At 36.7% G+C, this 72,089-nt stretch overlaps 2 protein-coding genes and 3 long non-coding RNA genes across 7 annotated transcripts in view; 1 reads left to right on the top strand and 4 right to left on the bottom strand.

The window, feature by feature from the left end:
* LOC143304939 (uncharacterized) overlaps positions 1-2,728 on the top strand; it is a 3,133-nt gene extending 405 nt beyond the window's left edge. The window contains exons 1-7 of one of the 2 annotated variants that reach the window (XR_013061611.1): positions 130-269; positions 482-577; positions 654-932; positions 1,008-1,456; positions 1,619-1,723; positions 2,156-2,227; positions 2,372-2,728. This is a non-coding gene — a long non-coding RNA (uncharacterized LOC143304939). Of the gene's footprint in view, positions 270-481; positions 578-653; positions 1,457-1,618; positions 1,724-2,155; positions 2,228-2,371 lie in introns of both variants that reach the window. The other variant, XR_013061610.1, reaches the window with a different exon arrangement.
* A 33,170-nt stretch (positions 2,729-35,898) lies between these two features.
* Positions 35,899-36,805, bottom strand: LOC143304941 (uncharacterized). The gene is made up of 2 exons (XR_013061612.1): positions 36,131-36,805; positions 35,899-36,047 (listed from the first exon to the last, which is right to left on the bottom strand). It is a non-coding gene; the product is annotated as an uncharacterized LOC143304941 (long non-coding RNA).
* Positions 36,806-36,812: 7 nt separating this feature from the next.
* LOC117165656 (uncharacterized) lies at positions 36,813-38,512 on the bottom strand. Of its 2 annotated transcripts, none has more exons than XM_033348974.2 (2): positions 38,007-38,512; positions 36,813-37,799 (listed from the first exon to the last, which is right to left on the bottom strand). In XM_033348974.2, the coding sequence occupies exons 1-2, from the start codon at positions 38,457-38,459 to the stop codon at positions 37,185-37,187; spliced, it is 1,068 nt and encodes a 355-aa protein (XP_033204865.2). In that variant the 5' UTR covers positions 38,460-38,512; the 3' UTR covers positions 36,813-37,184. The 2 variants fall into 2 exon arrangements, with proteins under 2 accessions (XP_033204865.2, XP_076483606.1); XM_076627491.1 differs by having other exon boundaries at positions 38,013-38,512.
* Positions 38,513-42,273: 3,761 nt separating this feature from the next.
* LOC143304947 (uncharacterized) lies at positions 42,274-54,387 on the bottom strand. Its single transcript, XM_076627497.1, has 2 exons — positions 52,955-54,387; positions 42,274-42,948 (listed from the first exon to the last, which is right to left on the bottom strand). The coding sequence occupies exons 1-2, from the start codon at positions 53,313-53,315 to the stop codon at positions 42,929-42,931; spliced, it is 381 nt and encodes a 126-aa protein (XP_076483612.1). The 5' UTR covers positions 53,316-54,387; the 3' UTR covers positions 42,274-42,928.
* A 14,684-nt stretch (positions 54,388-69,071) lies between these two features.
* Positions 69,072-71,815, bottom strand: LOC143304948 (uncharacterized). Its single transcript, XR_013061614.1, has 4 exons — positions 71,545-71,815; positions 70,682-70,764; positions 70,358-70,447; positions 69,072-70,257 (listed from the first exon to the last, which is right to left on the bottom strand). It is a non-coding gene; the product is annotated as an uncharacterized LOC143304948 (long non-coding RNA).
* Positions 71,816-72,089: the final 274 nt, after the last annotated feature.

Here is a 72,089-nt window from a genome sequence, read left to right as displayed (position 1 = left end):
TCAGCCACGGCTCTGCTTATGCAATAGTGCACGACAGATTTGGGTTTTAAAAAGTTTGTGCGAGATGGATGCCAAAAAAGCTGATGAAAAGGTGAAGACGACGATGCATTCGTGGTTCGCAGCTCAGCCCAAAACATTTTTTAATGAGAAAATACGAAGGTCCTTCAGCAAATGGACAAAGTGTATACAGAAATTGAGTGATTATGTCAAAAAATGATGTATGTCTTTTTTGACAATTGCTTAAAATAAATTCTACACCGACAGAGCGGGTAACTTTTTACTCACCCTCGTAAGACACTTAAATTTCCAATCTATTATGATGAATAAAAGAGCTTATACTATTAAATCTAATTGTATTTTGTTGCATGAGAGTACACGTGTATGTGATGTACATTACCTTTATATCCCCTTGAACGCTTCAATATTGCGCATATATACTATATTTTGTGCAGCTTCTATAAAATTTTGTATGTTTGTTTAGGCTGTTAATCTAGAGGCTGGAGTACAAAGAAGTGGCACAATGATGTGGGCTGATGACATTTATAATTATCAAGGAATCACCCCTACATTCGCTCAGGTATATATCGTTGACTATAATGTATTTAACATATATGATTGTTAGAATATTAATAATTAATTTTTAATTCTATCAGAATTTTAATGAAACTGTCCCTTGGGAAGGAAGAACTGATACCTTGATATCACGGTTTGTACATCCTATATATATGACAAATTTTAGAACATTATATAACGAAGAACCAGATCGCCGTGGCCATGTGATGTGAATAAAAGGACTTGAATTTGATGATATTTTTGTAATGTTAGATAACATAGCTAAGTATCTTCACAGTAAGATAGGATGACATGGTTTATATGATCTTAATGTTGTTCACTTGAGTGATGATATTATAAGGAAAAGTGTAATATCACAGGTAGGATGATTCATAATTTAGAACTACTAACTCGTGTATGTATTAAAAATTAAAGAAATATATTAAATTTTATAGGATATTTATGTTTAGTAACCAGTAATTCAGAGATTGGTATTCATGGTTACTATAACGAGGCTGTAGAAACGCACCCTTTCTTCTTTGCAAATGGTCCTGTATTTATGTCTAAGCCGAAACTGGAACCTCTGAATAATTTAGATTTATTCTTGTCATTTTCTAAAATACTTATCTACAGTATACCATAAGGAATGATACCGTATCACACCTAATCAAGTGCCTTAAGAAACATCAACAGGATATCACAGTAATCCCTTATCGACTGATATGTAAGTAAAAGTTATGTGTCATTGTTATACACAGTTATGTGTTAGTGTTATACACAGTTATTTATCATTTTCTATTAATTCAGTTGTAGCCACTACAATATCTATGACACCGGTAGTAATTATAAGATCAATAATGATGTTCTATAAGAGGAAATGATGATTAGGAACAAAAACTTACAGGTAAGTCAAAGTATATGTTATTTGCCATTTGAAAAGAAAGTTACTAACTTAGAATTTTTTGATAAATAATAATTGTGCAAAATATATTGGATTTCAAATTTGTCAAAAATTGAAATTTAAGAAGCATTGTAATAATATAACATTAATATTTTGATTTTTCAGGAGATATCATGCGGTGGATGGATAATATGTAAAAAATATTAAGCAGTATATGAATTTTCATATTGCGTAGAGATAACAAAATGAATTTTAAAAAATGTCGACATGGTAATAAGAAATAGCATCATGACAAAGAACATATAACCACAGTTTCATTTTTTATAAATAAAAATTTGTTGTTCCAGATTTTGAAATATAGTGAAACGTTTAATTAATATCTTAATATCTTTAAATAATTATTATTTTAGAATCAATTGTAATTGTATCATACGTACTTTTGAATTCGTGCAAGAACATATGTAATTTTGAAGTAGTTATTATTAGGAAATTGTTAGACGCGAACAGTATGCGAAAAGTTAGTATGCAGTGTAATAATTATCAATCAAAACACAAGAATTAAATTCTTGAGGAAAAAATTTCCGGAATTTCTTATTTACATGATTATAAAGAAATCCATAATAAAAAAGAGCTGCTTTCTAATACTTCTCTTCCTTGTAATGCCTACGTCAATAATAACGAGGTTCGACTTTTTGTTTTTAGAGGGATACTGGAAAATTTGAAAGTACAGTACCATTGGGAAGAAAATCACGATATTGAAAACGATATTTGCAAGTAAATTTCCAAAAAATCTGTTTTCAAATTTTCGCTTTCTATTTCACATTAAAAGAAAGGGCTGCCTTCTTTCTCTGCAAGACAAAACAAACATTCTGAATCTCGTATCAATGAATGATGTCAATAAGTTATTTTTCTTTTCAGATTGAACAATATTCCAGATTTATTCATAATTTCATACTACGCGAAGAATAGACTTTCATAGGTATATAAAGGAAATATTAAGTATAGGAAAACTCTTTTTCGTTGTAGGTGACATATGCTTCACGATTGAACACGTGTATTTTTGAACACATATAAATGAAAAAGTACTCTTATGGAGAAAAAGAATTGATACCTTCGATTGACATTAGATAATGTATATAAACTTATGAACAATCACTATCAGTTTGTATTTTAGGTGCACACGCAGATTTGTTGGAGTTCTTATAAAATGTACATCCTGTACGAACGTTTTATTCTTCCAAATTTTACGATACTATGTCTCATATAATAACTATATGGATTTGAGGCTGATGGAAGGAGAGTGAGAGAGTGCGTTTCGTCCCGGGACTACCGGTGGACTCGTCAGTAAGGCTATGCCCGGTAGTCCCTGCCTTAGACGTAGAGGAGTCTCGCTAGGTGCGGTATTTCTATCAATCGCTCGTATATTCAACCCGCTAGCGAGTTAGACAGACAGACTCGTTGTCGTCGTAGCCCTCTAGTGTTGGCGGTTGGTACCCGCGGATCGCCCGGGAGGTGTTGCGCCGCGTTGATGCCTCGACCTGTCGGCGTCCTGTTGATACCGATCCGCCACAGATTAAACGTAATATAAATGATCCGAAAATAGACTCGAACGACATTAATTGTCTTTCTATTTATACCAATATCGAAAATACAAGTAAAGCTGGAGCAATAGTATGCAAGAATGGACTATTTATTATTTTAAACCAAATCATAGCATATTCATAATGCACAGTATTATCATGAAATGTAAATGAATCAGTTGTAAACGAACGATTTTACTGTAAAATCATTGCCTCCTTTTTTTCATCTGAAATATAGCAGCAATGAGTACATTCTTTTAATATATAATAAAACGAGATATCTTTATAAAGTTACATATGTCATCACTGGTAACTGTTATCTCGTATGACACCAAATATACCGTTAGTATGGAATGATATTTTTATGAAGATATACTTTAATGATAGATTTTATGAATGAAACGTTGTATAAGAAAAATTATCTCTTGTTATTCTATGAAGTGTAGTAGCTAATGAAGATTAATTTTACGAAGTATTAGAGCAAAAGAGAATTAAAAAATTAAAAAGATCTAAATAAGATTGTTCGTGTGGCTTAATTATCTCAATTCTGGTACACCACTTGTTACATTCTAACTAATTAGCGCTAAACAATAACTTGCAAATATTAAAGATATTGTGGCGGATCGGTATCAACAGGACGCCGACAGGTCGAGGCATCAACGCGGCGCAACACCTCCCGGGCGATCCGCGGGTACCAACCGCCAACACTAGAGGGCTACGACGACAACGAGTCTGTCTGTCTAACTCGCTAGCGGGTTGAATATACGAGCGATTGATAGAAATACCGCACCTAGCGAGACTCCCTCTACGTCTAAGGCAGGGACTACCGGGCATAGCCTTACTGACGAGTCCACCGGTAGTCCCGAAACGCAAACGCACCCTCGCTCTCTTTTCATCCGCCTCATTGGTGACCACCGACAACGAACACGCACCTTCGGTGAAGGAGTCAGGAAAGGAGCCAACCACCGACGACGACCAAGCCAGGAAGTGAATGGTAGCCATTGCAATAGTTCATGGGCATCACCTCCAGCAGCACGTCAGAGGCGACAACCACCTCGTCCCCACGACGATCAGCCTTCCATCATCGACGACGAGCCATTCCCTCTAACTTGTATCGCGCTATATAGCTTTGGGGTCACGCTATAGCGCTAGGGGGAGGCTGTGTGGCGGATCGGTATCAACAGGACGCCGACAGGTCGAGGCATCAACGCGGCGCAACACCTCCCGGGCGATCCGCGGGTACCAACCGCCAACACTAGAGGGCTACGACGACAACGAGTCTGTCTGTCTAACTCGCTAGCGGGTTGAATATACGAGCGATTGATAGAAATACCGCACCTAGCGAGACTCCCTCTACGTCTAAGGCAGGGACTACCGGGCATAGCCTTACTGACGAGTCCACCGGTAGTCCCGGGACGAAACGCACTCTCTCACTCTCCTTCCATCAGCCTCAATATTAACACCTAAAGGTTTTCAGGAAATTTTATAATATTTGATTATTGTATATCTAGTCATTGATTGATAAAATTTCTTGTATAAGCATAGATCGAGGTTGACGTCATACGCAGATTGCATTACAGGTATCGTTTTAATTTATTTTATGGCTAGAATCATTTGAATATTATACGAATAATTATTTCCATTCGAACGATTAATAAATCACGTACCTATAAAAGATATATTATGAAAAAGACGTGACGAAACAAAATAATATTGGAAATTCCGTTGTCATTAGATCAATTATTTTTGCAATGATTTTTATTTCCATGTAATTACATATGAAATGGGTAATTCATTAACATCTCCTCGAATCGAATATAATTCGTTACACTTCACAACGATTCAAATAATGGACGGGAAATATATAATAACTTTCCTGTCCTTGCGTTAAAATAGTACTGTACAAATCAGATGATACAGGAAATACCCAAAAAACCCAATTACATCCACATTGCATGACAGCACACTTGCAATGGATTTTTGTGATTTCAATGTCACAGACAATGACACAACTAATCAGAACACGTTCGAGGCTATAGACATTGAAATTACCGCGTGTTTAATACGTTTAAAGCATAAATCTAAATTTCACGCGATTATTTCTTTGTACATTGTGAAACTCTTAAATTATCTTAATCGAATAAATAATCCTAATGTAATAAAACATCTTGAAATAGACCTAGATATCTGAAACAGAAACTCGAAGGATAAGAAATCCTAAAAGGTACTAATCCTAAAATAACAAACTCCTAAATAATAAACAAGTGATAAAACCTGTTATAAATAATAAAGCTTACCTGGAATAATCAAATCCTAACTAATCGAAAATAAAATAAGGCAAGCAATTCTTAATCTTTCAAGTAATTTTTCCGAAAACACAGAAAGATAGAGAAATTAAAAAGACGCAGCACAAATTGCAGCACAATGAAAGTTTCAGAGCGATGAATACGATCGTATTAAACTAAATAATTTTCAAAAGTGAAATTACACTGAAACGTATATCGATGATATTTGTCATTTCTACGATCTGTTTCGCTTGATCGTGCTTCTTTTCTGATGTAAATTCAATTTATAATACGAACTAAGTTTCCTTTATTATTATTAGTCCTGCGTCTTTTTAATTCGTCACTTCTTTTATTTCAGAACAATGACGGGCTCCAAGATGCTGTTCGGATGTTTGGCGTTAATTGCTTTTCTGCATCCATTAGTTCACGTTTGTACTTCGAGTAGTACAGCTCAAGGTTTGTACTTCGAGTTGTCTTTTTCCATGCACTTCAAATTCCAATACGATCTGGTCACGTGGCCTTCGTACAATTTCGAAATTTTACCTGTTTGGTAATCGTCAATGAAAAAAGAAGTTATGCGTGACCTCAACACATTGAAACAATTTTTATGATTTTTTATTTGCCGGTTGGTCAGCAAGTTAATGGAAAAATTTCACTTAACTATTCGCGTTAATTTCTTCGGTTTAACTTTTGGGAAATGCTTCGTTAGCTTCGGGAATATTCCAACGATTCGTTTTACGTACAAAATATGCATGATAAATATTACTTCACGGTAATGAAAACTATTGGCGTAATACCTAAGATAAAGATGCAGAGACATTCTTAGAATTTCTAATGACACCTTTATAGATTTCTCGTTTAATATCGCTACTACATTTGAGTCACTTTTACCTAACGGTGTCACATAGTCTCGTTGGAAATTTGTCAAATTCCTTAAAATGATCACTGAAAATTTTCCTAAATTTCCAAGAATTTATTTATCACGAGGTAAAGAAAATGTGTATTAGAAAGATGAGATCGAAGGTTTACCATTTTTTCAATTATGGCGAACGCAATATGTAATCAATGAAAATTTTATATTTTCACGTTGAAAGTTTCTTCAGATAATTATTATCCAGATGATGACTAACTCTTACGAATTAATGCGTTTCTGTAGGATAATCCGGTAGACTTGATCCGCTTTTTATATCGAAAGTTGAGCAATCGGTGACGCGTTCTTATACACCGAACCGCGAAAAGCAAAATTTCATATGATCTCACCAATTTCGGATGTCAGTCAAATCAGTCAAATAATAAGTTCGCGTTAATATACACGTTCGATTTTTGAAAAGCTTGTTCAATTTAATAAGAGTTTTGGTAACAGGCTTATGTTTTTAGGCTAATTGGTTGTTTTCATTTACAAGTACCTCGTGTTAAAGTACTCATAAAATGACATTAAAATCAGAAAACTAATAACTGAAAGATTATCATTTTTCCTCTGTGGTAGTTTACATATAACATAATGCAACTAACATGTCACGATTAATGCAAAATAAATAAATTACTAATATAGACATTTTTTTAGTAATTTGTATAATCGTGAAACGAATTGGACTTTCTAAAGGCAAATATTAAAGGAAACATGGAATTGATGCCAAATCTATCACAAATATTATTTATACTACTTATTTGCGCAGTTTGAAGCGAATCAAATTGATGAAGGTTTCTTTGTTACATGTTAATTTACATTTTAAAAGACATAACAGGCACGCTAATTAGTTTGCTTAAGATACTTTCGAGATACCAAGTTAGACGCGTTTCCATGAAATCATATCAATTTTACGATGATATTTTTCTATCAAGCATGCAATTATAACCGTATCGTTGATTAGTGCATACAATTATCCATGTACATTCGTCTTTCCGAGTACCGCGCTTCAATATTGCTAATTTCAAATTAGTACATTAATGTTCGTAAATGCTTGAAAATGCTATATAACTGTATCAGCTTCTGTTAAAAACATTTTATAGTAAAATCTCTGTAAATTTGTAATATTTTTTAGACAATTTGAATTCATTATATTATACATCATACATTCTAGTCATTTCTAATTAAGTTACTTTTGCGATGTTTAATTACATTTTATGTATATTCTTATAACTCTCTCTGTTACGGCGCGTACGATGGTCCGTGCGCTGTCTGAAACTTTATACTATATACTGATCTACTACATACTATATCCTATAAACTGAATCCTTTGACGTAATCTTAATAGCTTGAAGGAATCTCTAACCCTGTAAGTGTTTTCGGTTTATGGATGGTCCTTAGAACAATGCTTAGGTTTATTGCGCACTCTTACAAATAACGGAGAAAGCGGGTAGTTATTTTTCCAATAAACAATGTCACCCACGAGCCACGTTGGTAGGAGGCTTCCTCCTCCTATTTTCATTCATTAACGTTGGCTATAATCAATGGGCGCCCTCACTTTCCTAACGAAAAGTGTGAACAACGAATCCGCGTTCTTCGTTCAGAAAGCACACCCACACTGAGATTTCCTCTCGTGGCGGCACACGAGAACGTAAATCTCACCACTCGAAACCAACTAGTGTCGGACGACGGCAGCGCAGTGGTTAGCGCCATAGAGTACAAACGTTCGGATCCCGGGTTCAAATCCCGGCGCCTTCGTACTTTTCCAAAGTCCGATTTTTCTTCCACGACATCTAAATAAGAAGGAAATACAGCAGTACTACACCCCGGCAAGCGACATCTACAGCCAGCAGGCTACAATTATCACGGATATATGAAGGAAGACGGAGAAAAAGAAGAAAAAAAGTGTGTTTCGTCCAGAGCCTGCTAGTGGACTTATCAGTAAGGCTTACCTAGCAGGCTCATGCCTTAGACACAATGGAAGGAGGGGGAAACAAAGCTATGTACATGGCAGAGACATTGAAGACGGATTCCTCCCTCCCACGGCCGGACACTGTATCCAAGGCCGGTCGGATCTCCTACCCTCTCTTGCGACGTATCCCAGTGGAGCGGCCCCACTCTTAATCTAGTTTGGTGGGAAAGGTTCGCGTACACACCGTGTGTAAGAACTATTAAAAACCACACAGTGTATCGCGACTACCTTTCTACTACTTAACCCAAGTCCTATATTATCAGTCTTAGGTCCGAGGCGGCTCCTGTCACGTAAAGTTGGTACTTGGGTGGTAGTAAGAAGGCTGAGTCGTAACCCAACTACTTATTTTCCTTTATAAAACTTTATTATAAACACTTACAAAATAACACCGAACCGGAGAATAGGGGTTGTATGAGTACAGCAACTAGAAGAGGAACAATAACTGCCCGAGCTGGGTGAAGTCTCGGTTTATATACGTTTTGGTTTTAGGATGTTGAGGGGCTAGGTGTAGGTTATGATGTAGAAAAGTGTCCGAAGGTCGGGGGTCCATATCCTATCTCTGATGTGGACGGAGGTGCGCCACAGCCTTGGTGTATGCTATGATGATAAGGTGGTGATGTGTCCAAAAGTGTTCGAAAGTCGACCGTCGATCACTGATGTAGGTTGAGATGTGATTGATGTCACATACCCCCCTCTTTAGATTGATTTTGGTCCTCCAAAATCTTAGTGTTTCCTCAGTATGGAGCGATGGAATTGGACTCTGACTGGCTCGACTTGTACTTGTTCTTCTTCGTCGTGGTATATGCTTTTGCTATTTCAACCTGTGAAGGTTGTTGGCTGGTTAAATTTCGACTACGATTAATAGGGATAATTTGCTAAGTTTGACGAAATGCCGCAGTATCACGTGTTGAATCTTTTGTAGACTTTCTAACAGCCTGTGATATAGAATGAGTTAGTGGTCTTTGAGTAATGGTTTTATACTATCTTGTTGTTTCTTTATAGTTTGATTGTTATCCAGTTGTTCCTTTGATACTTGCATTTCTTTGTTTTGTTTAGCAACTTCTAAAGCCTTTTCAGCATCTACAACTGGTTCTTTTTCCATGCATGTAATTTCTTCTTCAACCAGTACAACTGTGCTTTCCTCTATAGTTCGTGTTTTTGTGTCATTTAGTAAACTTTTCAATTCAATTTCCACAGTATCTGGAACTTTGGATAGCGACTGACTGTCATCTTCTGCATTTTCAATGCCCCAATCATCAAAGATATCCTGAATGACACTTCTTTTGTTAGTTATGCGCACTTTATCTGCTTCACTTATAGATTTATTCCTTCCTTCTGTATTAGCAACATGTATAAGTACGACAATTTTATTATGAATAATTTTCTTTTCTACATTAATTTTATGTGAACTATCAAAAGATCAATCTTGCCATTTCCATTTGTTGTTTCTTGTTATTCTTTTCTTTAATATCAATGTCATCTGCAGTTTCTAGATCACTAATTACTCCTGAGGTAATAGGAGTTATAGAATCGTTTCTTGTCTTTGTATGATTTAATATGTCATAATTGTATTTCTGGCTACAATTTTCAGAAACTTCTTGGGCCACAATTTCTGTTGAAATTACTTCTATAATTGTTCCATCACTTTCTCGTGCTTAACCTATCGAATTAAATTCTTCATTTACAATTTCAGCGTTCTTCATTCCTTTTTGTTCTGCAGAAACATTTTTTTTCTTCATTGGAATTTACAACAGCATCCTTTTCATGTACAGTTAAAACAATATTTTCTTCTGTACTTTCATTCATATCATTAATATATAGTAGTTTCTACAGTCAGTACCATTACTTCTGAACTACTATCAACTAGTTTAGACAAATCTGTGTCTGTATCCGTGACATGCAATGTTTGGGCTTTATCATCAAAAGTTTCACCAAGTGTTTTAATTAATGCTTGACACTGAGCATTAGTAACACTAACTGTATCTATATTTAACACTGTACAAACGTTGTATTTCTCAATGTTTTGTTCACCCTCATTTGTATTAAATATTTCAACATCGTTCGTACTTTCTTTATCTAAAGATGTGTCACCTGCATATCTTGAATGATCTCCAATCTCAGTTGTATTCTCTGCTTGCTCTTCTTGAAATTTCTCAGCTTTTTTTTTTTTTTATATTGATCATCAATTTGTGGGTCCTTATTTATTATTTTTTGTTCTACTTCATTAATCGCAGCGTTCTTTATGCTCTCTGTCTCACTACTTTCCTTACTTTAAAAATTTTTTTTTGTTTTTATTTAAATCTGTTACATCACATTTATTTACTACTAAACCATCTTGAATTGTATTATCTGTACATTCCTGTGACTTATTTTTTTTCTTTTTTGATTTTCTGGAATATCATGCACATTCTTTATAATATCAGTCGTTGATTCTGATATTAATGAAGAAGATACATCTACTTTTATCGATGATTCTACTTTATTAATGTCACTGTGCACTTCATCTAGTTGTTCCATAGTGTTACGACCGTTCGCGAAGAGACGCGGTCGCGAGGAAAACGCGTCAGCGAGAGGCGTAAATTCTCGCTACGATTCGGTGAATCGACGCCGCGAAGTAGTCGTTCCCCTGTTTCGGGTAGGATAACAGAGGTGGTTGATTGAATCTGACACAGTAGTAAGTTATATTTCACCGTTTATTCCACAACTTATAACGAGGATAGTTACACTGGTGCGTATAGACGAGATTGGTAGAGAGCCAGCTCGAAGGATGCTGCTCGTTCGAAGGTTGCAAAAACTCTTTCCCGGGAGACGATGCTGTCTCGGAGCGAAGCTAAGGATCCGTCCCGTCCCCGGGACCATCGGAATTTTTCGTGCCGATGTTATGTAGGAGAGCGAGGGATTAGCCTTCGTTTTTAATTGCTCAAACGAAGGGTCTTAATTGCCCTCGAGAGAAAGTGATTAATGGGGGAAAAGTTGCCGCGTACGTGACAAAAAACAACTTTCCCTTGTCCTGCCGTGGTAGACAATAGTGTTTAGAAACTCCTCTGGACCAGATGTTTGTTTTGTTTAAAGGACCTTTTCTCGTAAATCTATGATTTATGGACGGTGCTTAAGGATAATGAGGGTACGCCGTGCGGAAGAGCGGACCTCTGGTGTCCGTCTGTCCCGCGGTGTGGTGACCTGGGCCAGGCAGAGAGTCGCGCGGCGTAACACATAGTAAAACATCAAGATTGTTACAATTACTTAAGAAGTCATGGATTGTTATTTAAATATTTACTGCACTTTTCCATCAATGTAACCCTTTATGGCAGTTTGACATTCTACAGAACACCAATGCTGTATCAGTTTATATTTTTCTTCATCATGAAGTTTTATTATATCACCTAATTCTTCCTGATGTTTTTTTTTCTTTTTTTCTTCAATTTTCAAATAAGAGTGTGTTTTCTATGTGAATCTTTTAATTCTTGATTCGCCTCGAGTAAGCGATTATTAACATCTTTGGAAAGTTTTTGGACGTTTTCCAGTTCTTTTCTAAGAAAATTATTTTGTTCGTTCATATCTTTTACTTTACCTTCAATTTCTACCCTACGCTATATTTCAAATTTATTTTCATTGACAAGGATCATTTTTCTTATTTTTCAAAATCCAGTTTCAATTTATTAGTTTCTTCTTCATATTTATATCCAAAATCACCCACTTTTTCATATTCACCCTTTAGTTCGTTTAGTTCACATTGAAGGGCAGATTATTTGTCCTTGTGGTTCAAGAACTACATTTTATCTCTTTTGCATCTTTAGCTCCAGCTTCACGTTCCTCCATTGAATTACTAACACATGAATTAAGTTTGGCCTTTTTTTTTTGTTCCAGCAAGTCAACTTCATATTTGTGACTTATGTTATTTCTTCTAATTTTATTGTTAGTTCTTCAATTTGTATTCCAAAAGATTGAACTCTTTTTACGTGCGTGTGTGTGTGTTTTTTTTTTTGTAACTCGTCGAGTTGCAATTCTAATTTTTGCACTTCCTCCTTCATGTCCTCTATGTGCTTCTCGAACTCTTGTGTCGTCCTGTCTTTGTCGGAACATTCTACTTGAAGATCAGCGAGTTGATGCTCGGGATCGTAATTCAATTTTTGGTCGTTAGCAGTAATAAGCTCGCGTAACTTCACTTTTGAACTTGATCTTGTTTGGTCTTGATTGTGTTTTCGTGGTGCTTGTGGTGTTCTAAAAGTAATCGTCACGTTGCTTGCATTTTTAGTGCACATTGATACACTGCACTCTGCACAGGCAATGCTTTTGTTGTCATGAAATCTCTCTAACTTTTCAGTAACAAAACCTTTTATTTTATTATTTTTTTATTATTAATTTTGGATCATGCGACCCTGGTGAAGATACATTATGTGTTCTCTTTACCTTTATTATGCACACGTTTTCCTTTTGCTCTCAATTTTTCGATCATCTTGTGCTGTTCTATATATTGTGTTCTTATGTTCTTCGCATATAAATCCTGTCGATTGATTTTATCTTTCAGTTGAGGTACATGTTTAATTCTTTACCTTTTTTTTTATGGATTTCTTGATAATCTTTTAGAAGTTGCTCGTTATATTTGGAAAGCTTTCTCACTTCGTCTTCAGCTGTTTCCTAACGGGATTTTTCTTCTTCAAGTTTTTCTGTAATCATTTTTTCTAAACTTCTCCATTTATTCTGTTCTTCTTCGAGTAATTCATTACGTTTCGGTATCTGGCTATCTTTTCCTTTAAAACATTTTATTTTATCAGAGAGTTCTCCTATTTTCAAACTTGCTTCATTTAAGGTAACTTTATGAATTTCCGATTGATGCTTTAACATTTGATGTAAGTCTTCTATTGCTGTTTCACGTTCTTTCAACTGTTCATTAAATTCGTTGTTTAGCATATCCACTCGAGAAATTTCGAGTTCTTGAGCATCGTTTCTTCTTTTAGAAATTTGGCTTATTTTCTCTCGCCTGCTGCTACATGTTGCTGTCATTTTATCAACTTCTTTCTTCTTTTTTTTTCTTTTTTTTTTTGAACTTAAAATCTTGATTTAAGGTTTGCGTTTCACTATATGATTTATTATTATTAACTAGTTCAACATTATTTTCAGTAGATTTTTTTTCGCGTGATTTTTATACTTATTTAAATAGTTTAACATGAGCAAATGCATCGTACGTCAGATATACCATTTTTAATAAATTGTCGCCTTTACAACTCGAGTTACCTCTGAACGAGTCGCATGATTGATCAATAAGCCATGAGTAATTATGCAAATTCAGTTTTTTTTCATCTATTTATTTGAATATTATAACAAAGACTTTACATTGAATATTTTATTAAAATTGTAAGTTTTTCATAAACGCTTCAAAATCCACAGTCTATTGATCAACTCCTCTATCCTTTCTCTTTCTCCTCACTAAAATAGATAAATTCCTAATGTAGTTTGTGGATAATATTTTTTTTTTTCTAAAGCAAATCACATTTATCATCTGATATATTTTTTGAAATAATTTCTGTCTGTACATTTTCTTCTTTTTCCTTACTCCTCTTTCTCTTTCTAATGAATTCTTTTTATTCCGTAAAATAGTTTTTGTATATTCAATTTTGTTAAGTGCAATCCTTATTTCTGATAACTTAGTTTTATTAGATAATTCTTGTGAATCTTCTACTACATCTTGCATATCATTTTGAGTGCGGCTTCTACCTTCAGTAAATTTCATATCTTGAACCGTATCATTAATTTCAATAGCTCTTTCGGTATCAAGTAAATCGCACTTATTATTTAATATACCTTTTGAATTGACTTCTGTCTCTGCAGTTTCTTCTTTTGTATCTTCTTCGAGTTTTCTTTGTTCTTCTAATCCACCCTTCTCATTTTGTAGGATCTTCCTTGTATCTTCATCTTTTTTAACTTCGACTTTATCCGATCTCCTAGGTCTGCCTCTATGTTTCGCTTCATCAGTTGCTATTACACCCGTTACTGCATTATCATTTTCTACAGATTTATACCTATCGCTATCACTAGCTGTGTTCGTTAAAAGAACTTCCCTTCGTTGACGAGTATCAGTTGTTTCGTTTTCACTATCTGAAATTGATTTTTGTTTAACACCTCTTTTTTCTTCTTTGGCAAATTTATTTTCTACATTTTCCGATGCCTTTTGTTTATTAATTATTTCAGACTTGCCTTCGATTAATTTCGTCTTTAAAGCGCTTCGCAAAATTTTATTTGTGTTTGATTGTCTGGTTTGATTATAAACAATTTCTTCAAATTTTGGCGAAGTAGCAGGCTTTGCAGCAACATTATAACGACTGCTCCGTTTACTACTATCTAACATAGATGGAGATGGATTCTTGTCATCTTTATTCTCTAAAGACTTCTCTTGTGTATTAGCATCTAAATTTCTCGACATAAGATCTGCTGAAGTTTTTGATTCTGTAGTGTCACACGCATTTTTCGCTGTCATCATTTGGTCTTCTTCTATAAGCAAATGTTCATTATTGTAAGCATTATCTCTTGCTTTTTGTATGGATTCTAATGATATATTTTGTTCAACGTTGTCTACTGATTTTGTATCATTTTCAGCAGTTGATTTACTAACTGCTTCTAATTCCTTCGTTTCAATTTGGTTTTCTTTATTTGTATCGCCGTCCAAAATATTTCTCATTGAAATATTATCCTTCTTGTTATGATCTTTTTCTGCTTCTCCTAAACTTTTACTTTTTTTGTCAAACCATTCTTGTAAATTTTGAGTATCTTGTGACGAAGATGGTGACAAATCATTATACAATACTGCAATATCTTCTTTCCTTCGTTTCACAGACTCTTTCTGGTATTCTGTTGAGCTATTGACATCAAACATTAAGTCCGTTTTAATGAAAATATAATCCTGTGAAGCGGTGTCAATTGATACTTTCTTTTCATAGGAATTTTCTACATTAGACTGCAATTCTTTCGAAAATTCTTTCAAAACCATTTCTTCATTTCCTACAGTAACGTCTGTTTTCTCCAAGCTTTTGTTCAAATTATTAGAAACTAAACTACCCTGATAACTCCGACTAGTCGCTGCTTTAATAGTCTCCTTTAACAGTTTTCTTAACTTGATTTCGTTCTGCTTCTGCATAGCGTCTAGTATGGCCCGAATACTTGGATCCACACCAGTAGCCATAGGGCTAACAGAAGATGTGTCTTCTGATTTTTTGCTCATAGTGGTTATTGTACTGTTGTTGGAGTCTGTACTAGCGAAGCTATTGTGACGAGTACGATAATATTTAAAAGAACCCAGTTCTTTACCTGAATATTCTTCTTTTCGTGACCAGTTTCAGTTTTGGTGATGACCGTAGTCCGCTTTCCGTAGAAGTCGTTTTCACGCAAAGTGAGCTGATCTGCAGTCGATCGCATCCGAAATGCGTAATTTCGTTTTCTTGAAGTTGATGGATCCTGGCACGGATCGCCAAAATGTCACGTAAAATGGATACTTGGGTTGCGAGAGAAAAGAAAGCTGAGTCGTAGCCCAACTATTAATTCTCTTTTATCGAACTTTATTATGACTTTGGCACTTACAGTAGAATAACGTTGAACAGAGAAAGGGGTGTTGTACAAGAACAGCAACTAGAACGAGAACTCCCCGGGCTGGGTGAAGTCTCGGCTTATATACACCCTGGCTTGGGGATGTTGGCAGGTTTGGTGTGGATTCCAAGGAGTCCGAAAGTCGGGGTTGGGGCCTTATCTCTGATGGGGACTAAGATGCGTCGCGGCGTTGGCGTCCGACAGTCGGGAGTCGATGTCTTTTCTCTGAGAGGTAATTGGTGTCACACGGTCAACGGAACGAACTCTCCATCTAACAAAGGCATTAAGTAATCCTATAGCTCTCCTTAAAAGAAAGATTTGTAGCGGCACATGGCAGTAAACATTCCAACGGTTTCTGTCCCGTAGCTCGCCACACGCAGATCCTATTCTCCGGGCAGGATGTTTACCAGATGTCGACGCGTCTCCACAGTACGTGATCGGCTAGCCCGAGGACCGTCATAAACACTAATATCTAGTTACCTAAAATCCTTCAACAGATACACAGTCTTTGTCCCAGTTACGGGAAGACAGGAGAGACCTATTTTTCCACGAACGACGTCTCCCACTAGCAACCCTCCCTCAAGGGCGGCTAGCATCCTTTTCTAACTACCGATATGGAGATTGGCCAATTAGCAGCAACGTCAATTTCCCTTACTTTCCGAACGTAGGATGTCCCCGACAAATCCGATGATCTCGTGTCCTTAGACACACCCCGTCATATTTTTCCTCTGGGGTATCACCGGGTCGGAAAGTCTCTCTCTCTTGCAGTCTCATCGACAAAAAAGGATTAACTCCTTACGGTCAGCGAATATTAACACAGAATCCGACTTAGATCTTTGCGAGTACGTAGGACTACCGTCCCGTTGCCCGCGGATTCGTTATTGAACCTAGGATCATTGTCATTAGTCTCTCGAGTATCTAATTACCACGGTTATGTGTCCGGTTCTATGGTAATCGTATTTGCACTAGTCAATGTCTTCTCTATTGCATAACGACAACGTGTAACCCAAACGAAGATTCGTTTCACGCCCCTAACCCTAATTCTAATGTAAACCCGACGTATATATATATAAATAAATAAATAATTATAAATTAATATTACCTATTATTAATAATAATTTAATTATATATCTCAAGATAATAAAATATTTATAATTTATATTAATTTTTATATATAAATATTTAATTATATATAATGCATTTTTTTCAATTTAAAGTTAAAATATTTATATTTATATTTTAATTTTTTTATAAAATTAAATATATGTATAAAGATTTTAATATTAATATATTTAAAATTAATAATTATATATTAATATATACTTATATACAAGATAATTCAATTTTTATCAATTTTATTAAAAAATTTCAATTTTTTATTAAAAAAATTTTATTTTATTACGTTAAATATTTATAAATTATTTTAATTTAATTATCTAATTAAATTATTATTAATTAATTATAATAGCAATATTTATAATAGTATTGTTAATTTTTTATTTTTATATTTTAAAATATATATATAATGTACGTATCCATTATGTATTTCCAATGTACGTACAGCAGATACTCACAGGAAAAACCAACGAGACTAATAATAAAATCAATGAATTAGAAAAAAAGAGCTATAGACAAATATCTTATAATATACCGTGGCATAATCTGCAATTTATTATAAAATAATTGATCCGAGCAGTATCAATTATAAAAGAAGATGGCTGAATATGATAGACACTGTCGAATACTAATCAAATATAATCATTTAGTTAATCTTTAAGATTTAAGTTAAGATACATCTTTGAGGAATCAATAAGTCTTTCGCTAATAGCCTAATAGATCTCTTGATAGATCAAACGAAGAAATACCTAACCGCGATTACAGCCAATTGGTACATATTATTCGATACATAATTAATATTTGTATCACGTACAGCGATGCAAGTGGTATTGAAGAAAATAGCCATTTTATGTTACAACTATAACGAGTAAATTTACTCGTTTAACTTGAGAGGAATTAAAAAGGTACCTGACTTTTAAATAAGCATTAAATAAGAAATTTAAATATCGCAGACGGTGATGTAGGTGTTATTCAAGAAAAGAGAACATTTTATTTTGTAATTAGCACGAGTAAATGAACGAATATCGATAATATAATATAATGATTAATATGAATTTTATCTGGCTGATTATTTAAATACCATAACATATTTCACAGTAACGTCATCGACTGCCGTTAGGCTCTTTTCCCTTTTTGTTCAAACTAATTGATAGTCGAAAACTAGTATCAAGGAGGTGTGAATTTAGTCTTAGTTTGTAGAAACTATTAAAATGATAAAAATGGATAGCGTATTAAATCGTCGAAGGCGCCAATTTACGATAAAAATTAAGAAATTGTTCAATTTGATTTTGTTATAATGGAAAACCCGTCCTTTGCTATGTCAAGAGATCGTTAACGTTTGATTGACATCTCGACACCTTGTCAAGATATATAAGGAACGCGGAAGTCGCGCGCGAGCTCTTTCGTGCCTGAAATTCCGGACAGTGAACATCCAAGAAGAATTTAAATATAAGGTAAATAAAAAAAAATATCAAATAACAACATTGTAACTAGTAATTTATAACGTCTAAGCCATTAATTTACAATACTTGAGAAATTAATTTATAATATTTAAGCTATTAATTTATAACATTTAAGCCATTAATATATAACATATAAGCAATTAATTTATAACGTCTAAACTATTAATTTATAACATTTGTTGAGATATGTATAATTTTCTGTGTTGGACTGGGTTAAATGTGTAGTAGAGATACTTGTATGTGAATATCAGCGTGTGGATGTATGTGTGTGCGCGGCGTCTCGAAAACAGATGAATGTAAACTGTTCAGTCCGTTAACAGTCGGGTATAGAAGAAAGTGCTGAGGCGCGTGCAAGTGTGTATCGATGAATATATAAGAAATCGTCCATGAAATAAATATATTACTATTTTAAAATTAATCCTCAGTATAAATTTAGTGTTCTTATAACATTATTTCGACTTCAAAGATCCACAATTCTCAACAACATTTGTGCTATTAATTTATAACATTTAAGTTATTAATTTACAACATCTAAGCCATTAATTTACAACATTTGAACTGTTATTTTATACATTTAAGTTATTAATTTATAACATTTAGGCTATTAATTTACAACATCTTAGCTATTAATTTACAATATTTGAACTATTATTTTATACATTTAAGCCATTAATTTATAACATTTGAACTATTAATTTATAACATTTAAGCCATTAATTTATAACATTTAAGCTATTAATTTTCAACATCTAAGCCAATAATGTACAACATTTAAACTGTTATTTTATACATTTAAACTATTAATTTATAACATTTAAGCTATTCATTTATACCTTCTAAGCCATTAATTTATAACATTTAAGCCATTAATCTAAAACAATTACATCATTAATTCTTAACAGTTATACCAATAATTTATAACAACATTTTCCCATTAATTCAATGTAATTATGCTCTTAATTTATAACAGTTGTACCCTTAATCGGAAGTAACTCTACATTCATTGATTTAATCAATACCATAAATTCGTAGTGAGTGAATTAAAGATTTATTTTGCTTTATTTTATTAACGAAATCTATCAAGTCTTTGAAGTGCTATTTCATTTCCATATAGCATTATATTTTAACTCTGAATACAGTATTCAATTTCCAATTTCACTATTTCGTATAAAATCTGTGGTAACACAGAGTGTCGATGTATGTGTCACGTAAAATAACAAAATAAAAAAGGAATTTGAGGTAAAAAATAAAAAAAGAAAACTTTATTTTTTTTCTAACATCAATACACTTTACAATCTACTTCCGAACTCTAGGCGTGACTTTCTAAGACTGACTCTTATGATTTTATTTTCGATCGGATCCGATTACTTTCTTTTGTCATCCCTCAACATCCCCACCGTCCATGCATTTGCTAGGCGTCCGCGATCGTTGCCACGTGCTCTTTCTTCTAGAACCTTCGGTGGAAGGACCGTTGGGATGTTGATGGTTCATTAGGCACTTCAGCGATATACATTGTCGCCGAGTGCTTTATCTCTATCGTCAGTCCGTCGGATTTGAAGTATGCCGGTCGTGACATATGTAACGATATATGGTATAACGTTATAACCTATTACTTTACATGATATAACTTTATAACGTATTACGTTATATGTTATAACGTTATAACGTTATAACGTAATACGTTATATGGTATGACCGTATAACGTATTATATTATATGGTATGACGTTATAACTTATTACGTTATATGGGATGACGTTATAACGTATTACGTTATATGGGACGACCTGTTTCTGTCTGGAGATTGATTCCTAATACAACGTGTGTCCCATTATATCAGCATCTCTAAAGTACAATTCTATGTGATTTCTAGGGAGAACAATACAACCGATCCACAACTTCGTCAGGCAAAACGTTTATCCCGTGACCGTGGCTACGTTCGGCGACCAGTTGTCACCTCGAACCCACTTTCGCTTTCACAAATGTCAAACAATTACAAATGACAATTGCTTAATTACAGTTATGATAAAATCTAGGCTAAAGCATTAGAAGGCTTCCTCAAAATTGCAAAGGGAAGGCTCCGGTTTTCCTTTCATCTCCGACATATATAATAACCTGTTAATAGCAGCGTTCTCTTCAAGTTAACTACCCTCATTATCCCAAAAGAAATAAGGGATTGAACGATTCGTGGCGTCGATTAGTCAATCGTAACGGGAATTTACGATTCCCGTTGGCGCACTTCCTCGAGATCGCGTCTCCCCACGAACGTGCGAATTTACATATTTAACAATATATATATGGCGGGTTAATGTTGAAATTTTGGGTGTTTGGGCGTTAATTTTAGTTTCTTTACATTTTTTTCCTTTAGGAATACCTGCACTTTATCATTTATGGAAGTTTTGTTAACAGAAACGAAAAATTTAGAAAAGATATGTATAATCAAGGAATCTCAGGATAGCACACTTAGACTGCAGATTTTTCTGTATGCAAAAGTAAGTCAAAGGAAGAGGATGAAGTTTTCTTGTATAAGGCTTTGTTTCTGCTTGAGCTAGCTTACAATGAAATACGTTCAGTGTGACAGAGTATCGACAACTATTTCAAACTTTAGCTTTAAATACAAAAAGTTTACGCGCAAAAATAAGCTGAAGAAAAGAAAAATGTTTTTTTTCTTGTTTGACGTCTTATCCTGTCTGGCGGTATGGAATTATTCTGGAAAAGCCTGTATATGTACAGAGTATATAAAAAATACACTTATTTGACCGGACCACCCTAATTCTACAACTCTGGATGATACAGTTTTACAAACGTCTACTCATCGCGAGGACCAACTTGCCAACTTTTCAAAATAAGCTATGAGTCGCAATTGAACCGTTTTCTGGAGAAATGACGTTGAAATTCCATTGGGTCTTACATCGAGATTATTCGCAACAAGTTTATATTTCGCAGTCAGGTAGAAAGTAAGCAATGTGATATTAACGAGAAAACAACAAGTTTTCGTTAGCAGGTGGGATAGCCCGTGATAAACAGAATGGAGCAATCAGCGTGATTTCACATTATTACAGAATTATCTACTGTGTGAAAAAAGACTTTCAAACAAAGATTCTGATTTTATTAGCTTTCTTTTAGAATAAATAGAAAATAAAATTTGTAAATAACAATTAATCTCATTATTTTAAATAATATATTTAAACTTGTTGAAATTGCAAATAATTTATTTCTGTCTTTTAACATTTAAACAATTATTTAAATGAAAATTTATTTAATAGTGCCCAGTATTGCGCGCAACACATTTTTGGAACAACGAACAATTCGATAGTCGGTAATAGAGATAGATGGCAAAATAATTGGATTTATTGGTAAAATGAGGATTAAATTGATTAAAAAAAGTAAATTGATTAAAATGTATACAAATCCTACATATACAAGAATAATATCTTGCACATCATGGTATCCAAATATACTTTCCCAGTAAAGTTCCATTTGATCCTCGTGCTAAGTAGCATACGGTGCCAGCAAACGTCAATTTTTACAAAATTTTGCATGAATCAATCGATCCAGAGGCTCCGATCCTCCGAAATCACGCTAGTGGACACTTATACGCCCTGACACTTTTTATACATGCTGTACATAAAAATATATGTATCGAAACTGTTGTTATTTCTATACTCAGAGGTAAGATCAGAGTAGTTATTATTTTATTAAATGGATAAATCTATTACACCGTTCTGAGCCAAAAAAAAGCCTCTATTGCACACGCTTACAAAAACTAGGGATAAAAACAAAAAAGCATCTTAAGCCTATCGATTAAATCTATCGATTGTAACTAGCATCATCCTCTAGTTACTATTTCTTATCACTAACGCATCTGCATATGGATGGCGAGCACGAACTCACGTTGTCATTTTCAACAGAAACTTTGATACAAAGTACGCAGATTTGTGTATAAATACATTACGGTTGAAAAATTGTTGAATATTTACTACTGTATCTGTTATACTTGATCGTTAACACCTATTTTTTTCGCCTGCCTAACTTACTATCCTCAAAACGTTATCAGATTATACATTTTGTTCGGCTGATAAAATGGAATTTCTTGGAATTTAGAGCTCCCTTTACATTCACTTGTTATTGTACGAGTATTTTGCTCGTTCACCAGCCGTTCACTCATTTTATTTTGCAATCGTGACAATTTGATGCTGCTTCTCCACTCTGTATAACATGTTACCTACAAACACCGATATGTATATAATCTGATGCATTAATTACTATACGATACACCATGAGGACGTTAATACACGCAAAACGAAATAGATAAACAGTATCTGCTAAAATTATAGCTATAATATATAATATAATATAATATAATATAATATATTTTTGTTACAGTCGACTTCTCCAAAAGTCAAAAGCTTGTCTTGTTATTGGCACGTACCGTAAACACTCGACTAATTGCGTATTTCTTAAAGCTATATTTCCCCTCTTTACAACTTTTTTACGAGATTAGTTTGAAATCAGCCCAATTGATAAACCATTTCAATTTTCAATCTCTATATTCAAAATTTATTATAATCAATTCTATTTTAGTTTTTGCTATCAAAGGAACATAAATTGGAAGTTGAAACAAAAAACATGGGTTCTAATTAAATATTACTATCTGCTTCTATTCTTAATCGTTACGAATTATTTATACATTATTACCAATTATCAATTGTTTATTATACATTGCTCGTTGCATTCACCCTATTACCCCTACACTTCCGTATCATCAACCATATTGCTATCTTCGAATAATTTTCCTCAAACGCAAAATTTCCCACATACCTAACCTTTTAATTTTAAAGCTAATTAATTCAGGGACATCTTCGATCTTTAACAAGCGTGTATCCTACCAATGATTAGCAGCTACTCTTCATTAATTCATTAATTCATTGATTCAATCTGTAACGTTTCGAGTATGTACATCGCATGTCGTATCATTGTATCGGTATTATATCTGTTGATTCGAAAGATAGCTGGTTACTCAGGTGGCTAAATTGATCTCGCCATAGACGAAACTTATTTGTGTATCCATCTATGTATATATAAAAGATATACACAAGCAAACAGATAAGGCAATCGAGAATCAGTGGATTCAATAGCCGGTAAATATTTACAAAAAAAGGAGATACCGCCGATTTTGACATTTTTTAAATATTTTGTTAATGTTATCAGTTTGAGTAAGATTTTATTCGAGGATTGCCGTTCATTAAAAAGTTAATATCAAAAAAGTTCAATGAGTCATTTGCATTTAAGAGAGTGTACTTAGTCAGATTCTTAGTAAACACTTATCCAACAGCCGATCGTTTAGTAATTTTCGATTCGATTATTCGTGTTCGTTTTTTCGTGTTCGATAACGTTTTGCAGAAGAAGATTCGATTCAATGTTTGTAATATGTCGTGTATACAATTTTAATAATTACATTCGATAATTGCACAAAAATCGGGACTGAAGCGTTACAATTATGTAGGACGTAGGAACGACTCTATTCCTCAAAATTGACAACGCGAATGAAAGAGAAAGAGAGCCTCGTTAAAGACTGGCGATAAGTTGAAAGATTCTTATTTGCGATTTTTGATCAATGAAATTTTTGCTAATATGTTTCTCGCGTTTTACTGGTTAAAATGACACCAAACACGATAAAATTTGGAACATATTTGCTTACTTAATAATTGATAATTAAATATTATTCATATTATATCATGTTTGATCTTATTTTAGTCGGGGAAATCCTACAAATGCGTTAGTGGAAATTTAATTTTAAAAAGCCTAAAATAAGGCAATTTTCAGTTTTGAATGATTACTCGGATACATTGTCTCAACGATAACTGATAATATTGGATCATGTTACACTGCTCGATCGCAATGGACCGCCAAATTTCCGCGATACCTCAGGGAAATCTGTCCTTCTCAAAGTGGACACGACGGCTGTGTAACTACGTAGAGGACTTTTTCGTGCAATTATCGAATGTTTGTACTAACCGTTTAATTTTTTGTTCCAAAATTCTTATTCTTTATATTAGATGAATAATTCAAATATCTCACTGTGAAGTACCTGTGTTATTATTGATTGGTGTTTTATAATTATATTAAACAACGAATACTGAATAACGAAGTATTTTTCGGTTAAGGATTTCTTTCGTTATTCATAATTAAAAATTATACATAGCAATTTCGACAAAGTAACGAAGATGTAGATTCGAATTCGAGTACGATAAGTAGTCACAGAAAATTTATCTTTTCTCCAATTGATTGCGTCTCCTAGTTTAATGGTGTTTTATAAACGGGCCGCTTATCTTGAAAATGGTAAATCCATTTTCCTTTGTTTCGGAATATTGAAACATTACGTTCGATTGGACTATTTTACTACGTTTTATGACCTTGAGTGACCTTAAATGACCGCGATATTTAAATCCGTCTTCAAAAGAGCAACAATGGGACAAATAGGTATTCAAAACTACACGGCTACACTTAAAAAAAACGAAGCCTATTAAAGTGTTCTTTAAAACTCGTAAACGCGTCCATCTGAGAAAAACTTTTTCCATCGCGTAATAGCCTCCTCGAAACCAAACAACTTTTGTTTCAAACATTTCCCTGCGTCTCAAAGAATTGAAAGAATTATTCAGGTGGTTTGCTGTTGAAGACTCAGCCTGTATATCCCCAAAATTCCATGTAGTTCTGATTGTTAGGCAAACTGATATTGTAATCTAACACGAGTCAACCTCATCAAGGGGCGAGAGGGAGGGGGTGTCAATAGACTAAACACAGAAGTATTCGCCTCTATATGTACCTCTATTTGCTATTTTGAACATGAACAGAAAGATAACAGTACGGAGTGGGTGAGAAAAGCATTAAGAATTTTGATCCAGCATTTTTTAATCTCTTTATTGTGACATGAAAACTACGGAAAAAGTAATTTAAAAAAGCGACCAGATATCAATGACCTACGAAAAAGATAAAATTCATCCGGACAGAAAGAAGGAAGAAAACTATTTAACGTTTCATCAGAGAAAAAGAATCGAGGAAAAGGCTTGGTTATTGATCTTGTGAGACAGGAACGTCATAAATGCTAGTATAGGTAATCTTGCAGAAGTTGTTAAGAATCTTTATCGTAGTTTGGTATGAAAAATATCGAATAATTTGAATTTCGAATCACATACAAATTAAGATGCAGGGGAGAGTCGCACAGTACCTTGTGCTAGAGTTGATAAAAATGAAAATTTACAAAGTGACTTTATAGCACAAATGGAACTTGATAAAAGTAGGAAAATTAATTTCATGAAATTCAATAATACGAATTGACGAATTAACAATATGCAAGAATAGTAATGTCGGAATTTGTAGGAAACGAAAAATTGTCGTCCAGTACCGATCAATTATTTAATTATTTGATCTTTTGCTCTAAATGGTTAATAATGTTTTAAAAAGTCCTCTAAATGTCAGTATACATATTCTTATTCAAATTTGATTTTTATGTATATCGTATGGAAAATACTTAATATTTTCTTGATCTGCGCATTCGACGTGTGCCCAGACTTCACATTCGTCGTTTTTGAAACATTGAAAGCTTCAGTGACCTGTCTTTGGGCCATTTTATTTTTGAAGAGTAGCTTCGAAGCCCCATTCATGTTCTCCTCTGGCAATTTCTCTCTTTTCTGTTTTGGACTTTCAGACATTTTTCTATGGAAAAGGTAGAAGAAAAATTAAACGGACACCTTCTAATTTAGTCTCAGTTGCCAAAATATTGAACTTACAGGTAAAAGAAATTCGGTCTATGACTAAATCATCGGTATTGGACGACAAATACGTTGAACAAATACGTTTTAGATTATAATGTATATAATATACAAAGGAAATTATAAAAGTGGGGCAAATAACTGGTAATTACACTTAATAAATTAGATATAGTATACATTAAAAAAAATTTTACTTACCTGAAAAACAACATGTCAACTCTAGAAAATAATTTTTAATTTTCGAAATATCAATGTATATGTTTGACATATCAGATCAATATGGCTCCGAAATATGTTACACGGAATTGTTCATTTTCATTTGTTTGTTCCAATAAAAGCGCTAATATCTGGTGAAAAATCCTATGTATTTAGAAATTAACAGAAATGTCAAGTGAGCTGTTATTTTGCCTGCATTGTATTTCTTACATGTAATGCCTGTTACACGTTTTATCTTTAAAATAGCAAACTCATTATTTACTCGAGATTTATTCCTAGCGCACAAATATTTTTCAATAGAGCGATGCAAAGTTTTACTGTATCTCGGATCATCACAAGTTAATCAAAATCTTGAAGATTCGATTTCACCTGCTCAAAGTGACTTTTACAGGCAAAAGAAATTGTTCCTCGGATACTTTAATATTTTTTACTAAATTTCATCAAAAATAGAATTTTATTTGCTAATAGAAGATAACTATGTTTTGGTACTCCTACAGAACAATATCACGACATTCGCTAAAATTACAAATATTGTACAGTATATTCACTGCAAGGCTAATTGAAATAGCTTGTAATCCAACATATAAGAATGCTACTTGCAAAGTATCTTTGCTAGTAACAGTTTAAAGTAGAGAGATATTCCTAAAAAATCATATATTTTATACATATATGTACGTAGTATATACAGTGAATATAACTATCTTTCTGAATTTATAAAATAACAGTATATAATAATAAATAATAATAATAATATAATATAATAATAATAAAAAAATAATATAATAATAAATAAAAATAACATAATAATAATAAATTTATAGAATAACAATATTCCAATATTTATATATTTCCTTGTTGCAATTTTGTAAACCGTCAAAGCGTTTACAACAGAAATTCCCAGAAGGAATTGAATGCCAAGTTTTCTGTACCATTTGTTTCCTTTTCTAATTGAGGTGGCATAAGAAACCATTTGATCGGAATAATCTATACCACACTTTCCTTCGTTATATTCGACAACAGCTAGCGGTTTTAATGTAGCGAACAAGCGAAACGAAAGATCATTCTTGAGACCACCACTTGAGCGATTCGCATTACTAAAATATCGATAGGAGCACCTAGCAGAGAACGCTTGGTACTGCTGTACGCGTGGCCTGACGCAGATTTTTTTGAAAACACGCGTGGCAGTCAATGTGTTAATAAACTATTAAACTACATGTCGTGAAGAAGTATCCCCTTTATGAACATTTATTAATAGCTCTAGAGTTGATAATATTAGCTTGAGGAAGTTCTGTATGTACGTGTAATTGATAGTACTCGCGTACACCTGTGCGTGTAAAACGTTTCAAGTTAATAAAGAGAACATGATACACGTGGAATAGGTATGAATAAAAATTACAAGAAGCCGGAGAATATTCTAAAACATATGCCATGATAAAATATAAATTGTAAAGAGTTATAGATCATGTTATTATATATTAAAATTATGCTTAACAAGCAGATACTAGCGTAAATATGACGCTGCGTTAATTAAATCCAACAATATTGAGAAAAGAACAAATTGAACAATACCTAGAAATAATTTAGAAAAACACTGTTAGATCAATTTCAAATTGGGTTTTCTTTACTCGATGTCAAACTTAACTCTTATTCGTCTTTTGCATAAACTCTTTTCGTGATATGAAACTTTAGAGTTGACATGCTGCTGGTATTAATTGCACACGCAGAATAAGATTTTCCAAATTGAACCGAAACGATTTAGACAGAAAAATGTAATACTTTCAATATTCATAACAATTATTTATGCATTCCGCATATAAACCTACCGAATATTTATTACTTACTTTTAGCTCAAAAATATTTGATATACTACTACCAAGCAAATATTAGATTGAAGAGGAAATCATACATGAAAGATGTCACTTTTTTTAATAAAAAGTTCGTTCTCATCAAAGTTTCTGGCAATTTATTACATACCTGTGTACAAAGTGGATTACTTTGTAACATAACTGGAAAGTAACTTTCTTTAGTAATGATTTACGTAATAAATTACGCAAAAAGTAAAAAGAAGATTATATTTTAAATCATATTCTAAGAATAACTGTATTTTAAACGTGATTTCAAAAGAATTTTGAATTTAAAAATTCGTCAAAAGTACATACGTACTTACTACTTCGACACGATCTAGGCTAATTATGTGTACTAATGTTTATACATCTTGATAGTAGCTGTATTCAAAGAGCGCGTCGAATCTTTTTATAGTATTTGCCTTTTGATGTATTAAAAGTATTGTAGTAACTGATGGTTTCTTAGAGTAAGGACAAGTGATGATGGTAGAGTTCAAAGTTTAGTGTATTTTAATAAGTGATATTCAATAACAAAAGGACCGACTACAATATCGTCGCACGCCGACTCACACTCCGTGTCCGCTCAACTCGCACTCTGCTTCTCGACTGACTCTCTGGCTGTTGTAGCACTCTATTGTCTTTTGCTAGGCCCACCGCACACGTGTTCTGCAGACGTTCGTAGCCAGGGTCACGTAGGTCTTTTCGGCAAGGCTATTTACTTGAAGGACCCGGTAATGCATTGATGGAGCCGACAGCGCCTCGGCTCTCGCGACATTGTCTGTAGTTAGCTCGACGTTTCTTGGGCCCTTCTCCCCGATACTACAGTATCATTAGAGATATTCTTCTTATTATCGCAAATATGTATTGTTCTGCTCATTACATCGACAAGTGAACGGATTTTAAGCTTCCTATTCTTTTACATTTTCAATATTTCCAGAGTTATTTGTTTTCAGTAGAAAAAATATTAATTCCTGCCACTTTTGAGAGGAATTGTTTAGAAGTGTATCCTGTTTATCTCGAATCGCTCAAATATATCGGGGAAAAAATGAATGACACAAAAATCGAATGACATCGAAAGGGATATACTATTATATTCGTGTGTATTTACTTTGCGTGTATTGTCTTAACATGAAATCTCTTGCGTGTTAAAATATTTCAATGGATATCTCCATTTTCTGTTACATAATCACGCAGCTGACGTTCAGACATCTCTAAAATACTAGAAACTTGCGTCTTTCGCACCATCCGCTATCGTAATAGAAACTTTCAAATTCGACAGAGCAATACAAAGCACGTGTCACGTAAAATAACAAAATAAAAAAGGAATTTGAGGTAAAAAAATAAAAAAAGAAAACTTTATTTTTTTTCTAACATCAATACACTTTACAATCTACTTCCGAACTCTAGGCGTGACTTTCTAAGACTGACTCTTATGATTTTATTTTCGATCGGATCCGATTACTTTCTTTTGTCATCCCTCAACATCCCCACCGTCCATGCATTTGCTAGGCGTCCGCGATCGTTGCCACGTGCTCTTTCTTCTAGAACCTTCGGTGGAAGGACCGTTGGGATGTTGATGGTTCATTAGGCACTTCAGCGATATACATTGTCGCCGAGTGCCGCCACATCTTTATCTCTATCGTCAGTCCGTCGGATTTGAAGTATGCCGGTCGTGACACACGCGAAAAGTGACTGACCAAAAAAGAACTGAATGTTTTGACGACATTAAGAAACTGCAGCCTTGTATTTCAGCAATATCATACCAGCAATAACAAATTTTGAGAAATATCTTTATGTTCTATTCCTGTGGCGTACTTTGGATAACGCTAATCCCGGCGACACACTAAATTTTGAAATCCATACGACTGATTCTACAGAAGCGGGGATTCTACAGCAGCGATTTCGCTTGCACAGTTGTTCATTTAATTTGTGAATTGTAAGAAACCTCAAGTATGTCAGAGGACATAGTGATATTGCTACAAAAGCGACTAGACAAATAGAGAGCTACATGTGATTTTATCGTATTTTTTTAACCCTTTCGCTTCGGCAATCCAGTCCGCCGAAGTACTGTCACTGAACGGAAACGCGCGCCAGAAATACGCACAGTGTGCGTGGCTACTGTATATACGTTTTCCTAAGTCTTAAATAATAATAATTCTTGTAAGAACCGTATACGAAATATCGTTTCACTGTCAATGGATTTAGTAGATTTTTTAGCACGAAACAATATACGATTTTGATGTTGTTTCAACAACGAGTAACTTAAAGAAGTGATTAATCCAATATATCAATAAAATCAAGGGAAAATGTTCTGTCGATAACGAAAAAATATATTAATGACCACAGATAGCATTTGTATATGCATCATTTTTGTCAAATTTTGTCTTCAAAACACAACTTTGGACAATACAAGAACTAGATATTAAGTTTTTAATGTTTTTAATATTCCTATTTTATCTACTTTTGCTAAAATACATTAAACACATTTCAATACTAAACTAAAGATCTTTAAACTTAAAAATGACTTTTGCTTATTCCCATGTCACAAACAATTGGCTTTAATAATTATCGATCAATACTCTCTTATTCGTAAGCACATCAGCATATTCGATCCATGCAAATTCACGTAAAATGTTACTACTTCCTGCCTTTCGTTACATGTATCTTAATAAATTGTATCTTATTAAATCTTAATAAATATGAGTCTTAATAAAAAGAAGTTACTTTTTACGTAGACCAAACCTAGTTCTATTATTAAGCGCGTAAGCAGATAAGATGAAGATCAAATAGAGGCAAAGCTAAAAAATAACGACTATATATTTTCATGTTTCAGCGTTGAAAACTTATGTGGGTGAAACGCTAGAATTGACTGGAGTTCTTCGACAAGAAATGGGCACTTGTCTTTGCATATACAGCAACAATGTGCCTCCGACAGTCAGCAAACGTTACTCTGTACAAGTTCACTGTATGTATTATTAAGCGCTTATCATAGAGTTATTATACAAATATATTTGCAATTATCATTCTTATATATTATACAAGGTGAATCAGAACACGTGGAAAATATGGCAGAGGTTGATTCTGAATACTGAAATAAGAAGAAAATTTTATATAACATAATATGCCTAATATGACCATACGTTCCGCTTATAGCTTATTTTGCGATGCTAAACATTACACAGATGAACGATTTCTTGGAAAATAGATAAATCGTGCTGGCCTTATTTCCGGACCAATACGCTCTTCGGATCCGAATCCGTTCGATTATTAAATACGGGGACGTTTAAAATCTCTTACTTATAAAACGTTAGTTGACGTGACGATCAAAATTTTCGACAAATTCGTGTAAGCTGTTCGAACAAGATGGACGATCTATGACGCGACGCATTCGCGTTTCCGTAGAAACTGGAACTGGTCGATTCGAGTAATTTTTCTAAAGATAGGTAAGAAAGTACTGTGACACAAAGCAAGCGTCTACTCGAAAACGTTTATACGAAATTTTCTTCTTATTTTAATGCGCTGAATCAGCCCCTGCTTGCCTGGAAGCCGTACTTTCCACATGTCTCGAACTCTATCATACCGATCCACTAGGTAAACAAAATAAAAGCCTGCCAAGCACTGTGGCGGCACGGGCCACGGAACTTTTCAACGGCTCCGGATGCAAAGCGCGACGCCGCCAAAGCGCAACACCGACGTGCCCAATGTACCATCGATATCTTCACACTCTTTCCGCCGAATTCTCGGAAGAGCATACACGTGCCAGCACTGGGCTACGATATCGATGGGCTACGAAGGGAAGAATCTGCGCGATCCGAAACAAAAGCACAGGAAGTCTGTCTTACGCCATTACTCCTCGGTATTATTTGCATAGCAACGCGTCGTATGATCTCTCGGTGTCTATCGTTATTTGTTAGTTGTTACCAGTTGTCTGTTAAGTGTAATTGTTAATTGTTAATTGTTAACTCTGATTGTTGATTAGTTCTAAATAAACTATTGTTCGTTAAAACCACCAAGAGTAGTTCCTTACGCACCTATCACCATACCACCTCAGCACGAACGCCGTATAGATTGTTTTCACCTGTTCGATTCGTGCTAGATTTGACTAAAATACTCATGCGAAGTTATTGAAAATATAAAATCCGAATTAACATCCAGTTTTCAACAACCTGTCTAAAGATACCGCTCACAAACAAGCTATCATTTCTTGAAACAAATATATAAGATTTATTTACGTTATCAATTTTGTCGTGTGTCGAAATACAGCCCACTCAAAACATTCTATGGACCAAACGAAAAAATTGTTGACATTGATTGTCAACAAGTCCTACAAACTAGGATCTTTCATATTTCTTTCGCTTTTGATAATTAGACACAACCTCCCGCTAGCCGATGAGTCATTCTGCTATATTTGGCTTATCCTTTGTTATTATACAAATTACTGCCATTGTTCACGGCTGATCTACTAATTCGTTTGGTGACTAGACACTACGTTAGATATTTTAATCAAATAAACTCATAATTGTATCGATAAAATACTTCCTATCAGTACAATATATGATCTAAAATTTAAACATCCTGCTTCAGGGCGACATATCCAGTGAATTAACGGCGCCTGAACAATCCCTTAAGACGGGTAAATCTATAACTTTATTATCTAATTTCAACCTAATATCCACAAACTGATCAACATAATTTCACTATGCCCAAAAAGAATCGCCTTGCAAATGATATCGATATTTACGACATTTCTTTGCTATATTAATATAGTATTATTTGTTATAGATCCAGACCACCGACCTCGACCAGGGCTATCAAAATTCGCCTTCGTCATGGCCAATAACCAATATAATATTAACTACGATAGAAACTGTCATTGTTAATTTAACACTAGCTATCGCTGCTATAATACGAATAGCCTGTATACATATTAAATAAACTGTAATAAATAACTTATTATTTTTAAATACATCCTGTCTTATTTATCTACACCTTCCTTTGTCTTACGTCCACCCTGACCTACGCATTGTCACGTGAAATTCGTGATAAAAAAGGATTTTTGCAATCCACTAGCGATAAAAAGTTCGCGTACAAGGTAAATAGCGGGCAAAAGAACGGTATAAAGCATAGAGTGTAGAGTATAGTAGCATCGCAGAAAAAGAAAAATCAACAGCTTGCTCGGTCATTGCGCAGCAACAGATCGAGCAACGATACAAATGATCATGGAAGTGCGTTTCTGCTTCCCGGTCTGTTCGAACTATGACGATTTGTCTTTCTGATCTTTCCGACTCGACCGTTGCACCGTTCACTCGACCATCGACCATAAATTGTTTCGAATTTTCTAGAGAACGGACACTTGAAACTACGTGCGGTACATTCGATAGCCAGAACAGAGGGATCCTTCGTGAGCCTGTTTTCGTCCTGCGAGACGAGCAAATTATTAGAAATTTGCTGATGCAATTGTACGCGGTTTTATGCAACTTTGATTATACACGTGAACGATATTTGGCACAGAGGAGTAACATTTTCGGGGTAACATTTGCGCACTAATAGGTTCCCACGTAGCTAAAATAAAGCAAAAGTTGCGCGAAATTAACGGATGACAATTGAGAAATTTCTTGGGTGATCTACGTTTATTACGAAATGGTTGGATGCGAGAATCGATATCTGGTAGCATCTAAGTTGTCCGAGAGAGTTTCACGATAAAGGAACAGATCTCTGCCGATACTCTCTATCCGACTATCGTAGCAGATTTGCGTACTTTTGCAAGGTTCTCCAAATTAATACAAATTTCTAACTACCGTAACATCGAGATATTATACATCGTAAGGCAAAGTTAAGGAGAGTGGCGATGACCTCGGAAACGCGAAAAATATCTCAAAAGATAGAATTTTGGTGGCGCGAAGGACAAATGTTCGTGATGGTTTTCCCAATAGCGATTCTGATTCTCCCTTGACGTGTCTGCTCGGCGCCACTTCCGGCATCGTGACAACCACCGTAAGCCCTAGGACGCCCTTACAGCCTCCTTTACATCGCATATGCCCTTCTCGCTGTTGATGAAAATCCAATTTGTGAAATTAGACGTTTGCTCGCTTTGAGACAAAGTAAACCGCGTTTCTCACAGGTGTTCGGCAGATGGCGATGATGAGATATAGTGCAACAAAGTGAAATTTTACGCGCGTAAATCTAACAGGATTATAATGTAACAGAAGCACAACAAAGAGGAAACTTGTGATGAAAAAGGAAGAATATATTACGAACGAAACTCTTTTGCTCCATTTTCTTTCGTAGAATTATATTTCACTTGCGAGTATTATAGCAGGTCTGCCTTTGATACAAAAATCATAAAAGGTTTACGTATCTGCACGTATATTTACGCTGTATGAACGACACTCGAGTATTACACGCATGCATTATCGACAAATAGATCCACGTTCGAGATAAGAGTTCCTCTTTGATACTTTCTTATGGTATAAATAACGAGAAATTATCAGGAAGTATGTTACAGTGAAACTGTTCGTACTTCGTTACTTTTACTCGCATGTATGACACCTACAACGATATTCTTTGTTGAATCAATAAATAAAAGTGCTCCCCAGCGTACATACAAGACTAGATCTTGAAATATAAGAATCGACGTAACAATAAGACTAAAAAAGTTCGAAATGAAAATAATTCGCCGAAACGGCAAAAAGAGAATACCTGACACAAAAATAACGATACGGTAAATCAGCGTCCCGTTTTAATTTTCATCGATCAGTCGTCCAGCAAGTGAGATGTGTCAAGCAGCAACGGCGACAAGGTAACAGAGACGAAATATTATCGAGTTAACGCACGCGAAGTGGTCGCAGGAATGGCTGACGGGTGCGAGAGTGTAATGCACTTACGTCATGCGAATTTCAGACGAAACAACTGGTGGTGTAACGAAAATTTAGCGTCGCAACCGAATGTGCTAAATATAAAATGGATGGCTGTTGACCGAAAGAAAAATGCTCGACGATACGGTGCCGCCGTTTGTTCTCTTACAAGATTGAACGTCCACGGTCGACCCATTTACCAGACCCTCCTCGTTACACGAAGAGACGAAATCACCAGTGCTATTTAATCGTGCGAATTATATCACGCGTATCTCGCGAATTATTACACGACGGTGATAATAAGGCAAATCTAATAAAATTTACTTCTCATTAAAAAGTCGTACCAAAACAATTATTTATTAATTGGTTTATTTATTAATTCTTAAGAAGATACATATAAATAAGAAAAAATGGTAAAATTTGATTAGTATAATAAAAGTAATATATGCCTATGATCATTCTAAAATATAAAAAGTGAAATAGTCTTACGTTCATTGGTATATTTTAAGAACACATACATCTTTTAACGATAGTTGCAATGTAACATCATTTTTATATTACACGCAAGGTATGGCAAGTATTCCTGCTCTAAGGCACAATTTGAAATCAACAACATTCAGTTTAACAAATTATAACTTCTATTCGTTTTCCATCATGGAATAACGCGGTGGTGTCTTCCATATTGCACTGGACGTGCGTTGTAATCTACTCCTATCTATATTTTCAAACATTTCAGTTAAATCTGGTGTGCACATTTTTCTATCAAAGAATTTATAGACTGCTTTCTTCGGAATTTATCGTTGCATTGCAAGTTCATTTTCGCGTATGTACGCTAAAATTGATAAAAATTCGAGTACTCCATGCATTATAATGTTTATTAACTCATTAAGTAAAACAACACTTACATTGCGCCTAATGTGGAATTGTACGCCTTGGTCTGGCTTCATCGTCCGATGTGTCGTCGTCAGGTTTACTGTGCAAAACAGAAGTGGACCTTACTGTTTGGAGCTATATTTTGGATAAAATATCGAATGAATAATAGCTTGTGTTTTTATAACAGAAGAATACTTTGATACTGTTTGTAATGTTACCTGCGATGTCATCATCTGAGTCTCCTTCTTTTGTTTCGCTAATAAGATTTTTTTTGCTTTTTCGACAGATCTTCGTGCCAGTTTTTGAACAATGGCTTTTTCTGAAATTTTTTCTTTTTCAAAGGCCTCGATTCTCCTTCTTACGGGCACATTTTTCTTCGTTTCATTTTGAATGTCCTGTTTCGTCATGTTTCTATTAGACATTTCCCTTTCACAGGATGGCTCATCTTCTGCGAATAATTCTTCGAACTCGGTGAGTCCAATCGCTTGATTCAGCTGCTGAACCTCCTCCTGCAGAGTTATTGGCGACTGTTTGTTCGACCAATCGCGGGGAGACGTAATCGCAAGGAGAGACGTCAACGGGGGTCGTAAATCCCCGTTACGATTATAACAATCGACACCACGAATTGATCGATCCCCTGATTTCCGTTGAGATAATAGGGGTGATTGAGGTTGTATAACCCTGTGATTCCCAGAATTATAAATTATATGTTTCCAGCACTTAGATTACACTGACGTAGAGAAGTAAGTAATTAACAACTTGTCGCACGAAGCTAAGATAGATATGTGCGTTAGAGCAGGGCTCTTATAATTGGATTCAATGTGTTAGTGGACGTAGCACTATGAGATATTTAGGAGACGAAGTGTATGCTCGACAATACCGAGACCGACTCTCGCGTTATGCTTAGACTGCCCCGCTGGGCATTAGCGTATACTTAGTAGTACTTTTCCAACGATGTAGAAGAAGTGAAGTTGAGTGACGATGCTGTGTCGGAGGAAAGCTAAGGATGGGTGTGTCTAGCGCACGGGACCATCGGATTTGTTGGTGCCGATGTTATTTAGGAGAGTGAGGGAATAGGCTTCGTTTTTAATTGGTTAAACGAAGGGTCTTAACTGCCCTCGAGAGAAAGTGGTTAGTGGGAGGAAAGTTGCAGCGTGCGTGAGAAAAACCAACTTTCCCTTGTCCAGCCGTGGTAGACAATAGTGTTTAGAAATTCCTCAGAACCCGATGTTTGTTTTGTTTAAAGGACCTTTGCAGGCAAGTGACTCGGGTTTATGACGGGTGCTTAAGGATATTGAGGGTACGCCGTACGGAAAAGCGGACATCTGGTGTCCGTCTGGCCCGCGGTGTGTGACCTGGGCCAGGCAGAGAGGCCCGGCGTAACAGCGACCGTGATGTAAATTTAGGTTCATTATTTTTTCCTATACTACTAGCCAAGTTTTTATTAATTACTACCGTTTCGTTTGATTTTATTGGTGATAAAGGTTCTACAATTGCGGTAGCGTCCATCATCTTCTGCGTATAAGTAGAATTGATGTCCATCGTGGAATTCATAAGAGGAGTAAATTTCTCAAGTGCATCCTCGCACATTGAAGGATCTTCAATATCATTTTTTGCTGATGGAATTACTGTATCATCAATAATATTAGAATATTTACCCTTCGTGTTTTCACTCCATGAAAAAGTTCTCTTTATATTACTATCTCTTGTTGTCATTGAAGACTTTAATGGTTCAATACTTTCTGGCTGTTTTGCATCTTCTTTTGAAATTGTTTCGCTTAAAACATTCTTTTTTGTTTTACTATGTTTTGTAGGACCTTTTGTGTTTTTTTCATCTGAAATACTTCTAGCACTTTCCTTTTTTTTAGGTCGGCCTCCACGTTTCCTCTAAAAATTTAGAATATATTTAACAACGTTATAGTAGTATTTATATACACAATGTACATACAATTGTATAAGCAATTAGATTTTGACGCATTAATTAACCGATATCAAACATTATTGGGTACTACATATAAGGGTTAGTATTGATTAGTAACATAAGATATGGGGTAAGATTAAAAGTATTAAATTTCATCATAATATGACACAAACATTTACATTACTGTCATCATCAAGAGTTAGCCTTCGTAATTTTGTAACAAGTGACATTGACTGCTGCTTTTTAATATTAATTGCAGCTTTTATTGCAGCCTTTCTTTTTGTTCGGTCAATTGTTGTTTCCAGCAGATCCCCAGTTTTTACATCTTTATTTTCTGTTTTATCATGTACTGCTGAATCTGTTACTGTATTGTCAGTATTGATAATATCATTTTCTGGGATAGTCTCTTTACGGCGATAACCTTTTTTCTTCAAAACTTTCGGCCTCTTTGTAGTTGAAGGGCCAGGGACTGATTGTGGTATTTCAGCAATTAAACCATGTAAATAATCCAGACTGTCTTCAAGCTGGTTGTTAATATATTTTTTAACATCCAAGGAATAATTATGTATATTCGATATATCTTTGGTAATCATTTCTTTAATCTCCTTCTTTGATCCAGTATCCATATTTAAAATCTACGAATAAATGATATATATTTAATATATACATTAAACTATACTTTTTAATAATACATACCATAATTTAATATTATGGTTAAAATTATGACGTATATAGCAATTAATACATACACATGTGTTTAGTTCTATTAACTTAGAAGCACATGTAAATTAAAAAAATATATATATATATGAAACAATAATAAAATAATGAAGTAACATTGAGAATAGAATCTAGTTTAATTACACATATATACCCTTTTAATAATTCCGTTCTTATAAATTTTATTAAATTTACAGTGAAGCTTACAATTACACTAATGCCAATGAATATTAACGTATGCGTTTATTATTACACTAAATAAAAATGAAAGTAATGCAATGAAAAATACAATATACCTTAATGGAAATAAAATAAGCAAATAGCGAAGTATTTATTAATATTATTATATAGCATTATATTATATTATTATAATATTTATTAATATTTACGTACCTTTTACGTTTGCACAAAAACTATAAAATTTTAAATATAAAGAGAGATTTATAAGAGAGATAAAGCAAGTCACAGAAATTAGTGTCTTTCAATGGCAAAAATGCGTTAAAGGAAGTGAAACGATAATCTCCGTCTCGCGTCACAAGCGGAACTGTGTCAGTTTTGCTCCTTGAAAGTACACGTAGCGGTACATGAGCTAGAGAACATTTCAAATCATGTTGTTGTTTTTTTGCTTCGGGGTATCAAGATCGTGAGGACATACATAATATATTAATAAATAAACTCCGGGCAAAACAATGTCGCCGTTACGTTACCGTCGAACAAAGACGAATTTGAATTCTCCGACTCTCCCCCGATCTGTTTATACTATACCAGTTTAAACGGACGCAATCGTAAAGAGTTCACGAGAGTTATGGATCAGTATCTACGAGTATCTACCGTCTTTGCGAACATTATCTATAATTATTTATTTAATCATTTGAAAATATACTTGAAGGTTTCAACAACGAGCAATCTTGTCTAATAAATCTCACGATCAACCATCCTCTACACACAAGTCCTCTGAAAACATAACGACTTTTCAGTTCAATTTGAATCGTTGCGTTCAACGCCATCAGGGTGTCCTGCATAACGCGGGCATCCGACTAGGTGCTGATACCACATACAAGAACAAGTCGAATATGTGAAATAAAGCTTTTTAGCTTAAGGTCCCGTTTTGAAAAAAATACAGTTTGAACATGTTCGGTTGGCAATTGGCTTAATACACGCGTATGATAAATAATAAGATTTATTACATGATTTTACAAAATTTGTTAAAATTGATTAAGAAGTTACTTTCAAGAAGTAATATTTACATAATTGTAAATTGAACCCTATGTTTAACAAAATTAGGCATTCTTAAGTATTTGTTATTGTAAATTACTATTATGCTTCGCCAAGTGTGATTGGCTATTTCTGGAACACAGCGTCCATCGATGTCTTCAATGAAAGAACATAAGTTTAATAACCTAACTTATCGACGAAATAAATCCCTGGCCCCCGGGTAGCGTGTTAGGAAGCTTCCGTGGTAATTCTTTTAAAAGCAATTAACGAGTGATCTGTTCGCGAATTATTGTATTGTATTATATATTATGTGGCATCATGATATCATAAGGAATACAAGTCACTATGATTTCTTCGTACTATTTCACAGATGGAGTGTGCAAATTTGACTTTACAATGAACAAAGTCAAACGTGACAATGACAAAATTGTATGTGGCAAAACTGGATACCTCAATGTTATACAGTGTGTCAAGAAAGTGTTTGTTGTCATCTTATGTCTTTGGGAGGTAATTCTACACCTTCGGATTTGCGAAGATCTGTTGAAAAAGAGGATCACAAAATTGACCTCGAGCATTCTATTGCACGTATTGCGTGTTTGTGCGCGTATTTATCCATCGATGTATTGCAAAGAACAGTTTGTCCAATAGGGGTTTCACACGCAGCAGTGGGCACCCTGAAAGAATTGACCGGCGAGGGCGCGGCAGAGGCCATGGAAGCGCTTCGGTGAGGCGCGCTAGGTCCGTCGCGCCCCCCGGTGGGGTGCAAACTTAGGCGCTCGCAACTCAGCGCCCCGGGGCAGCAAATCAGCCCGGCAGGGGAACCGGACTGTCTGGCACGGCGGCTCCGGCGACGAGGCGCGGTGTGACGTGGCCGCATATCGCTCCACTAGGGGGTGTATTGAGCGCGGGGGGGTGTATCCCTCACACCAGTTCCCGGGCCCCTCTAGATCGCTGCCGGGACGGTCATCGTGGAGGTTTTAGTCCGTTGGCGTCTGCCACTACCACGCCACTTTTTCCCAGAAGCGACCTGATGTCCGTGCGGATTTCCTCCACGTTAATAAAAAAAAAAAAAAAAAGTGGGAAAAATAATACGCCAAAAAGGTGTACGTTATAAGGTTCGCCGTGTGCGAAATTATGTCGTTTGACGAATATTCGATGGTTAGCCGCTAAGAAAATTATAATGCAATCCTTGGAAATATCTTGTTTACGGATGAGAGCGATTCTTCCGATAGCAATATTCTCGATCGTCAGACTGCCAAGATTTAGGCTTGTGAAAGTTCTCACATTATGATACAATGATACAGAGATTCAAGCAGGCTCGAGCAAGTTAGATTTATTCCACAGCTCGCTTTAACGTGTAGATAAAATCAATTTGAAAATGGAATAGATATCATATGTTCGCGAGCAGCCAGAAAACAACACTGACGTTATTTCGTATCGCATCTGACTTTAAAAACGAACATAAAATGAAAATAAACGGTTTTTCATACAAAAATGCATACTTGTTACGATGCATCGTGAGTAGCAGAGTAACGCATATGTTCGTGTATTACAGCATGAACGTATTAATGAATAAATAATATATATATATTAAATTAAAATTTTTAATATTTTTATAATTTAATAATGATAATAATTACTATATTTATATAAGTATTATAAATAAAATATTTATAATAATATTATTAATATCTTTTTATTAGAACTAAAAATATAATTTAAAAATTTTTAATATTTTTATAATTTAATAATTATATTTATTTAAATATTATAAATAAAATATTTATAGTAATATTATTAATATTTTTTTTATTAATATTAAAAATACAATCTTAAAATTTATAATATTTTTAATTTTATAATATCATTAATATTTTTTATTTATATTAATATATAATTGAAATTTTTGATATTTTATAATTTAATATATATATATCATAAATAAAAAATTTTTAAATTATATATTATACAATTTATATTATAGTAATTTCCATTTTTTCAAAATAAAAAAAATTGTATATTAAACAATTTAAAAATAAAGGGTAGAATTTTTAAGTATTAATATTTTATAATTTAATTTTATAGATAATTAAATATTTATAGTAATATTATTATTTTTTATTAATATTTTAAAATATATATATATATATATATATATGTCGGGTTTACATTAGAATTAGGGTTAGGGGCGTAAAACGAATCTTCGTTTGGGTTACACGTTATCGTTATGCAATAGAGAAGACATTGACTAGTGCAAATACGATTATTATAGAACCGGACAAGTAACCGTGGTAGTTAGGTACTCGAGAAACTAATGACAATGATCCTAGGTTCAATAACGAATCCGCGGTCGACGGGATGATAGATGAACGTACTCACAAAATCTAAGTCGGACGCGTAATATTCACTGGTCGTAAAGAGTTACTCCTTTCATCAATGAGATCGCGAGCGAGAATGTCTTTCCCGTCCCGATCATGCCACAGAGGAAAACTATAATGTGGTGTGTCTAAGGACACGAGATCATCGGATTCGTCGAGAAAAGCCTTCGTTCAGAAAGTAAGGGAAATTGGCGTTGCTGCTAATTGGTCAATCTCCATATCGGTGGTTAGAAAAAGATGCTAGCCGCCCTCGAGGGAAAGTTGCTAGTGGGAGACGCCGCTCGTTGAAAAATATGTCTCCCCTATCTTCCCGTCGTTGGGACAAAGACTGTTTGTCTGTTTGAAGGACTTTAGTTAACTAAACCTTAAGATTTATAACGAGCCCTCGAGCTAGCCGAACATGTACTGCGGAGACGCATCGACATCTGGCAATCATCTTACTCGAAGAATAGGGTCTGCATGTGGCGAGCCACAGGACATAAACCGTTGGAATGTTTACTGTCGCGTGTCGCCACGAATATTTCTTTTAAGGAGAGCTATAGAATTACTCCATACCTTTGTTAGACAAAGCGTTCATCCCGTGACCGCGGCTACGTTCGGCGACTGACTGTCGCCTCGAGCCCAAGCTCATTATCACGACTCTCGAACAATTACAATCGGGTTGAATAACTACAATCGTTCAATTACAGCTATAGTAGACTCTAGGTTACAATGTTGCGGGGTTATCCAAAATTCCAAAGGCTCCGGTGTTCTTTTCATCTCCGACACGGCCATCCTGACTATCACACGTCCTCGTGTGTAACTAAAATATCGTATTTCTTACATTAGATTCAACTGACATTATTTACGATTTAACTAAATGTCCAAGTAAGTCAAGGGTCCAGTGCAATAACAAAGTTTCGTTCGGAGGTTTGACAACAGAAAAATAAAAGATAATAGGAATTTGTAATGTTGTAATTTGTATTCAAAGTGTTAGGTGCGTTCTGTGAGTCGCCAGTCAGACCGTAATGACACAACAGATCATTTTCGATTTCGTACACTGGTGAACCTCAGTTTGTTGGATCATATTGCCACGTTGGGTGCATTACACCCAGAAAGTACATAAACCCACTCAACGGGTTACAACCAAAAGCACATCAACCCACTCAACGGGTTACAACAAAAAGCACATCAACCCACTCAACGGGTTACAACAAAAAGCACATCAACCCACTCATCGTGTTACAACAAAAAGCACATCAACCCACTCAACGGGTTACAACAAAAAGCACATCAACCCACTCAGCGGGTTACAACAAAAAGCACATCAACCCACTCAACGGGTTACAACAGAAAGCACATCAAGCCACTCAACGGGTTACAACAAAAAGCACGTAAACCCACTCAACGGTTTACAACAAAAAGCACGTAAACCCACTCAACGGTTTAAAACAAAAAGCACGTAAACCCACTCAACGGTTTACAACAAAAGGCACGTAAACCCACTCAACGGTTTAAAACAAAAAGCACGTAAACCCACTCAACGGTTTACAACAAAAGGCACGTAAACCCACTCAACGGTTTACAACAAAAGGCACGTAAACCCACTCAACGGTTTACAACAAAAAGCACGTAAACCCACTCAACGGTTTACAACAAAAAGCATATAAAACCACTCGGTGTATTACTATGACCACAACGCAGTGTTAATGATCCTCTGAGGTCCGTGTACTTGCATCGTTATTATCACCGCCGTTGTCATCACCGCAGACGTCTAACTCAGCAGGGACGCAACCTTCTGGCATTTTTCTCAGTCTGTCGTGTCTGTCCTTATATGATCGTTTGCCGTCTAAGGTTTTTAGGGTATATCTATCTCCTTCCAAAGTCTCTGCTATTACGAATGGACCCCTGAATTTCGGATCTAACTTCGTCTGGTTTCTTTCCTCGTTTTTGCGTAATACGAAATCGCCAAGGTTGAACCTAACTATTTTAGCTTTGTTTTCGTCGAACCTATCCTTATCGTATTTGGCGCTTGCTTCTATATTCTTTATCGCCTGCTGTCTTATATGGGAGATATTTACTTCTCTTTCTTCGATATTGTCGGGTAGGGATAAGCCGTAGGGTCTCGCTGTTTTACCGATTAGTAGTTCCAACGGGCTTGACTTAGTCACGCGGTTGGTGGTACAATTTAAGGCCAGTTGTATTTCCCCGACCGCGTCTTGCCAGGACCGCCAGTTGGTTTCTATTGTTGTGAACATGTTTTTTTTAGCGTACTCATAATACGCTCTACCTGTCCGTTGGCCCTACTAGCTCCGGTCGCAATTAAATGGAATTTAATGTATTTATCTTGACAAAAGTCTGGAAATTCTTTGCCCGTAAAACATCTTCCCTGATCCGCTATTATCCGGCAGGGACTGCCGAATAAAAATATAGTACTTAAGTGCTTTAACGGTACTAAGGAAATCTACTTTACGAGTATGATGCAGATATGCGAATTTAGTGAAGACGTCGACCAAAACAATGACATACTCTTTCGAACCACTTTTACCGCTTAGTTTGCCCGTTATGTCCACGTGAACTGTATGCCAAGGTATGCTGGTCTTAGGTATAGGATGTAATTCAGCTTGTATTTTACCTGAACTGGCCTTCGAAACTTGACAAGCGTGACAGTTCTCTACGAATTGGCGAACATACTCCGCCATTCCTTCGAACCAGTAACACTCGCACAGTTTCTCAAGCGTTTTATCCCAACCTAAGTGCATAATTGACTGTTGCACATGGTTAATAACAGATCATCTAAAACCTCTGGGGACAATGGACAAGCAGAGAGTTCTGCCTTTTCTCTGTATTTTACGATGAAGGGTACCGGACCGTAACTCATACGTATTCGCGACGTCTTCCGCGAGCTCTTCATTCTGTAATTTATTGACGATCCCAGAAATTTGGGAGTCGCGACGTTATTCCACTAATAGCTAGTCTTCGGAGATTTCGGTCAGATTGATTTCCTTCTCTATGACTTCGTTGATCCAAGTCTACGGGATTTCGCGAGACGAAATTTACGTGGGCCATTCGTTTACCTTCCCGGTACAGAATGTCAAAAGTAAAAGTTTGTAAGTAAGCCCACCACCTGTAAACCCTGTCATTTAAATTTACCTTACTACTGGATGCCTTCAAAGGATTACAATCGGAGACGACAAGAAATTCTCGTCCATGGAGATAATGACGGAAATGCTTGACGGCGTTCACAACTGCTAACGTTTCTAGTTCGTAAGAATGATACCTAGATTCCGCAGGGCTACTTCTTATACTGTAATATTCTATTACTCTATTTTTACCTTCAATCTTGTGCATTAAAATAACCTCATATCCATCCGAACTAGCGTCGATACGAAGTTCTATCGGGTAGTTCGGGTCAAATACCATTAACACCGGCGCGTCGGTCAGGGCGGAAATTACCTTTTGCCTTATTTTTCCATGCCTATCTGTCCAAGTCATGTTTTTATTATCGGAAGTAAGCGCATACAAGGGTTTCATTACCCGTGAAAATTTAGGGACGAATTTTCGGAAATAAAGGGCTAAACCCATGAACTGCCTGAGCTGTGTGACGGTCGTTGACGCAGGTAAAGAACTCAAGGCGTGCATTTTACCCGGATTGGGACGAACTTCTCCGTCGTAAATTACATATTCCAAATAGAGTACCGATGCCTTTAGAAAGGAACATTTTGAAAAGTTAAAGGAGAATCCGGCTTTTACAAGGGTATCTAGTACGGTGTGCAATACTTTTAGAGCTTGATCTATCGAGTCGGCAATAATTAGGGGATCATCCAAATAGACGACAACGTAAGAATGGCACGTTGGCTGTTATACGTGTTTTCAAAGGAATCTCAAGAATGATCTCTCGTTTCGTTTGTTCGCAACCTCGAAATCAGCAGCCGCTGCTGAATGGAACGAAGGAAAGTGTAGTACAGATCACTCCGACCAAATGATTTCTTATGTCACCGCAATTAAAAAGGGTCAAATGCTACAGAAGACTTGGCACGCGACTACTCCTGGGGGTTTCCGTAGTAAACGCTTTGATGGTTTACAAAATTGTAGCAAGAAAGAACATAAATATTAGAATATTTAGACAAGTATGAGTTGCAAAATTATTAGGGTTGTCCGAAAATATAAGAATCCCCATTTTCGACGGAGTCAGCATAGTATCGCCGTCCCGAAAATGACTTCCGGAAGAACATTATACGCGCACGCACTTATGTTATGCAAATAAAGGACATCGAATGGATCGAACAAAGGCACAAAAGAATTCGAAGAAAACAACAACTTATTATCCAAATTGTTCATCGAGGGTAATCAATGCTGTATACTTCCTAGAATTAGGATGAACAGGGATTTGGAGAAACCCGCCGGCCATGTCCAGAATAATAAAATATCTCGCTTTTGCAATCTCGCGACTTGATCCGCAATGAGGGGTAAAGGATACCGATCCGCGACCGTATATTTATTTAGTTCTCGAAAATCTATCTATCATCTATCTGAACCATTGTTCGTCTTCGCGAGTAACACAGGGCTCGCGAACGGTGAATTACTAGGCTTTATGATTTTTGGCTGTAATTAAGTCGCTTGTTCTATCACGTACTATTCTGCGCTCGCGAAGTCTATTAGGACTCCTTGTACGGCGATGTTAGGATCAATTAATTGTACTTCTAACTGGCCTGTATTTTTTTGTACGAGTACGTAGGGAACCCGTAACGGATGAATCTCTGAATTTTCGAAAAGAAAGATTAATCGACTTTTATCGCTACCACGTACCTCATTGTCAACTTCATTAACATCGATCTCGTTTTCAGCGGTTTTATTACAGGCATTAATTATTTTTGTTTTACACATAGCGAGGCTATTTTGTGTAATATTATGTCAAAATCTTGGCTTAAAATTTAACGAGTAATCACGATATCGTATTGTTAAATAACTATCAGCGAGAACATGAAAGGTTTATCTCTAACCACCGACACCTGCAACGGACAAGATTTGAGCGATACGTTTAGTACCAATATTTCTCATTCCTCGCATTACTACTATATCAATCGTTCTTTTGCCAGAAATTCTCAAGACTACGGATTCTTTAATTAGCGAACACTCGGCTCCGAAATCGGGGTAAAATGGAAACGACTCACCCGGATGGCTTGATCTACCAGTTAGCGCCTCCACTACGTAGAAGTCAATTCGACACTCGGTATTGAAATTATATTCAGGGCACTGCTTTGTAAAGGATCTTTCTCCATAATCAGATTGGTAGCTGCGCACCAGGCAGCGGAGTCGAAAAATTGTTAGGTTCCACACTCGATTTTTGCACTAGCGACGGAATTAACTCGCGCACGACGGTCGTAAGCTCTTGCACTGTTATAACCGGCACTGATCCCACTTCTGATGTCGGGTTTACATTAGAATTAGGGTTAGGGGCGTGAAACGAATCTTCGTTTGGGTTACACGTTGTCGTTATGCAATGGAGAAGACATTGACTAGTGCAAATACGATTATTATAGAACCGGACAAGTAACCGCGGTAGTTAGGTGCTCGAGAAACTAATGACAATGATCCTAGGTTCAATAACGAATCCGCGGTCGACGGGATGATAGATGAACGTACTCACAAAATCTAAGTCGGACGCGTAATATTCACTGGTCGTAAAGAGTTACTCCTTTCATCAATGAGATCGCGAGAAAGAATGTCTTTCCCGTCCCGATCATGCCACAGAGGAAAACTATAATGGGGTGTGTCTAAGGACACGAGATCATCGGATTCGTCGAGAAAAGCCTTCGTTCAGAAAGTAAGGGAAATTGGCGTTGCTGCTAATTGGTCAATCTCCATATCGGTGGTTAGAAAAAGATGCTAGCCGCCCTCGAGGGAAAGTTGCTAGTGGGAGACGCCGCTCGTTGAAAAATATGTCTCCCCTATCTTCCCGTAGTTGGGACAAAGACTGTTTGTCTGTTTGAAGGACTTTAGTTAACTAAACCTTAAGATTTATAACGGGCCCTCGAGCTAGCCGAACATGTACTGCAGAGACGCATCGACATCTGGCAATCATCTTACTCGAAGAATAGGGTCTGCGTGTGGCGAGCCACAGGACAGAAACCGTTGGAATGTTTACTGTCGCGTGTCACCACGAATATTTCTTTTAAGGAGAGCTATAGAATTACTTCATACCTTTGTTAGACAAAGCGTTCATCCCGTGACCGCGGCTACGTTCGGCGACTGACCGTCGCCTCGAGCCCAAGCACATTATCACGACACTAGAACAATTACAATCGGGTTGAATAAATACAATTAGTTGAATAACTACCCGACATATATATGTCGGATCAGGATTCGAATTTTGGGCGCGCGACGACTCTTCATGTGGACTAGCCATCGTCTCACAAAGCCGAGATTTTATTTACACGTATATACAGGTCTATCACTAAGCTTAACAAATAATAAGTACAACTAATAATAAGTCTAACAAACACTAAGCCTAATGAATAATACGATCTACGAATAATTAAATTAAATAATACTATTAGCAATGTTTGAGTTCAAACGAATCCACGGTCACCGGGATAACTCCTTACTAAGCGAAACTAACTTAGACGCAAATGCGATCGTCGAAAATGCTCGATGTATCACTCTCCAAGGCAATCGCAAGAATGCCAGCCTCGTGGAGATTTTTCTCCCTGTACGATTGCATTTTGTTTTCTATACCCGTTTGGAAGCATCGAGAAGGTTCCAAACGCCGTTGCTAGGCACACTCGTTGGAAGCATCGAGAAAGTTCCAAACGCCGTTGCTAGGCAGTTTCTGCCTGGAGTTTTGGTTACTAAATACAATGTATGTCCCATTGCATCGGCACCTCCGAGGCAACATCACACGTGGCTCGGCCCGCTCTCGAGGCCGCATGCCGCCACAACCACACTTCTCGGAAAACACATACAACCACTCCAGACCTCCGTTAGATAAAACATCCATCCCGTGACCGTGGCTACGTTCAGCGACCGATTGTCACCTCGAACCCAATCTCGCTTATTACAAATCTTAAACAATTACAACTATAATAAAATCTAGGCTAAGGTACTAGAGGATGTTCCCAAAATTTCCAAGGAAGGGCTTCGGCTTTCCTTTCATCTCCGACACGGCCATCCTGACTATCACACGTCCTCGGGTGTACCTTCGTTAACAAAACAAAAGGAAACAAGATTAGTGTCATTGTGATTAGCGTTCAAAGTGCCAGTTGCATTCTGCGTGCTTTCAGTCGGGTCGTAATGACATGACGGACCATTCTCGATTTCACACCCAAATGGGTCTCATCCTTCGAATCGCACATACTCTCAAAGTTCGTTACATAACCAGCTTCGTAACACGATCGCTGTCAACACTAGACCGCCTCCAGCCTCGTGACATTGTCACTGTCGGTACTAGACCAGCTCCAGCTTCGTGACATCGTCGCTGTCGGTACTAGACCAGCTCCAAATCCGTGACATTGTCGCTGTCGGTACTAGACCAGCTCCAACCTCGTGACATTGTCGCTATCGGTACTAAACCAGCTCCAACCTCGTGACATTGTCGCTGTCGGTACTAAACCGGCTCCCAGCTTCGTGACATCGTCGCTGTCGGTACTAAACCGGCTCCCAGCTTCGTGACATCGTCACTCCCAGTGCCTGACCGCACTGAACTCCGTCCCATGGCCGCACCTGGGCTCATATAATTCTACGATCCTCTGGGATCGAGGTACTCACATCGCCATGGTCACTGTTCTCGTCATCACAACAGACATCCAACTCCGCAGGAATGCGACTATCCGGCATTTTCCTTAACCTGTCATGACTGTACTTGTATGACCTTTTCCCATCCAGTGTTTTCAAGGTATATCGGTCTCCTTCCAGGACCTCCGATATCACAAACGGACCCCTGAATTTTGGATCCAATTTTGTCTGGTTCCTTTCTTCATTTTGGCGTAGTACCAAATCACCAGGATTAAACCTAACTACTTTAGCTTTGGTTTTATCGAATCTCTCTTTGTCATACCTAGCACTAGTTTCCATCTCTTTTATTGCCTGTTGTCTTACACTGGAGATATCTATTTCTTTTTCCTCGATGTTATCAGGTAGTAATAAGTCATACGGTCTTGCTGCTCTACCAATCAATAACTCTAAAGGACTCGATTTGGTTACGCGGTTGATGGTGCAATTCAAAGCCAATTGCATCTCCCCGATCGCGTCTTGCCATGAACGCCCGGTCGTTTCTACCGTTGTGAACATATTTTTTAACGTGCTCATAACACGTTCTACTTGCCCATTGGCCCTACTTGCACCGGTCGCGATCAAATGAACTTTGATTTGTTTGCTTGCACAGAATTCTTGAAATTCCCGGCCCGTGAAACATCTACCCTGATCTGCTATTATCCGACAGGGACTACCGAACAAAAACACGGCGGACTTAAGTGCCTTGATAACGCTGAGCGAATCCAATTTGCGTGTGTGATATAAGTGCACGAATTTCGTAAAGGCATCGATCAAGACGACGACATACTCTTTCGAGTCATTCTTGCCACTCAGCTTGCCCGTTATGTCCATATGCACCGTATGCCACGGTATGCCGGTCTTAGGTATAGGATGCAGTTCAGCCTGTATTTTACCTGAACTAGCCTTCGAAACTCTACAAGCATGGCAGTTCTCGACAAACTTGCGAACATACTTCGCCATTCCCTCGAACCAATAATACTCATAGAGCTTCTCGAGCGTTTTATCCCATCCTAAGTGCATAATTGACTGATGCACATGGTTGATGACGGACCATCTAAAACCTCTCGGAACAATGGGTAAGCAAAGGGTTCTGCCCTTTCGTTGTACTTTACGGTAAAGTGTACCGGATCGCAGTTCGTAGGTATTCGCGATATCTTCCGCGAGCTCTTCGTTCTGTAATTTATTAACGATTTCGGAGATTTGCGGATCGCGACGTTGTTCCGCTAATAGCCAGTCTTCGGAGATCTCGGCCAGATTAATCTCTTTCTCTGCGACCTTGTCTATCATACGGCGATTCAAGTCTACGGGGTTTCGCGAAAAGAAATCTACGTGGGCCATTCGTTTACCCTCTCGATACATGATGTCAAAATCGAATGTTTGCAAATAAGCCCACCACCTATAAACCCGGTCGTTTAAGTTTACTTTGTTGCTGGAGGCTTTCAAAGAATTACAGTCCGTAACTACTAAGAATTTCCGTCCATGTAAGTAGTGTCGGAAATGCTTAACGGCGCTTACTACTGCTAGTGTCTCCAGTTCGTACGAATGATACCTAGATTCCGCGGGACTGGTCCTTTTACTATAATATTCGATGACTCTGTTTTCCTTTTCGACTCTATGCATTAAAATAGCTCCATACCCCTCCGAACTAGCGTCGGTATGTAACTCTATGGGCCGATTGGGATCAAATATCATTAACACCGGCGCGTCGGTCAGAACGGAAATTATCTGTTGTCTTATCTTTTCGTGCCTGTCCGTCCAAGTTATGTGCTTGTTACTAGAAGTGAGTGCGTACAAGGGTTTCATCACTTGCGAAAATTTAGGAATAAATTTTCGGAAGTAAGAGGCCAAACCTATAAACTGCCTAAGCTGTGTGACGGTCGACGGTGCAGGTAAAGAATTCAAAGCTCGTATTTTTCCCGGGTTTGGACGAACTTCTCCGTTACGAATTACATATCCCAAATAAAGTACCGACGTCTTCAGAAAAGAACATTTAGCGAAATTGAAAGAAAATCCGGCGTTTACGAGAGTGTTTAGTACAGTGTGCAACCTTTCTAGAGCTTGATCTATTGAGTCGGCGATTATTAGAACGTCGTCCAAATAAACAACGACATACGAATAAGCGAGGTCGCCTAAGGCCTTGAAAATGGCTCTCTGGAAAACGGCTGGTGCATTTTTCAACCCAAACGGCATCGTCACGTATTCGTATTGACCGTCGGGGGTAACGAACGCAGTATATTCCGTCGAGTTAGGGTGAATGGGGATCTGGTGAAATCCGCTAGCCATGTCCAGGCTAATGAAGTATCTCGCACTCTGCAATCTCGCGATTTGGTCAGCAATAAGGGGTAAGGGATACCGATCCGCGACCGTATTTTTATTCAGCGCTCGAAAGTCTACGCACAATCTGTCTGAGCCGTCCTTCTTCTTCACGAGTATTATAGGGCTCGCGAACGGCGAATTACTAGGTTTTACAATTTGTGCTTTAATTAACTCGTCTATCCTCTCGCGTACTATTCTTCGCTCTTCCACGCTAAGCCTGTAAGGGCTTCTCTGCACGGTGGCGTTGGGATCGATTAGCCGTATTTCCAACTGGCCCGTACTGACGCGAGTACGCGGGAAACCCGTAATGAATGATTCTTTAAATTTTTCGAGAACAGAGATTAATCGATCTTTATAGTTACCGATCACATCAGTGTCAACCTCGTTAATGTTGACCGCATCTTCCGCGACTTTACCACAAGCGTTAACGACATTTGTTTTACAAATAACGAGGCTATTTTGCGTGATATTTACGTCGAATCCCTGGCTCAAAATCTCGCGACCAATCATGATGTCGTATTTTAGGTAATCGTCAGCAAGGACATGAAAAACTATCTCCAATGTAAGATCGTTAATACGAACAGTGGACAAAATCTGAAGTGTACTCTTAATACAAGTATTCCCGATCCCCCGCATCACTACCACATCGGTTATTCTTTTGCCCGAAAATTTCGAGGCTAGGGACTCTTTGATTAACGAACACTCGGCCCCAGAATCAAAGTAAAATGGATACGACTCACCCAGATGGCTTAATCTACCAGCCGGAGCTTCTACTACACAGGAGTCGATCCGGCGTTCGTCAATGGAATCGTAGTTTCTTTTCCGCGATGATGGGCAATTAGGCGCGATATGTCCCTCCTCGTGGTATTTGAAGCAGGTCACCTTCGACGATGCGGCTGGTCGTTTTTCCTTCGGGTTTCGTATATCCTGCTCCTTCCCCGTTTGTGTTTGCAGGCGACACTCCGTTCTCCTATGTCCGTGAGCACCACAGCGGTAGCACTTAATCCGAGGAACTGATAGCCTGCTGCGTTTAGCTTCAGGTTCCGTTAGTGAATTTCTTGGCGAAAATGTCGGCTGATCGTTGTAAGGGAGAATCCTCATTTCATCATGAAATTGGTCCTCGAAAGTAACGCACTCTCTTGCATCGGGTGGTCTTTCAAAATCAGATCAGCATGAGAGCACCACGCGGATGGATCGGCGCCCGCGCCTTCGGGGTCAAAACGTGGTAACGTTGCATCCTTAGATTCCGTACTCGGTCGTTGCTCCCCCGGTTTGTGCGCTAGCGTCTGAATTAACTCGCGCATAAGGTCCATTTGCTCTTGTAGCACTTTAAACGGTTCTGATCCCACTTCTGATGTCGGATCAGGATTCGAATTTTGGGCGCGCGACGACTCTTCATGTGGACTAGCCATCGTCTCACAAAGCCGAGATTTTATTTACACGTATATACAGGTCTATCACTAAGCTTAACAAATAATAAGTACAACTAATAATAAGTCTAACAAACACTAAGCCTAATGAATAATACGATCTACGAATAATTAAATTAAATAATACTATTAGCAATGTTTGAGTTCAAACGAATCCACGGTCACCGGGATAACTCCTTACTAAGCGAAACTAACTTAGACGCAAATGCGATCGTCGAAAATGCTCGATGTATCACTCTCCAAGGCAATCGCAAGAATGCCAGCCTCGTGGAGATTTTTCTCCCTGTACGATTGCATTTTGTTTTCTATACCCGTTTGGAAGCATCGAGAAGGTTCCAAACGCCGTTGCTAGGCACACTCGTTGGAAGCATCGAGAAAGTTCCAAACGCCGTTGCTAGGCAGTTTCTGCCTGGAGTTTTGGTTACTAAATACAATGTATGTCCCATTGCATCGGCACCTCCGAGGCAACATCACACGTGGCTCGGCCCGCTCTCGAGGCCGCATGCCGCCACAACCACACTTCTCGGAAAACACATACAACCACTCCAGACCTCCGTTAGATAAAACATCCATCCCGTGACCGTGGCTACGTTCAGCGACCGATTGTCACCTCGAACCCAATCTCGCTTATTACAAATCTTAAACAATTACAACTATAATAAAATCTAGGCTAAGGTACTAGAGGATGTTCCCAAAATTTCCAAGGAAGGGCTTCGGCTTTCCTTTCATCTCCGACATATATATATATATTTATTATATATATAATTAATTATATATTATATTATATATATATTATATATATTATATATAATTATATATATATATAATTAATTAAAAAGGGGGAAATATAAAATTAAAAATACATATATTTAACAAACATAAAATAGATATCACATTTAAAAAAAATATATATATATCATACATAAAAACTGTTGAGGTTATTCGGTGTGTAAACAGAGAAAACACGTGGATAAATTGTAAGGTAGAAAATATATTTAAATAGAAGTGTAATAAGTAAAAATACAATTTGAGCTGGTCCAGTTCCGCACGCTAGCTGTGTTACCTAATAACTGAAAAACCCCGAAGCCAACGTCGCCTGTCTACTGTTTATGGCCTGACTTCTTCGCAGTCTTTTGTCTACGCGCTGTCGATGGCTTCAGTGCTTGAGAAAACTAAAAAGGCCAGATGTAGAGTTTTCTTAGAAGTGGTAATCACTTCAACACCCTCCCTAAAACTCTACATCCCTACAAACAATTATCTCAAATTTACAAATTATCTCTTAATATTTTCTAACTCTTGTCGTAAATATCTGAAAATTAATTTGTCAATGCCTTCTCAAGTACATTTGCCAGCCGCCTTTCTCTTTTCCATACAAATTAATTTATTACACAAAAAAAAACTAGAAGACTAAACAGATCATGTAGAGTTTTTCCTCTTTTTTTTTTGAGAAGTAATAATCACTTCGACACCCTCCCTAAAAACTCTACATGTTTACAAACAATTACCTCTTAATATCTTTTTTACTTTTCAAACCTAACTTTTTCCTTAAATATTCAAATCTCGGTTTTGGCAACGCCTTTGTACATATATCTGCCAATTGCTCTTCGCTTGTTACATACGTTATATCAATTTCGCCTCTATTGTATAAATCTCGCAAGAAATGATATGCTTACTTCTTTGATGGAATTCTGGATTCTTAATTAATTTCACGGCACTAGTATTGTCTACACATAGCATATACTTAAGGATCTCTAATTTACATTCAAGAAATATTTTCTTTAGCCACATAATTTCTTTCGCTCCTGAGGCTGCACTGACATATTCAGCTTCGGTCGTAGATAAAGCTATACATTGTTGTCGCTTACATTGCCATGTGATGGCCGCATTCGCATACTTACATACAACGCCTGATGTCGACTTTCTTGTTTTTTTGTCGCCTGCATAGTCAGCGTCGCTAAAGGTTTCGAGACTGCCTGCTTTTGTATATAAGAGTCCCATGTCTGCGGTCCCTTTTATGTAGCGCAAAATTCGTTTGACTAATTTCCATTGATACTGGTTTGGATTCTCTAAGTGTCTCGCCGCTATATTTATTGCAAAACTAATATCTGGCCTACTTACGGTTTGTAAAAACATTAAGTTCCCTACGGCTTCTCTGTATGGTGCGTTACAATCATTATCGCCTATGTTACTTTCGTTCCAATTAGTCTCGATAGGTGTAGAAACACTGTTTGCCTCATTCATATTAAATTTTTCCAATATGTTTTCGATATACCTACTCTGATGAATGAATATTGAACCATCTTCTAATCTATTAATTTCAAGTCCAAGAAAACTCTTTACTTTTTTCGAACTCGTAATTTTGAATTCTTTATTTAAATCATCGAAGAATTTATCAATTAAAGATTCGTCTGAAGCTGCTACCAGTCCATCGTCTACGTATATGGTCATCAACATTAATTTGTCGTCTTCTGTATAAATATAAAAACAAGGATCTGCGTTACTCTGATAAAATTTTAAGTTCGAGATAAATTTTGTGAAACGTTCCGTCCAACATCTTGGAGACTGCTTTAAGCCATATAGGCTTTTTAGCAATTTACAAACCCGATTTGTACCATCATCATAACCTTTAGGTTGTTTCATATAAATATCTTCTTTCAGACTTCCATATAAGAATGCGGTTTTAATGTCGAACTGTCCGAGGTGTAAATTATTTTTGGCTGCAATACTGAGCATTAATCTAATTGTGCCAAACCGAGCAACGGGACTATATGTTTCCTTATAATCTATGCCTTCTTTCTGTGAACACCCTTTTATTACAAGTCGCGCTTTGTATCGTTCCGAGTTGTCCGGATTTAGCTTTATCGTTAAAACCCACTTATTGCTAAGTACATTCTGATCTTTAGGTCTTTCTACAAGTATCCACGTCTTATTTTCATGGTGCGATTTCATTTCATCATTCATAGCTGTTTCCCATAACTCTTTCTTTTCGGATCTCATCGCTTCGTTAAAATCCACCGGTAATTTTTCCGCTACGTACGTTACTGGGTTACCATAAAAATCGGTTCGTTTGATCTTATCTCTATCTCTCAATTGTCTCACATTGTCGCTAGTTCCATAAGGTTGTTTTTCATGTTCACTCTCTGCACTTTCATACGTACATGCTCTATCGCTCTGCGCACTCACATCTTCGCGCTCGAAAATTTTCGGTAAACTTAATTTTACGAATTTCGCATTTTCTAGTTCAGGCTTAAATATTACGTCACGGCTTAATATTACATTTTTTACTGTCGGCACGTACACTCAATACCCTCGTCCGTCATCTAAATAGCCTTCCAAATATCCTTTGTTAGCCTTTTTGTCAAGTTTTGTCCTTTTCTCCGCAGGTATGTGAGCAAAGCACTCAGTACCGAAAACCCTAAACTTTTCTAAATTCGGCGGTTTCCCGTACCACAGTTCATATGGTGTTTTCTTATCTTGTCTTGTCGGTCCCGTCTTATTTATGACATGTACTGCTGTGTTCATGGCTTCGGCCCATAAGAACAGCGGTAGATTTGGTTTCGAATATAGCATCGACCGACCTGCCTCTACTATTGTTCTATTTTCCCTCTCTGCGACACCATTCTGTTCAGGAGTGTATGGGACGTTAATCGTGTGCCTAATTCCCTGACTTCTTAAAAATTCTTTGACTTCTTTATTTTGGAATTCTTTCCCTCCATCACTATGAATTTCTTTAATTTTATCCTTAAATTGATTTTCAACTTCTAGACAAAAGGTTTTTAGTTTTTCAATTACTTCTGACTTACGCCGTAAGAAGTAAATCTTTGTGAATTTTGAAAAATCATCTTTAAATGTCAGAAAATACAGTTTCTTGCCTAATGACTAGACTTCCATAGGTCCACATACATCCGTATAAATAATTTCGCGAGGTTTAGTCGCCCGATTGATTTTCTCGTGAAAACTCGATCTATGCTGTTTCCCGTACGCGCAACCTTCACAGAAAAAGTTATTATCCTCTACAACTTTCATATTTGAATTCTTTAAGAATTCTTTAACATGTCTGATGTTCTGATGACATAGCCGTTCGTGCCATAACTGCAATGTGTCCGCGTTTGACTCCGCTCTATTGCTAAAATTACAAACTGACGGTATGATAACTCGCATATCTACTTTATACAAATTTCCGATAACAGAACCTCTTGCTATTATTTTCTGATTTTGTAAAAATATGCAATTGGTCCCTTCCTTTGAAATACAAAAATCTATGCCCCTTCTTGCGACAGATCTAATCGAAAACAGATTTCTTTTCATACCTGGTACGTATAGAACATCGTTCATTGTACATGTTACCCATTTGCCGTCCACAAAAGTCTCTACTCTGATTTTTCCTTTGCCGCACGCATCCATGAATGATCGCCGATCTCTATCTTCACCGTGTTATCGAATTCTTCGAAAACGCTGAACCATTCCCGTCGTCCTGTCATGTGATCCGTAGCTCCTGAGTCGATTATCCAAACATCAGGGTTTGCCGTTTGTATCGCTGAGGTACTTCCTAATAGACCAATTCCGCTGTGATCCCGATTTTGGTTTCTAGGTTCCTGGTTGTCTCTACTGTTGCTTCTTTTGTTATTTTTAAAACAGTTTTTGCTGGTGTGGCCTTTCCTTTTGCATATAAAGCATCTAAAGCAATCCTTCTTTAGATGGCCAACTTTTCCACAGTTAAAGCAACTTGGTCCTTGTTTCTCGTATTCGCGTTTACTTGACTGCTTCTGCTGTTCCCTTTTATAATTATTACCTTTTGTTACCAGTGCCACCGATGTTTCCTGGTCGTCTTCCTTCCATCTAATTTCTTCCGTCATCAGCCTGGTACTAAGCCTGTCTAAGGTCTTCTTTTCTTCTTCCACGGAATCCCACGCACTGTGAAAATGATCGAATTTGTTTGGTAACACCGATAAAATGCGTGTTATCAGCATTTTCTCGCCAATTTCACTCCCAAGGACTTTCATCTTCGCCGCTATGAGTTCCAACTTTGATAGGTTGTAAGAGACATTTTCAGATTCTTCCCACTTAAAATCGAAAAACTGCTTCTGGACCATATTTAAATTCTCATCCGACTTCGTGTCATATACTGTATTCAGCTTTTTCCACATTTCATGTGCTGTCGTGCAACATAAAAGAAGATCCAACGGTTTCTTTCCTACTGAGGTCACGATTAATTTTCTCGCTAATCGATCTGCTTTCAAAAATCTTCCACGAGCGATTTCTTTCTCCGCGCTGTTACCTGGATGACACAAATTCCCTTCACACACGTTGATCAGGTCGTCATCTTCCTCCAAAAGTGTACGCATAACAAAACGCCACTGGAGCCAATTTTCTTCGCCGCGTAACATCTCGATCTTCGCACTTGCTGATTCCATTTTAGCACTATCCCTTATTTTACTAAGCACAACACTTTAACAATTTATTCACTTCACGTTGCTACCTTGCAATTTACAGCCCTGGGCCCATAACCTGTTGAGGTTATTCGGTGTGTAAACAGAGAAAACACGTGGATAAATTGTAAGGTAGAAAATATATTTAAATAGAAGTGTAATAAGTAAAAATACAATTTGAGCTGGTCCAGATCCGCACGCTAGCTGTGTTACCTAATAACTGAAAAACCCCGAAGCCAACGTCGCCTGTCTACTGTTTATGGCCTGACTTCGTCGCAGTCTTTTGTCTACGCGCTGTCGATGGCTTCAGTGCTTGAGAAAACTAAAAAGGCCAGATGTAGAGTTTTCTTAGAAGTGGTAATCACTTCAACAAAAACAAAAGACATTTAAAAGGAAAAAAATAATAATAATAAGGAACCTCTGATGGAAATGCCTCCGCAAACATTGTTCGAACGTCGATCACCGAAACCTAGGGAAACAACAAGAAAGGAAAAAACATCAAAATCGCAAAAACAATCATAAGCGTACCCCCAGCGGACCACCACCGCGTGGGGGATGGCATAAATAAGCAAAGCAACGTAGAGCAGGGCTCATTATTATTCCGGTGAACATTCTTATTACGTCCATTGCTCATTATTATTCCGGTGAACATTCTTATTACGTCCATTGCTCATTATTATTCTGGTGAACGTTCTTATTACGTTCATTGCTCATTATTATTCCGGTGAACATTCTTATTACGTTCATTATTCTTCGTTCATTATTCTTTGCTCATTATTATTCTGGTAAACATTCTTATTACGCTCATTATTCTTCGCTCATTATTATAGTGATCATTGTTATTACCGTTCATTTTATTACCGTTTTTACCATTTTAAAAATTACCATTTTTATTACCCTTGCGGAGGCATCTCCAGCAGAGGTTCCTTATTATTATTATTTTTTTCCTTTTAAATGTCTTTTGTTTTTATGTATGATATATATATATATTTATATATTTTTTAAATGTGATATCTATTTTATGGTTGTTAAATATATGTATTTTAATTTTATATTTCCCCCTTTTTAATTGATTATATATATATTATATATATATATATATTATATATATATATTATATATATATTATATATATATATTATATATATATATATTATATATATATATATTTTACATTTGTAGTTGCGCACAGATTTTATTAAAGAAAAGTGTTAACAATGTGTTTTCATGATTTATTTCTCGCGCCTGACTTCCATTAATCCTTAATATTCCTGTCGCCGTGACGCGTGTAAATCTAACATGGCTGCTCATAAATGTCATCAGCAAAGTTATAGTGACGGGTCTTTAATTTTGTTTAATATCGAAGTAATTTTCCGTATGCCGCTCGTTTTTCCTTATTCTACCGCAATTAGAACATTTATTTATTAATATTGCTTTAAAGTGACAAAAGTATTGTTCGTGTGAATATACGTATATATATATATATATATATATATATATGTCGAAGATGAAAGGAAAGCCGAAGCCCTTCCTTGGAGATTTTGGGAACATCCTCTAGTACCTTAGCCTAGATTTTATTATAGTTGTAATTGTTTAAGATTTGTAATAAGCGAGATTGGGTTCGAGGTGACAATCGGTCGCTGAACGTAGCCACGGTCACGGGATGGATGTTTTATCTAACGGAGGTCTGGAGTGGTTGTATGTGTTTTCCGAGAAGTGTGGTTGTGGCGGCATGCGGCCTCGAGAGCGGGCCGAGCCACGTGTGATGTTGCCTCGGAGGTGCCGATGCAATGGGACATACATTGTATTTAGTAACCAAAACTCCAGGCAGAAACTGCCTAGCAACGGCGTTTGGAACTCTCTCGATGCTTCCAACGAGTGTGCCTAGCAACGGCGTTTGGAACCTTCTCGATGCTTCCAAACGGGGATAGAAAACAAAATGCAATCGTACAGGGAGAAAAATCTCCACGAGGCCGGCATTCTTGCGATTGCCTTGGAGAGTGATACATCGAGCGTTTTCGAGGATCGCATTTGCGTCTAAGTTAGTTTCGCTTAGTAAGGAGTTATCCCGGTGACCGTGGATTCGTTTGAACTCAAACATTGCTAATAGTATTATTTAATTTAATTATTCGTAGATCGTATTATTCATTAGGCTTAGTGTTTGTTAGACTTATTATTAGTTGTACTTATTATTTGTTAAGCTTAGTGATAGACCTGTATATACGTGTAAATAAAATCTCGGCTTTGTGAAACGATGGCTAGTCCACATGAAGAGTCGTCGCGCGCCCAAAATTCGAATCCTGATCCGACATATATATATATATATACGTATTCATATGCATATTTCTCTTGGCAGTGTAGTATTCATACGAAATGAAATGTCAATTATTTATTTATCCTTTACCGGAATGTAGGCTAGTTTTAAGTATGTATCTTAGATTATCGGTTTGATAGAATTCGCACACATATATATATTTCTGACAATGTAACCTTCATTTCTTTAATAATACAATATTGTATGTTTTATGTATTCGTTAAACTATTAGTTTTTGACTTCATGTATACTTATATTTCATAAATTGACAATATTGTATTTATTGCATAGTATTGGAAGCACTGTCTCTAATATTTACTAGGTTATTACATGTTCGGCATATATGTTTATACTTATATGTAACTCTCCAAATTGATTGATTGAAATATATTTATATATATATATATATATATATTCCTGGCGTTTCAATTATTTTCTCCTTTTGTAGTTATTCTTATTTCCTGGTTTATTTAGAATTGTGTGTATATGTATTTTGTTTATTGGTTGGATCCGTTAATCGCCCTCGTTTTGTTAATCCTTCCTTTCGTTTCGTAGTGCCGTGTGTTCGTTTGTGCATTCAAATCCTTATTCGCGTGTTTTGTATAGAATGGTTTTCTTGTTCTTGTTACGGCGCGTGCGGAGCGCGGGACGTGACACCCCCACCCTTGGAGTTCAAATTTCCAAAGGAAATTTGACTGATGGTATCTCTGAGTTCGCTCAAGGCGGACGTAGATGTCGTTGGTAGTTGAGTGACTACCGGTGTTATCGATATCCCTTGAGGTTGTGTTGTTTGATCATCGATATTTCGTCTTATTTTGAGGTATAGTAGCGGGTGGGTGACTGAGCCGCATATTGCTCCTAATAGGGCGATTCCACATTCGTAAGTTTCACGTAACTGGTATCCGTGTGCGGCTATATCTATTATTGTTTTGATTAGTTTAAATATTGCGAGTATTCCAAATGTTGCTGCACTGACAGTTCCAAATTCCATAAAACCAGTCCATAAGCTTGATACGGTATTTTTCGCTATTGTCGTTAATGTGTTTTGTCCATCATTCCCAGGATGTTTACTGTTCCAGGGACGATTGTTTTTCCTGTTGCTCCTCTGGCCAATGCGTTCAAGACTGCAGATTTTCTGCCGGGAACATGACGTGGTCCCGTAGTGCATCGAGGTCTTTTGGGTATACATTCCGCTCGTGGCCAACGACGATGGTGCTGAATATCGCCACGTTTGGCGCACGTCCGGGCGGAGTTCCTGTGGTGCGATTCCTTTGCCAAACGGGTAGTTCCGAGTAGCATTTTGTTGTATGTCGTACCTTTACTTGTACCGGAATGCATTTGACTATATGGACCGCTTCTCCTGCGATCAAAGCCATGTGTCCTGGGTTTTGGTTATGGTGTATGCAAATTCGTCGGGCGGTAAGTTTGCCAAGCTTAAAGCGTTCTCTATTAGTTTCTTCTGTGTGGTACATCTTTGTGTCAGTATATCATGGTACAATGTTTTCATTTCTCGAGTTTATCAGAAATAGGAATAACCTTTTATAGAAAAAGAAAATTTTATATTTATATATATTTGTTAAGAAAATTCGAGGATATGGGAATACAAATTATTGCCTACATTTCCCACACAACAGTTATACATCTATATTACTCTCTGAATAACGTCTTGCACGCACGCTGGTCGCCAACCGACTATCTAGATTCTTCTAACATCTGGCAACAGTCTTTTGTCTCCACTAAAACCTTGACGCCCTCTGGCCCTTACACACACACTCTCATGTACACTGTAAATGTATCACTTCCCTAACAATGTTATATTTTTTTTCTTTCCTTTTTTCTTCTTCCCCTTTTTCTTTTTCTTTTTTTTGTTTTTTTTTATTGTTAAAACCTTTGTTTTATTTTAGGTTTTACGTACTTGTTATCAGTGAAAATAAATATTATGAATACTACTTGGATTGTAATTATATATATATATGCGTACGTATTGGTAAGTAGTATAAATGAGATTTGTTTTATTGTTATAAATATATAAGTATATATCATCAATAGGAATAAATATTACAAATGTACCTTGTTTTCGAGTATATATATATATATATATGTGCGTGCAATGGTAAATATGGCGGCTTATTTTTATGAGTCACTTGCATTATCAATGGAAGTGAATGTTATAAATATCGCCCACTTTACAACATGCGTGTATATATATATAGTGGTGAACATAAGTGAAAATTATATGCATAGTTATAAATGTTGTTTGTTTACAGGTGGATAGCATCAGTGTTTGGTTTCGTGAGTGGCGTACAAATACTTTACAGTTCCACTGTGTGGATTGCTATTCATGTTCTTCCATCCGTCGTTCAGAAAATGGTTGATGAGTTCGCCATCAGTTCTGTACACACATATAAAAATAGTTAATGTATATATGTAGTATCGTGAGTGAGAGGCCTGGGAGTTGGCGGGTGAACCGCGTGGAATGTCGCGAGAGCCGAGGCGTTTGTTTTTGATCGCGTAGTTTTGGAAAGAGGAGACCTACGTGATCTTGGCCACGAGCGGTTGCCAAGGGACGGGAGAAAAGGAATCAACAAACAGAGTTTGCGAGTGGCGTTGCCGAGAGAGTGTTGATTGCATTTTGTGAAAGTCGAGTCGTTATCTAATTATTTAGTTGTGCTGCTTTCTGTACGTTTGGTGTGAATAGTTCAGGTTGAACAACAATCGTCTTTTTCTGTCCGATTAACATCTGTATCATCCATTCCTTGTAAATATATTATATCACGATATTACATATATATATTATTTATTTTTTTTTATATATATAATTTTCGTTTGGATCTGTTCCTTTGTACGAATACTGTATCCCTGTATATAATATAATATATATAATATGTTATAATTATGTTAGTTGTTATTTATTATATATATTTTCCTTAACTCTCTCCCCCTTTTTCTTGTGTTTTTTTTTTTTTTTTTATTAGTACCTAGCATTGCTATTATGATGCTGTATTGTATTGCATTGGCTGTTATTTGTATGTGCGCGCGACGAATCTTTCAACATGGTCGCTCGCGTGTCTCTTTGGTATGGCGTTGGTTTAATGTCAACAGTAACGTGTTGTTGAAATAACTAATTAATTGTTAATCACTATAATTTTATTTAGTAGTGTTTTGTAATATTGTTTTGTGTTTCATGATATTGTGTGTGTCAATACCGTGTGCTACTTTAATGCGATAGCATGGATTGTATTGTTACCGAATTTCAATAGTCATTGTTTCGATTATACGTGACTTGCATTTATGTAAGTCTCGTTTAATTTAGTTAATGTTTTGTGTATTGTGTTACCAGTTATTTCGTGTAGCATAACTTTATTCCTTTGCACCGAGTTCAGTCATGTCTTGTCGTTAATATTTAGTTAGTCTATCTTGATTAATATATATTTAACAAATATTTAAGAAACAATGGCGAGTGTAGTGGAATCGTTGGACGAAGAAATGGTTTTGACATTGTCGGAAAAGCTTAAAGCATGGGATGCGAACTTTCGCGATATGAGTGCAAAACTCGCCGAATTACAAAGCGGCTTATTCGAACTTAAAACAAAACAAGAACCTAAAACACCCGTATCGCCGCCGACAACGCAACAAGAGACGGTCCAGCCGAGTGGACATACCCAGCCAATTAAGCTAAAAGATGCGATCGAATCGGTGCCAGTGTTTGACGGATATCGACCATCGGTATTCCACTTTTTAAGAGCTTGTGAGCGCGCGCGAAATATGATTCCCAGATATCAAGAACCTCAATTGGTAAAATTGTTAGTAAATAATCTCCGTGGACACGCGCTCCTCGCCATCGAAGACACAGAATTAATGAGTCTAAACGATTTCGGAAACAAATTAAAGGATCTATTCGGCCCAAAGAAATCTCTTAACGAATATAAAGGGGAATTAGGAACGATATTTCAACGACCCGGGGAAGACATATTACATTATATGGATCGCGTTAGAAATCTTAGATTGGCAATAATGGACGGAGAAAGAGGCGACTACGGCATCATATCCCCCGATATCCAAGATACTATAGATTGGGAAACGAAAGAAGCTTTCGTTAAAGGACTTCCGAACGAGGTATATGTGCGAGTAAAAATAGCAGGGTACCATACTTTAGAAGATGCGTATCGTCAAGCCGTCAAAGCAACACACGAATTGAAACAAATAACCGATAGAACGCGACCCCAACGACCGACACCCTCGAATTATTACAGACGCGACAACGCACATCCTTCGAACACTAACAACAATATCAGGAACAACCGCCAAGATCGAAGATCGCTACCTCCATCGCAGAATTTTTTGAATTCTACAAGACAAAATATCACGTGTAACTATTGCAAAAAACCCGGGCATCTAGTGAAAGACTGTTACAAATTTAAAGCCCGAGTAGATGCCGGATTAATCGTACCCTATGCTTCGAGACCATCGGGAAACCAAACACGTCCTTCGGGAGAATGGGGCGAGCCACGAAGGAACGATACGCCGAATCGCCCAAGAGTACAGACGGCAACCAGGCGACCGGCGCCGACGGCAACAAACACAACAAGGACAGCCACCCCCGCGAGATCGACTCCACCACCCATAACGAGAGACAGAGCGAACGCAATGCCGACCATAAGATCGAACGAACAACCACTAAATATTGTGGGGGAGTCATCCCACAACCAAACGAGGTCACAGACAGAAAATCCAGAATCTCAAGGCAAAAGGAAAAGAGTGAAGCACAAGCAACCGGCGAAGGAAAATCATCAGGAGTTGAATTCAGATTCGGAAGGCGACCTCTCCGAATTATTTCAATAAAATTTAACGATTCCCCAACGACCCCAACTGCACGAATAGTTTCCCCAAATCTAAAGACTAAGACGAGTTTATTATTAGACTCTGGATCGGAAATCAACATTATCAAGAAACCTGCTATACTCGATTCAGCCATCATCGACGAAAAGGAATCAATCGAAGTGCGAGGAATTACGGCAACGAGCCTGGTCTTCTTAGGGCAGACGGTAATACAGGTTGCGGGCCATCCGGTTGTTTTTCATGTTGTCGATGATTCATTGCTAATCGATCAAGACGGAATCCTAGGATCCGAATTTTTTGCAGGTTGTAAGGCTCGTTTAGATTATGAGGGAAAACATATCAGATGGGGAAATATTTATATTCCCTTCGATACTAAAGAAAAAATAATTATACCGAAGCGAAGTTCAATAACGTGTTCGATTAATATCGCTAATCCAGAGATAAAAGAGGGATTTATTCCAAGTATCGAGCCGAACAAGGGAATCTATTTTGGTAATGCAGTTGTGAGGAATCATAAAGGAAAAGGTTACATAAGAGTAATAAATACTACTTCGAGAGATTACGTATTTACAACACCAACGATGGTAATTAAAGAATTTGAAAATCCCCCCCCCCCCCCCGCCCCCCGCTTCCTAGGACAGCGTGAAATACAGTTCTAAGATCGGAGGAAAGTAGATACGATAAAATAAATGAGTTACTACGACTCGAACATTTGAACGAAGAAGAAAAGGAAAATGCTAAAAAATTGATTCGTAATAATCAAGATAGGTTTCATATTCCAGGAGATACATTGGAAGCAACCGAAGTTCTGGAACATAGGATAATTACAACGGATAATATACCCATCAATACTAAACAGTATCGATATCCACCAATACATTGAGAAGAAATAAATCGACAGGTCCAAGAACTACTAGATACGGACGTAGTGGAACCATCAATATCTCCATATAACACCCCGTTATGGATTGTGCCCAAAAACCCGATTCGCAAGGAAATAAGCGCTGGAGATTAGTCATCGATTATAGAAAATTGAACGATAAAACGATTGGCGATGCCTTCCCACTACCCAACATTACAGAAATATTGGATCAATTAGGAAGTGCAAAATATTTTTCCACGTTTGACTTGGCATCGGGCTTTCACCAGATCCGTATGTCACAGGAAGATGCCCACAAAACTGCATTTTCGACACCATACGGGCATTTTCAATTCAAAAGAATGCCCTTTGGATTAAAAGATGCCCCAGCAACATTTCAACGTTTGATGAATTCAATATTATCTGGTCTGCAAGGAATAGAACTATTCGTCTATCTGGATGACATAGTAATTTATTCCACGTCTCTCCAAGAACACGAAATTAAATTTAATAAATTAATGGAAAGACTGAGGAAAGCTAAATTACGATTACAACCTGATAAGTGCGAATTTTTACGACACGAGGTGAATTATTTAGGACATATAATTAGTGAGGATGGCGTGAAACCTGACCCAAAGAAAGTCGAAGCAGTATCAAAATTTCCACGACCAAAGAGGGCGAAAAATATCAAACAATTTCTGGGACTAGCAGGATATTACAGAAGATTTATACCCCGATTTCCCCAAGGTCGCGAAACCATTGACACAACTATTAAAGAAAGACACTCCCTTTAAATGGACAGAAAATCAAGAAAACGCATTCAATAATTTAAAGACAGCGTTAGTGACGAAACCCATCCTGCAATATCCGGACTTTTCTAAACCCTTTAACCTTACTACAGACGCATCAGGATATGCAATAAGCGGTGTACTGAGTCAAGGGCCAATCGGAAAGGATTTGCCGATTGCGTATGCCTCAAGGCTATTAAATCCCGCGGAACAAAACTACTCTACCATAGAAAAGGAGTGTCTGGCAATTGTTTACAGCGCAATGCACTTCCGACCGTATCTTTACGGAAGAAAGTTTACCATCGTAACCGATCATAAACCTTTAGTGTGGATGCATTCTATCAAAGATCCTACTTCAAGAATTTGGAAATGGAAATTAAAGTTATCGGACTTCGAATTTGATATTGTATACAAAGAAGGCAGGGCGAACGCAAACGCAGACGCATTATCTAGGAACCCTCCGGAAGTTTGTTTACCAATCAGAAAGAGAGAGGAAGTCTCACCGATTCGCTATCCTGTCTCAAAAAGATTCGAAATAGATACGTCAACCGAAGACTCTCCCATATTCGAAGCTAAACCACACGTCTTGCCTCAATCCAGTGATTCTAAAAATCAAGGAAAGGGTTTTACCCGAAAACATTTTACTATAGAAGAAACCCCCATAAAATATTTAGACCAAGCATTAGCAGAAATCGATGTAAGTACAGATAGAGAAATAACCAATCGAGAAAAAGAAGGCACGGATACAACAAGCGAAAAAGAGACCTCCACTGTAATTCCAGAACTAATTCAACAACGAGAAAAGGACACGAGACCTACGATAATTGCGGAACTAAGAATTTCAGAAACCCGAGACTCAATTGCGAGAGTAAATGACCATAAAGTAGTATTTATAGATATACATGGCAATCCGATAGATAAAGGAGCCTTAGAAATGAAGGAAACGGGAAAATTACCTCGTTATGAAGATTTAATGTTAGAAAAAGCAAGATTGAATTACGATTCTGAAAATACATTGTATTCCTACCGATAAAGGAAAATAGAAATATTCCAATTGTTATTGAAAATTTATTAAACTCGCTAAGATCTCTATTAGACGCAGTAAATGAAAAACAGTTAACTTCGTTCAGCATTAGCAAAGGAAACTTGGAGGAAATACCCTGGCGATATACAATCAGAAAATTAAAGGAAATATTTATGGAAAAAACCTTAACCATCACCATTTGCACTGGGGAAGTAATTACCCCATCTGTGGAAGCGCGGAACAACATAATACGAGAAAAACATGAATCAAGCGTAGCAGGACACAAAGGAATAACAAAAACTTATCAAAGAATACGACAACATTACTATTGGGAAAATATGAAAAAGGAAATTCAAGATTACGTAAGAACATGTAAGGAATGTCAATTGAAGAAACTCACAAGAATAAAAGCAAAGCAACCAATGGTACTTACAGACACACCAGGTAAAGCGTTCGATAAGGTTAGTATGGATATTATAGGTCCATTACCAAAAACCCAAAAGGGAAACGAATATATATTAACTATCCAAGACTTATTAACAAAATACTCAACTGGGATTCCACTAGGAGGAATCTCTTCAGCCGAGATAGCGGACGTTTTTGTAAAGCGATTTATTTGGCGTTTCGGGTCACCGAGAGCTATTCTCACTGATCAAGGAACGAACTTTACATCCTCACTAATGAAGAAAGTAGCAAAGAGATTCCGCATCAAACAATATACCACGACGGCATATCATCCACAAAGTAACGGTTCAATCGAAAGATCTCACCACGTGCCGATAGAATATCTCAAATTATATATTGAAAATTCCAAAAATTGGGACGAATGGGTAGAATTAGCTATGTTTTCCTATAATACCTCTGTACACGAAGGAACGAAATTCTCCCCGCACGAATTAGTTTTTGGACATCTAGCCAGAGAACCTACTGGTGAAGTAATAATCGAAGAGAACATGGAACCAACTTACGCAGAATATCTCGAAGATCTGTTCGATAAAATTAACACCGTACAACGAATGGCAAGAGAAAATTTGATAAAATCCAAACTAAGATCAAAAGAATATTACGACCGACGAATCAACCCCCAAGATTTTAAAATAGGAGATTCGATATATTTACTAAAAGAACCCAGTAAAGGAAAATTCTCCGATCAATATACTGGACCATACAAAGTGCTAGAAATCTTGCAGAACCAAAACGTCAAGATCGAAGTAAAAGGGATTCCGCGAACGGTGCATTTAAACAAGTTAAAACTAGCGCATAATCGAAATAAGCAATGAATAAAGCGATTTCAGTGGGCAACGTAGTGCGGTAGTATATGTTATAGTGCTGTTCGTCGAATAATACAGATATCGAACACCTAAAAGGAAAAAGGAAAATTATTATACGTGTTTCAATTATTGCTTAAATATAAAACGTGTTAACTCAATGAACAATTAACTAGTGAAAGTGAAAGTTACCTTGTGAACAAGTGATCAACATACAAGAAAGTGTACGTGCAAGTATAGGTTATGGATCGTTGTTCGTGGAACACAATGTATGACAGCTACCTAAAATAAGTGAATAAATTAGTTTCAATTGTCTCGGTGCAAAATACAAGATTACTAAATGTTATAATTATATTATGGATAAATCAAAAGGAGGTGTAACACTGTTCGTCGAATAATACAGATAGCGAAAACCTAAAAAGAAAAAGGGAAAATTATTATGTGTACTCCAATTATTGTTTGAATATACAACATGTCGATTCAATAAATAATTAAAAGAGGGGAAGTGAAAGTTACCTTGTAAACAAGTAATCATCATACAAGAAGGTCTACATGCAAAATAGGTTATGGCTCCCTGCTTGCGGAACACCATGTACCAGCTGAAAATAAACGAACGAATTAACTTCAATTGCCTTAATGCAAAGAGCAGCATCGCTAAATGTTATAACGGTGCTGTGGAGGCGTGGCACTGTTCGTCGAATGACACAGATAGCGGAAACTTGGAAAAAGAAAAGAAGTTTATTACGAGTGTTCCAATTACTGTTTGGATGTAAAACGTGTTAGTTCAACGAATAACGAAAACAGTGAAAGTGCAACTTACCTCGTGAACAATCAATCACCATACAAGGAAGTGTACATGCATGGATTTCGCAGATTAACAAGAAGAAATAAAATAGCTGATAAATATAGAAAGTGGTTAGAAAATAATTAAGATAGATTAATTGAGAGTTAGTAATAAATATAACCGGAGTAAAAGGATATTTTATTATGTATTAATCTACGTAGTATTGTTATATTATTATATCTAACATGTAGAAATGGATTTTGTACGCATATATGTATATAATTCCAATCCAAGTAGTATTCATAATATTTATTTTCACTGATAACAAGTACGTAAAACCTAAAATAAAACAAAGGTTTTAACAATAAACAAAAAACAAAAAAAAAAGAAAAAGGGGAAGAAGAAAAAGAAAGAAGAAAAAAAGGAAAGAAAAAAAATATAATATATATAAATATAAAATTTTCTTTTTCTATAAAAGGTTATTCCTATTTCTGATAAACTCGAGAAATGAAAACATTATACCATGATACACTGACGCAAAGATACACCACACAGAAGAAACTAATAGAGAACGCTTTAAGCTTGGCAAACTTACCGCCCGACGAATTTGCATACACCATAACCAAAACCCAGGACACATCGCTTTGATTGTTATTTAATAAGGTTTTGGGTTTATAAAATAACGATTCACTTAGATTCGTTTTCTCCAATATATTTCAGTCTTATAACACGTCTTACCACACAGGAATCTCCAAGTCAATAGAACAACGTGGTCGACTTCTAAGACAAAAGAGCGTCGTTAGAAGTCGTACCAACTTAGCTTGTAGTAAGCAGCGATCGTACCAACTTAACATTTCTCAACACTCCCCTTTGATCGCTAGTTTCTACAAGCCCCATAGCTTTGGTAAATTGCTGAGTCTTAATCCTATTTAGGCCTTTGGTGAGAATGTCAGCCACATTCTCAGGACTAGGTACATAAGTATAATCTAGTATCCCCCTCGATACGCAGTTCTTAACGTAAAAGTAACGCACTTGGACGTGCTTAGAACTCTCAGCAACTATTTCGTCCTTTGACCATGAAATAGCTCCGATATTATCGCAGAATATCTTGCAGGGGCGAGGGCAATATGACAGTTGACC

This window comes from Bombus vancouverensis, unplaced genomic scaffold (genome assembly GCF_051014615.1).
Source record: "Bombus vancouverensis nearcticus unplaced genomic scaffold, iyBomVanc1_principal scaffold0066, whole genome shotgun sequence".
Classification (NCBI taxonomy): Eukaryota; Metazoa; Arthropoda; class Insecta; order Hymenoptera; family Apidae; genus Bombus; species Bombus vancouverensis.
Note: the sequence above shows the minus strand (reverse complement) of the source record. Positions and strands in the feature narration are given on the sequence as shown.

What these genes read in the sequence shown, in the direction of transcription:
- LOC143304947 (XM_076627497.1), bottom strand. Translation starts at nt 53,315, where the DNA reads ATGAGGATTCTCCCTTACAACGATCAGCCGACATTTTCGCCAAGAAAT. An exon ending in TGGTAGATTAAGCCATCTGG is followed by an intron (nt 42,949 to 52,954) that starts GTGAGTCGTATC and finishes ACGATATTTTAG; the next exon opens with TTACACACGAGGACGTGTGA.
- LOC117165656 (XM_033348974.2), bottom strand. Translation starts at nt 38,459, where the DNA reads ATGGATACTGGATCAAAGAAGGAGATTAAAGAAATGATTACCAAAGAT. An exon ending in ATGATGACAGTAATGTAAAT is followed by an intron (nt 37,800 to 38,006) that starts GTTTGTGTCATA and finishes CTAAATTTTTAG; the next exon opens with AGGAAACGTGGAGGCCGACC.